The 72,089-nt window shown below is 43.7% G+C and overlaps 1 protein-coding gene and 1 pseudogene across 2 annotated transcripts; one reads left to right on the top strand and one right to left on the bottom strand.

Moving 5' to 3' along the window:
• The first annotated feature begins 44,935 nt into the window (after positions 1–44,935).
• On the top strand, positions 44,936–49,495 carry LOC123079635 (zinc finger HIT domain-containing protein 3). 2 transcript variants are annotated; one of them, XM_044502430.1, is made up of 8 exons: positions 44,936–45,466; positions 46,738–46,769; positions 47,188–47,253; positions 47,711–47,815; positions 48,098–48,205; positions 48,684–48,772; positions 49,076–49,126; positions 49,240–49,495. In XM_044502430.1, exons 1-8 carry the CDS (start codon positions 45,393–45,395, stop codon positions 49,267–49,269), a joined length of 555 nt encoding a protein of 184 aa, XP_044358365.1. In that variant the 5' UTR covers positions 44,936–45,392; the 3' UTR covers positions 49,270–49,495. The 2 variants fall into 2 exon arrangements, with proteins under 2 accessions (XP_044358365.1, XP_044358364.1); XM_044502429.1 differs by having other exon boundaries at positions 45,011–45,466; positions 48,095–48,205.
• Positions 49,496–49,742: 247 nt separating this feature from the next.
• LOC123079634 (microtubule-associated protein RP/EB family member 1A-like) lies at positions 49,743–53,266 on the bottom strand (annotated as a pseudogene).
• Positions 53,267–72,089: the final 18,823 nt, after the last annotated feature.

Genomic DNA, 72,089 nt, shown 5'->3' with positions numbered 1-72,089 from the left:
GATTGATAAACCTTAGGTCATCCACTTGAGGGAAATTTGCTACTGTCCTACAAACCTCTGCACTTGGAGGCCCAACAACGTCTACTAGAAGAAGGTTGTGTAGTAGACATCAAGCAGTTTCTGGCGCCGTTGCCAGGGAGGTGAGTGCTTGAAGGTATATCTTTAGATCTTGCAATCGAACCTTTTAGTTTCTTGTTTTATCACTAGTTTAGTATATAAAAGAAAACTACAAAAAAATGGAATTAAGGGTGCCTCATATGCTTCATCTTTTTAATGTCTTTCATGAAAATGATGGGAAGGAAAATTGTGCTCAAGTACTAGAAAAAGAATTACATAGAATGCTTGGCATAAAATATGTGAATGATGAGCATGATTGCAATGTTGTTAGTATGAATTCTTTGAATACCCATGATGCTAATGATATGCAAAGCCACAAGCTTGGGGGTGCTATGTTTCATGAAGATGATATGTTTAGTCCCCCAAGTTTTGATGAGCAAATTTATTATGATGAAAGCATGCCTCCTATTTATGATGATTATTGTGATGACACGTATGCTATAAAGAATAAAGATAACCATGAAACTTGTCATCATGATTTTAATTTTCAATTGGATTATGCTTCACATGATAGTTATTTTGTTGATGATACTCCCACTATTCCGATTGAGAAGAATTTGGCTTATGTAGAGAGTAGTAAATTTTCTATGCTTATAGATCATGAAAAGAATGCTTTAGGTGCTGGTTATATTGTTGAATTCATTCATGATGCTACTGAAAATTATTATGAGGGAGGAATATATGCTTGTAAGAATTGCAATAATATCAAGTTTCCTCTCTATGTGCTTAAAGTTTTGAAGTTATGCTTGTTCTGCCTTCCTATGCTAGTTGATTATTGTTCTCATAAGTTGTTTTCTCACAAAATCCCTATGCATAGGAAGTGGGTTAGACTTAAATGTGCTAGTCATATTCTTCATGATGCCATCTTTATGTTTCAATTCTTATCTTTTATGTGAGCATCATTGAAATCATCATGCCTAGCTAGGGGCGTTAAACGATAGCGTTTGTTGGGAGGAAACCCAATTTTATTTTTGTTTCTTGCTTTTTGGTTCTGTTTAGTAATAAATAATTCATCTAGCTTCTGTTAAGACGTGTTTTCATATTTTAAATTAGTGTTTGTGCCAACTAGAACCTTTGGGAAGACTTGGGTGAAGTCTTTATGATCTTGCTGTAAAAAACAGAAACTTTAGCGCTCACGAGATTAGCTACAACTTTTACTGGAGAGTGCTATTTAGTTGATTCTTTTTGCAGATGATTAATAGACAAATTCCTCACGTCCAGCAATTTATTTCAGAATTTTTGGAGTTACAGAAGTATTCGAATGATACAGATTACTACAGACTGTTCTGTTTTTGACAGATTCTGTTTTCTGTGTGTTGTTTGCTTATTTTGATGAATCTATGAGTAGTATCGGAGGGTATGAACCATATAGAAGTTAGAATACAGTCGATATTACACCAATATGAATTTAGAATGAGTTCACAACAGTACCTAAGTGGTGGTTTTATTTTCTTATACTAACGGAGCTCATAAGATTTTCTGTTGAGTTTTGTGTTGTGAAGTTTTCAAGTTTTGGGTAAAGATTCGATGGATTATGGAATAAGGAGTGGCAAGAGCCTAAGCTTGGGGATGCCCAAGGCACCCCAAGGTAATATTCAAGGACAACCAAAAGCCTAAGCTTGGGGATGCCATGGCATCCCCTCTTTCGTCTTCGTTCATCGGTAACTTTACTTGGAGCTATATTTTTATTCACCACATGATATGTGTTTTGCTTGGAGCATCATTTTATTTTCTTTTGTTTTGCTTTCTGTATGAATAAAATACCAAGATCTGAAATTCTTAAATGAGAGAGAGTCTTCACATAGCTATATAATTATTTAACTACTCATTGATCTTCACTTATATCTTTTTGGAGTAGTTTGTCATTTACTCGTGTACTTCACTTATATCCTATGAGTAAATGGTTGAATGATTTGAATGTCATAAATCTGAAATTATATATGTTTCATATGCCTTTCCCATGGGGAGTAATGCCTTAACATATAAGAAGTAGAGGTGGTAATTTTTTTGAAGGTTAGCAAACATTGTATTGGTCACTTGAACAATTCATGAAAGAATATTGAAGGAAGAGAGATTTCACATATAAATATACTATCTTGGACATCTTCTATGATTATGAGCCCCATTAATTATTTTCAAACTTGAGCAAATTAGTTGAAGTTGGACAAGGAAGACAACATAATGAGTTATGCTTGGGTATATTTGTATAGAAGTTATATTGTTATGGATCCTCTAACATGTGGTGCTTGCTATTTAGAATCCTTTGCTAGCCAAAATATCTGTACTAAGAGGGAATACTGCTTGTGCATCCAACTTCCTTGAACCAAGTTTATTCCATGAGTGTCCACCATATCTACCTATATGCGGTATTTACCCGCCGTTCCAAGTAACTTTGCATGTGCCAAACTCTAAACCTTCAAATAATAATCTGTTTTGTATGCCTGAATCGATCATGTAGCGACTAGGGGCTGTCAGTATCTTCCATGCTAGGTGGGTTATTCTCACGATGAGTGGACTCCGCTCATCATTCACGAGAAAATGGCTGGTAACTGGGATGCCCAGTCCTATGATCAAAAGATCAAAAAAAAATTCGCAAATAATTTAAACAAAACTCCCCCAGGATTGTTTATAGTTGGGCGGCACCCGTTGTTTCGGACAAGCCGTGGAGTGTGATTGTTGGTGGAGGGGGAGTAAAATCTTTACCTTTCTGTTTGGGATCTGCCTATAATGTATCTAGTATGGAAGATATTGGGAACTCTTGGTCGTTATGTTGACAATGAAAGCATACCTCTCAAAATTATTTTCATCTTTGTTTTAGCTTCGAGCTTTGGCACCTCTGCAAATCCCTGCTTCCCTCTGCGAAGGGCCTATCTTTTACTTTTATGCAAGAGTCAGTAGTATTCCTTCTCATTCCAACCTACTTTTTAGTTGGCAAGCATCATGTGGTGGAGAAAGATCTAAGCATATATGGCCATTCAAATATATTTGATCATGAATTATTATTGTTGACAATTATCTATATGATAAATAAGTTGGGAGGCGAAACATTAAGCCCCTATCTTTCTCTGTGTTCGATGGATGCTATTTGTTCTAAAAATATGCTTTGAGTGGTAGCAATCATGGAAGACTATATGATAGTTGAGTATGTGGGATTTGCTAAATCAAAGCTCTTACATAGACCCTTCCTGAAAATAAGATAATTGCAATTGTTTGATGACTGAGAACTGTTTGTTAGTTTTCAAGAAAGTTTATGATCTATACTTTAACATTTGAATAGCTTGTTACTTGATCATGAGAAGCTTTATGATATGAGCTACTGTTATGACATATAATGATGCTAGAAAAGGTGATTGAGATTATCATTGATCAAACTTGTGCATCTGCTAGCATTCACACTTCATAAATTATTTCTTTTATCATTTACCTACTCGAGGACGAGCAGGAATTAAGCTTGGGGATGTTCATACGTCTCCAACGTATCTATAACTAGACGATGCCCCGCGCATTGCGGCGGGATTTTGTATGAAATAAAAATTGCACTGAATTAACCATTTAGCTACTGTCTTTATAGCTTTTCCTGTAGTAATATAATTTGTTTATCAGTATTTTACAAATAAATAAGTAAATAAATATCTCTATCTATAATTCGAAGTTAGACCAAAACAAAATAAAATATGCACACACGACTCACTTTTCTTTCATATAGAGCACTCAGTGTGAGGCCTTCGGTATGAGGCTATGAGCTGCATGCATGCGTCAGTATTTTTTCCTTGAGTAAAATATTTATAGGTGGGAGTTACTGCATGCATGCGGCAGTTACTACATATGGTAGCTGTAGTAGCTCTTAGTGTGTTGATCGGATGGATATTGTTGATTGATCTAGTATATCCAAGGGCTAAATTAATTTGGGTGATGTGGCTTAAGGAGAAGCTAGAGAATTCCTAGTAGTGGGGGCTAGCTATTTAGATATAGTAGATTTATGAAGTATTCATGCTATTATATTATCCTTCTAGGATGTTTTATATGCATTTATATGCTATTTTATATGATTTTTGGGACTAACCTATTAACCTAGAGTGCACTGCCAGTTTCTGTTTTTTTCCTTGTTTTTGAGTATCGCAGAAAAGGAAAACCAAACGGAGTGCAATTGACCTGAAACTTGACGGAGCTTATTTTTGGACCAGAAAAAGGCCATGGAGTAAAAGAGTTGGGCCAGAAGAGTCCCGGGCTGCCCACGAGGGTGGGGGGCGCGCCCACCCCCCTGGGCGCACCTCCCTACCTCGTGGACAGCCCGGAGACCCCCCTGACTTGTTCCTGACGCCAAAACCTCTTATATATACAGAAACCCCCAGAACATAACCTAGATCGGGAGTTCCGCCGCCGCAAGCCTCTGTAGCCACCGAAAACCAATCTAGACCCGTTCCTGTTGGGGAACGTAGTAATTTCAAAAAAATTCCTACGCACACGCAAGATCATGGTGATTCATAGCAATGAGAGAGGAGAGTGTTGTCCACGTACCCTCGTAGACTGAAAGCGGAAGCGTTAGCACAACGCGGTTGATGTAGTCGTACGTTTCATGATCCGACCGATCAAGTACCGAACGCACGGCACCTCCGAGTTCAGCACACGTTCAGCCCGATGACGTCCCTCGAACTTCGATCCAGTCGAGTGTTGAGGGAGAGTTTCGTCAGCACGACGGCGTGGTGACGATGATGATGTTCTACCGACACAGGGCTTCGCCTAAGCACCACTACAGTATTATCGAGGTGGACTATGGAGGAGGGGGGCACCGCACATGGCTAAAACATCAAACGATCAATTGTTGTGTCCTTGGGATGCCCTCCTGCCCCCGTATATAAAGGAGCAAGGGGGGAGGTGCGGCCGGCCAGGGAGGAGGCGCGCCAGGAGGAGTCCTACTCCCACCGGGAGTAGGACTCCCTCCCTTCCTTGTTGGAATAGGAGAAGGGGGAAAGAGGTGGAGGAGAGGAAGGAAAGGGGGGCGCCGCCCCCTCTCCTTGTCCTATTCAGACTAGGGGGAGGGGCGCACGACCCTTGCCCTGGCCACCTCTCCTCATCTCCACTAAGGCCCACTATGGCCCATTAACCCCCGGGGGTTCCGGTAACCCCTCCGGTACTCCGGTAAAATCCCGATTTCACCCGGAACACTTCCGATATCCAAATATAGGCTTCCAATATATCAATCTTCATGTCTCGGCCATTTCGAGACTCCTCGTCATGTACGTGATCACATCCGGGACTCCGAACAACCTTCGGTACATCAAAACATATAAACTCATAATATAACTGTCATCGAAACTTTAAGCGTGCGGACCCTACGGGTTCGAGAACTATGTAGACATGACCGAGACACGTCTCCGGTCAATAACCAATAGCGGAACCTGGATGCTCATATTGGCTCCCACATATTCTACGAAGATCTTTATCGGTCAGACCGCATAACAACATACGTTGTTCCCTTTGTCATCGATATGTTACTTGCCCGAGATTCGATCGTCGGTATCTCAATACCTAGTTCAATCTCGTTACCGGCAAGTCTCTTTACTCGTTCCGTAATACATCATCCCACAACTAACTCATTAGTTGCAATGCTTGCAAGGCTTAAGTGATGTGCATTACCGAGAGGGCCCAGAGATACCTCTCCGACAATCGGAGTGACAAATCCTAATCTCGAAATACGCCAACCCAACAAGTACCTTCGGAGACACCTGTAGAGCACCTTTATAATCACCCAATTACGTTGTGACGTTTGGTAGCACACAAAGTGTTCCTCCGGTAAACGGGAGTTGCATAATCTCATAGTCATAGGAACATGTATAAGTCATGAAGAAAGCAATAGCAACATACTAAACGATCGAGTGCTAAGCTAACGGAATGGGTCAAGTCAATCACATCATTCTTCTAATGATGTGATCCCGTTAATCAAATGACAACTCATGTCTATGGCTAGGAAACATAACCATCTTTGATCAACGAGCTAGTCAAGTAGAGGCATACTAGTGACACTCTGTTTGTCTATGTATTCACACAAGTATTATGTTTCCGGTTAATACAATTCTAGCATGAATAATAAACATTTATCATGATAGAAGGAAATAAATAATAACTTTATTATTGCCTCTAGGGCATATTTCCTTCAGTCTCCCACTTGCACTAGAGTCAATAATCTAGATTACACAGTAATGATTCTAACACCCATGGAGCCTTGGTGCTGATCATGTTTTGCTCGTGGAAGAGGCTTAGTCAACGGGTCTGCAACATTCAGATCCGTATGTATCTTGCAAATTTCTATGTCTCCCACCTGGACTAAATCCCGGATGGAATTGAAGCGTCTCTTGATGTGCTTGGTTCTCTTGTGAAATCTGGATTCCTTCGCCAAGGCAATTGCACCAGTATTGTCACAAAAGATTTTCATTGGACCCGATGTACTAGGTATGACACCTAGATCGGATATGAACTCCTTCATCCAGACTCCTTCATTTGCTGCTTCCGAAGCAGCTATGTACTCCGCTTCACATGTAGATCCTGCCACGACGCTTTGTTTAGAACTGCACCAACTGATAGCTCCACCGTTCAATGTAAACACGTATCCGGTTTGCGATTTAGAATCGTCCGGATCAGTGTCAAAGCTTGCATCAACGTAACCATTTACGATGAGCTCTTTGTCACCTCCATAAACGAGAAACATATCCTTAGTCCTTTTCAGCTATTTCAGGATGTTCTTGACCACTGTCCAGTGATCCACTCCTGGATTACTTTGGTACCTCCCTGCTAAACTTATAGCAAGGCACACATCAGGTCTGGTACACAGCATTGCATACATGATAGAGACTATGGCTGAAGCATAGGGAACATCTTTCATCTTCTCTCTATCTTCTGCAGAGGTCGGGCATTGAGTCTTACTCAACTTCACACCTTGTAACAAGGCCACCTCCATCTTGCAACATGTAGAAGAGAGTAGATGGTAAGTTCACCAAGTAACATCGCATAGCATAAACCTACCCGGCGATCCCCTCCTCGTCTCCCTGTTAGAGAGCGATCACCGGGTTATATGTGGCACTTGGAAGGGTGTGTTTTATTAAGTATCCGGTTCTAGTTGTCATAAGGACAAGGTACAACTCCGGGTCGTCCTTTTACTGAGGGACACGGCTATTCGAATAGATAAACTTCCCTGCAGGGGTGCACCACATAACCCAAGATCCCATTTGGTCGGACACACTTTTCTGGGTCATGCCCGGCCGCGGAAGATCAACACGTCGCAGCCCCACCTAGGCTCAACAGAGAGGTCAGCACGCTGGTCTAAATCCTATGCGCGCAGGGGTCTGGGCCCATCGCCCATTGCACACCTGCACGTTGCGTACGCGGCCGGAAGCAGACCTAGCCCCCTTAATACAAGCGCGAGATTACGGTCCAATGCGGCGCGCGCCACTCAGTCACTGACGTCAAAAAGAGCTTCGGATGATACCACGACGCCGAGTACCCATAACTGTTCCCGCGTAGTTGGTTAGTGCGTATAGACCAAATGGCCAGACTCAGATCAAATACCAAGATCTCGTTAAGCGTGTTAAGTATCCGTGAACGCCGACCAGGGCCAAGCCCACCTCTCTCCTAGGTGGTCTCAACCTGCCCTGTCGCTCCGCCACAAAGTAACAGTCGGGGGCCGTCAGGAACCCAGGCCCACCTCTACCGGGATGGAGCCACCTGTCCTTTCAGCCCCCTCATCAGAATCACTTGCGGGTACTCAACGAGCTAACCCGACTTTAGTCACCACATGTGTCATGTATATAAAGTATATAGTATATACCCGTGATCACCTCCCGAAGTGATCACGGCCCAGTAGTATAGCATGGCAGACGGACAAGAGTGTAGGGCCACTGATGGAACACTAGCATCCTATACTAAGCAGTAGGATAGCAGGTAAGGGTAACAACTGTAGCAACAATGACAGGCTATGCAGCAGAATAGGATTAACCGAAAGCAGTAACATGCTACACTACTCTAATGCAAGCTGTATAGAGAAGAATAGGCGATATATGGTGATCAAGGGGGGGGGCTTGCTTGGTTGCTCTGGCAAGAAGGTTCGTCGTCGATGTAGTCGATCACAGGGGTACCGGCAACGGTCTCGGGGTCTACCAGAAAGAAGTAACGGATGGGAACACAATAAATAACAGAGCAATCAAAGCATCACAAAGCATAACATGTCAATACGCGGTGCTAGAGGTGATCTAACACATGGATAGGTAATACCGGCGAAGGGGGGGACATCCGGGAAAGTATCCCCGGTGTTTTGCGTTTTCGCACAGATGAACCGGAGGGGGAAGGTTGCAGGTTTGCTATGCTAGGGATGAGTGGCGGACGAACGGGCTACGTATCCGGATTCGTCTCGTTGTTCTGAGCAACTTTCATGTACAAAGTATTTTCATCCGAGTTACGAATTATTTTAAATTAATTTTTAAAGTTTTAAATCATTTTCTAAATTATTACTACTAAATTAATTCGAAATTAGCATTACTGCATCAGCATGATGTCAGCATGACATCAGCAGTCAACAGAGGTGTTGAATGGTCAAACTGGCGTGGGGGGTCCCGCATGTCATTGACTGATTAATTAACTAACAGTTAATTAGGTTAATTAGCGATTAGATTAATCTAATTATGATTAATTAATTCTTTAATTAATTAATTAATTATTATTATTAATTCCTTTTTTATTCCTTTTCTTTCTTTTAAACCGTTCCAGGGGGTGGGCGCCGACTGTCATAGGACGTTAGTTTTAACTAAATATCCTTTTAAACAGTACACGGGTCCCACATGTAATAGACTTAGGTTTTATTCAAAGAGCTGTTTAGTTATTCCTAATTAGTTGGGGCCCACATGTCATAGTGACAGGGGCAACTAATAGGGTAATTAGTGCCCCTAATTAACCGGACATGTCAGCTAGCTGGAGGTAACCACCGGTGACGTCCAGGCACGGTGGAGGAGCATCGGGCGATGGTTCGGCGAGTCGAGCACAGCTACGAGTAGCTGTGGCTTGGCCGCATCCACTGGTGGTGCAATTGGGACCTGGGGGTGGCCGGAGAAGGCCACAACGACGATGGCCGTCGGCGGCGATGTCACGGGTTCGACGGGGCTGCGGCGAGCGGTGTAGGGTACGGCCAAGCATGTGCGGGCGCGCGCGCTTGAGGGCGCAGGCCACGTCCAGGGGGTGGACTGGGCGAGGCAGGGCGCGGGTGGCGCACAGCCCTGTGAGGCGCGGTCGGCGTTGAGCTAGCGGCGCACGAGCGGGAACGCGGTGACCGTAGGGAGGGAAGATGGGGTCGGACGGGGAGGTCCTCACCGGCCCTGTAGAGGTGCATGGGTGTGCTCGGGGAGGGCCAGAGCTGCGGGGCGACGGCGAGTCGGCGTCGGGGCGGCGAGCACGACGCGGACGAGGTGGCGCGGGTCGAGCGGCGCCGGCGAGGCGACGGGTGGACGACGACCCGAGGCAGGGGCGTGGCGTCGAGGCGGCGGGGGCGTCCAGCGAGGCGGGGGTGAGGACGAGTGATGGAGACGAGGAGGGATGACCGGGCGACTGGGAATGGTGGCGAGGCGGTCAGAGGGGTCGCCGGCGCGGCGTCGAGCACGAGGGAGCTCCTCTCCCTCGGGGATTCATGCGTGCGTGCGAGCGCTCCTGTGGGTGGCGGCGGACCAGGGGGAGTGGGGATAGGTTAGGGTTTGGGGTCGGGGGAAGTGGCCTTGTAGGCCAGAGAGAGTGGGGTGGGTTGTGGGCTGGCCTGGCGGCCCAAAGGCCAGGGGGTCCTGCTCTTTTTTTGTTTTTTTGTTTTTACTTTTCTTTATATTTCTTCTACTTTATCTGTTTTAGTTTTGTTTCCTATTATTTTAGTTTTAGTAAAATATACACGCAGCATCTAAATTAGTATTTCAACTTAGCCCATAGTCACAAAAAGTGTAGTCCTCAAATAAATTAGTTTGACATTTTATTAATTACAAAAGGTATTTAAATAATTGTTTTTACTGCTGTCTTATTCATCTTATAGTACTTAAACATTTTATAAAGGTGTGGTTTCTCCACCATAATTACCTATGCAATATTTGGTTCACTCCGAACATTTTAGTTTTAACATTTGAAAACTTTTATTGTTTGCTTGATTTTGAATTAGAATTTGAATCGCTTTCGAACTAACGCGAGATTAGCAACAGTAATCGAAGTGACGTGGCGTCATTGGCAGAGAATTACTGTAGCTTAATTATCCGGGCGTCACAATTCTCCTCCCCTACAAGAAATCTCGTCCCGAGATTTAAGAGGCGGAGTAAAGGGGAAAGACTAGGTTACGAAATTCTAACGATTCTTCTCGGTCTTGGTTGCTCTTCTCGAAGAGGTAGATCCACTACGTTGATTTCTTCATTTCTCTGGTTCAGGTCATTATGATGAAGTTCTCGTCCTTCCTTCGGGATCTTCATCGTACTTACGAAAAGGATAAGGGGTAGCTTCAAATGGACAGACCTCTACAAGATTTTCTTATCTGGTAGATAATATTAGGGAAGGTGGCGGAAAGTAACTCTCGAATTTAAACTTAAGAAAATATCGAGAGCAAAGTAAGGAGGTATCATGTGAAGTTTCGAGCGGGCAGGCAATCGTTCGATGCCTGAAACAGGGCGTGAAAGGGGTTCAAAGCAATGGGAATAAGTATTGTGTCTGATATCAGAATTGATGAACTCTCAGACGGTGGCTCGTGAATTACATATGAGGCCACACGCGAGGAATAACTTCGGGAACATGGGGTGTCCAGGAGAGTCAGGTTTCGATCCTATGGAACTGTGGGTTATGGGCCCACCATGTGGGTTAAAAGTAGGAAGAGGGGTGACGTCTTGCACGATCATGTAAGCAAGGCATGTCAGAGAATAACCAGTCAGTTATGTTGGCAGCATCGTTGGTACCAAGGGCGAGGGACGAAGAGAACCATTTTCCTGCTCGTTGAAACGAGGCGGACCAATAGGCAAAGTTCTCGTCCATCGGTGGTTACCGGAATGTCATCAACAATAGTAACAGGGTCTTACTGATAGAGTTGTACACCGAGGTGTTTACATAAGCAGGAGAATATTACTGCTCAGATCATATAGATCACAAGAAAGGTTAAACCAATTAATGGAAAGGAAAAATATGATTATCAGACATTTCGGGGGTATATCCTTCCCAATGATAAGCAGAGCATGATATCCGTGACAGGATATAATGTAGAAAACCCTTTAGATAAGGGGAGAGTAATTTCATGACATTACCCATGCAACGGTGTTTGGATGATTGAACAAGAAACATTTAGCATTGGGCTTCAAATGTTCTTATTGAAAAGCGGAGTACCACAGAGAAGCATCGAGATAGCATTGACATGGTCATTGGGTAAAGATCAGACTTTGAATACACAAAGGATCCATCAGGAACAACTTATAAAATAAGTCTTACGATTTCCTCATGGAAGAATCGATAAACTTGCTGAAAAAGAATGTATGACAATAGGGCCTCCGGCCAGGCGTGCTAGGCAGGACATCACCTTACCGGGTCATCAAAGGACCAACATTATAACTCCTGGAAAGTTGTCCCAACCATCATATCCGACCGAGATTCAGATCCGATTGGTGTCATGATACTTCAGACTCAGGATGTCCGAGAAGAAAAGGTGCAACACAAATCGATGAAATGACATTGCAAGATTCCCGGGAAATGAACTATGGAAGCGAGTTCCAAAACAAGAGTCCATAAATAAATCAAAGAGAAGATGAGGAGGTGGATGATGGACTTAGTGGAATTTCATTGAGGTTTCCAAAAAGATGGGTTTCCACAATTATGTGAACAAGGAGATAACATTTGTCAGATCAAATGATATAATGAGGTATGCTCGAGGAAAACATGCCCAATTTAAACATTGGTTGAAAGGTGCGCCCGAAATATGGGCTTAGGTAGCATGATCAATGTTAGAATGGTGATTCGATAACCAATGGTCTAATAATGAAATATCGACCATTAACTTCAAAGCAATAGGGTTGCTAGAAGTTTTGAAAGGAATGAACGGATATGGCAAGAAGTATCACCTTTATCAAGAATTCTTAAGAGGTGGTGAAATTCTCACAACATTCTTAATATATAAGATGGTATTACTTCAAGGTAGGACATAAGATAAGCTGGATAGCCAGGAACTTAAAGTTCATTCAAAACAAGACCAAGTCTGTGTTTGAAAGGAAGGCATGGATGTGGTCGATGATAACACAGATCATCGAGGGGCAAGCATGGAATTTCTCATCATGAATTCAATTGATATCTCGAAAGAAGTTAAAATGTTGACGATGATCACGACACACTTGTCGAGAGGTTTCTTGAAGATGTAATCGATCGGCAATGACATCAAGTCAAAGGAATGGTGAAGCGAAAAGTTATTGGAACCAAGGGTATGACACAAACTTGAAATCAAGCTTGTTATTCAAGGTGAAATGATATGACAAGGAAAATCGACGTAAGCTTAGCTCATCGTCGAAGTGGTGCTCAAAGAATAAGGACCAGGTAGCACAGTTAAAATCACTACGACAATGATATAGCCATACAGGCTAGGAATGGCGTGATCGGGTACAAACTCGTACTTAAGGAAGATTATCAAGTGTCGTTGAACCGTAGTGCAGACTCGGTTCAATTATTGGTGTCTTTGGGTGTTTAATAACTCAGAGCCCATGAAAAATTGTAATCAGTGAGAATGTAGTACTTGATGAAGAACTCATAAGAACTTATGCATTTCCAAGATAATCTCGAGATACTAGGGGGTAATACTCGACGACAGATAAAAGTAGAGGTTGGGGTAGAGTATTGCTCTGCAGAAGGCGAGTGCTTAAACTTGCACGAGAAATGGTATTTAAAGGAGAACATGGTCGGAACCACGGTTACAAAGGATCAATTCACAGATACCAGATGATATTTATCAAGAAAATGGTTATTATTACAAGAAGCTTCCATGATAGGATCTACATCGTGTCCATGGGCATGAACACAAAGTCCAAGGTCGACTCCCACTTCTTTAATGCATAACCTTTCATTCACTTCTCGCCTTCAACGAAGTTGTGTGTTGAAATTTTATCTGACATAACACTAGTAGAGTATGACCCGTAGTAGTTTCCGGGTTCACACAGATTAGAGAAGGCATATGTCCAACCCATCGGGGCCTCTTAGGAACATATACCACAAACTTCGAGAGTAATTATCACTAGCTCGAAAGTAGAGCATGGTTGAGAAAGTAGAGGATACAATTTTGCAAAGACATTATGTATCCTAGGAAAGGCTCACAAGGTTATTGAATATGAAGGACATTGTCGGATAAAATCCAACAAAGGATCTGGTGGTCCACAAAAGGATCTGATGTGAGTATCGGCACACAACCAGAGGAAGAATCAATGCAAAGACATTGGATTATAGAAACAACTGAATAACTTAGAGCTCAATTGTAAAGGAATTATGATTTACAAAGCGAAGGATCAGAAGCAGACGCTCTGATCAAGGATGGATAAGTTCAATAGACTTAGGGGCACAATCGACGACAATTTGATTGGCGAGAACCAGCTCATGTTTAAAATGACGTCTGAGTCGGAAGGATGAATTCTAGGATCTTTTTGAGGATTGCGAGCATTCACAACAAATTGAATTAACGGACTCAAAATGATAATGACAATGGATGTCAACAAGATTACTAGACTTAAGATTAATCATAATGCAAGTAAGCAAGAATTTCAAGAGCAAAAAGGCTCCTGAGGATTTTCGGAAGATCGAATGGTATTTTGAACACTTTTATGAAATACTTGAATCAACTGGGGATGAGCGGATACTCGGTAAGTGCGAGAATTATCTGTAGGGGTATTCAGGTGACAAAGAACAGCAAGGCAGTAAGCTCAAAGGATTCTCGGAACAATAGAGAGAATTTCAGGGTATCTTGTAATAACAAGATCAACTGGGAAACATTTATGAATGGCGAGTATACGTGGTTATCCATAGGAGTTTATCGATGGAAGAGAATTGCAAAAGCGATGAACACAAGTTCTCGGGTTAACAGCGGAGAGTGTCTTTAGGGTCTTCACGTGCAGCAGACGATCATCACTAATAAGGGGCTCTCCGGGTGAAAGTGATAACGAGATCCTAATGTTAGATTTAGCAAAACTCATTTAACCCGAATAGGAGAGAGTTCAGAGTCCCAGAGTAAAGGTCGAGGAGTAAAAGATCCTAGTACCCCCCAATGGCGACGTGGGCCCGTAAGCCGCACAACCATGTTAGTAAAAACTTTTTAAAGACTAGACTCGACTTCGGCCAAGGAGTTGGAAAGGGGGATTCCTACAGGCAGTCGGCTCTGATACCAACTTGTGATGCCCCCGATTCAAACGTGTACGATCAAGATCAGGGACTCACGGGAAGATATCACAACACAACTCTAAAACATAAATAAGTCATACAAGCATCATAATACAAGCCAGGGGCCTCGAGGGCTCGAATACAAGTGCTCGATCATAGACGAGTCAGCGGAAGCAACAATATCTGAGTACAGACATAAGTTAAACAAGTCTGCCTTAAGAAGGCTAGCGCAAACTGGGATACAGATCGAAAGAGGCGCAAGCCTCCTGCCTGGGATCCTCCTAAACTACTCCTGGTCGTCGTCAGCGGCCTGAACGTAGTAGTAGGCACCTCCGGTGTAGTAGGAGTCGTCGTCGACGGTGGCGTCTGGCTCCTGGGCTCCGGCATCTGGTTGCGACAACCAGAGAGAAAGGAAAGGGGGGAAAGGGAGAGAAAAGCAACCGTGAGTACTCATCCAAAGTACTCGCAAGCAAGAAGCTACACTACATATGCATGGGTATATGTGTAAAGGGCCATATCGGTGGACTGAACTTCAGAATGCCAGAATAAGAGGGGGATAGCTAATCCTGTCGAAGACTATGCTTCAGGCCACCTCCATCTTGCAGCATGTAGAAGAGAGTAGATGGTAAGTTCACCAAGTAGCATCGCATAGCATAAACCTACCCGGCGATCCCCTCCTCGTCGCCCTGTTAGAGAGCGATCACCGGGTTATATCTGGCACTTGGAAGGGTGTGTTTTATTAAGTATCCGGTTCTAGTTGTCATAAGGTCAAGGTACAACTCCGGGTCGTCCTTTTACCGAGGGACACGGCTATTTGAATAGATAAACTTCCCTGCAGGGGTGCACCACATAACCCAACACGCTCGATCCCATTTGGCCGGACACACTTTTCTGGGTCATGCCCGGCCGCGGAAGATCAACACGTCGCAGCCCCACCTAGGCTCAACAGAGAGGTCAGCACGCCGGTCTAAATCCTATGCGCGCAGGGGTCTGGGCCCATCGCCCATTGCACACCTGCACGTTGCGTACGCGGCCGGAAGCAGACCTAGCCCCCTTAATACAAGCGCGAGCTTACAGTCCAATGTGGCGCGCGCCACTCAGTCGCTGACGTCAAAAAGAGCTTCGACTGATACCACGACGCCGAGTGCCCATAACTGTTCTCGCGTAGTTGGTTAGTGCGTATAGACCAAATGGCCAGACTCAGATCAAATACCAAGATCTCGTTAAGCGTGTTAAGTATCCGCGAACGCCGACCAGGGCCAGGCCCACCTCTCTCCTAGGTGGTCTCAACCTGCCCTGTCGCTCCGCCACAAAGTAACAGTCGGGGGCCGTCAGGAACCCAGGCCCACCTCTATCGGGATGGAGTCACCTGTCCTTTCAGCCCCCTCATCAGAATCACTTGCGGGTACTCAACGAGCTGACCCGACTTTAGTCACCACATGTGTCATGTATATAAAGTATATAGTATATACCCGTGATCACCTCCCGAAGTGATCACGGCCCAGTAGTATAGCATGGCAGACGGACAAGAGTGTAGGGCCACTGATGGAACACTAGCATCCTATACTAAGCAGTAGGATAGCAGGTAAGGGTAACAAATGTAGCAACAATGACATGCTATGCAGCAGAATAGGATTAACCGAAAGCAGTAACATGCTATACTACTCTAATGCAAGCTGTATAGAGAAGAATAGGCGATATCTGGTGATCAACGGGGGGGGGGCTTGCCTGGTTGCTCTGGCAAGAAGGGTTCGTCGTCGATGTAGTCGATCACAGGGGTACCGGCAACGGTCTCGGGGTCTACCAGAAAGAAGTAACGGATGGGAACACAATAAATAACAGAGAAATCAAAGCATCACAAAGCATAACATGTCAATACGCGGTGCTAGAGGTGATCTAACACAGGGATAGGTAATACCGGCGAAGGGGGGGGGACATCCGGGAAAGTATCCCCGGTGTTTCGCGTTTTCGGACAGATGAACTGGAGGGGGAAGGTTGGTTTGCTATGCTAGGGATGTGTGGCGAATGAACGGGCTACGTATCCGGATTCGTCTCGTCGTTTTAAGCAACTTTCATGTACAAAGTATTTTCATCCGAGTTACGGATTATTTTAAATTAATTTTTAAAGTTTTAAATCATTTTCTAAATTATTACTACTAAATTAATTCGAAATTAGCATTACTGCATCAGCATGATGTCAGCATGACATCAGCAGTCAACAGAGGTGTTGAATGGTCAAACTGGCGTGGGGGGTCCCGCATGTCATTGACTGATTAATTAACTAACAGTTAATTAGGTTAATTAGTGATTAGATTAATATAATTATGATTAATTAATTCTTTAATTAATTAATTATTATTATTAATTCCTTTTTTATTCCTTTTCTTTCTTTCTTTTTAAACCGTTCCAGGGGCGGGCGCCGACTGTCATAGGACGTTAGTTTTAACTAAATATCCTTTTAAACAGTACACATGTCCCACATGTAATAGACTCAGGTTTTATTCAAAGAGCTGTTTAGTTATTCCTAATTAGTTGGGGCCCACATGTCATAGTGACAGGGGCAAATAATAGGGTAATTAGTGCCCCTAATTAACCGAACACGTCAGCTAACCGGAGGTAACCACCGGTGACGTCCAGGCACGGTGGAGGAGCATCGGGCGATGGTTCGGTGAGTCAAGCACAGCTACGAGTAGCTGTGGCTCGGCCGCATCCACTGGTGGTGCAGTTGGGACCTGGGGGTGGCCGGAGAAGGCCACAACGACGATGGCCGTCGGCGGCGATGTCATGGGTTCGACGGGGCTGCGGCGAGCGGTGTAGGGTACGGCCAAGCACGTGCGGGCGCGTGCGCTTGAGGGCGCAGGCCACGTCCAGGGGGTGGACTGGGCGAGGCAGGGCGCGGGTGGCGCACGACCCTGTGAGGCGCGGTCGGCATCGAGCTAGCGGCGCACGAGCGGGAGCGTGGTGACCGTAGGGAGGGAAGATGGGGTCAGACGGGGAGGTCCTCACCGGCCCTGTAGAGGTGCATGGGTGTGCTCGGGGAGGGCCAGAGCTGCGGGGCGACGGCGAGTCGGCGTCGGGGCGGCGAGCACGACGCGGACGAGGTGGCGCGGGTCGAGCGGCGCCGGCGAGGCGACGGGTGGACGACGACCCGAGGCAGGGGCGCGGTGTCGAGGCGGCGGGGGCGTCCAGCGAGGCGGGGGTGAGGACGAGCGACGGAGACGAGGAGGGATGACCGGGCGACTGGGAATGGCGGCGAGGTGGCCAGAGGGGTCGCCGGCGCGGCATCGAGCACGAGGGAGCTCCTCTCCCTCGGGGATTCATGCGTGCGTGCGAGCGCTCCTGTGGGTGGCGGCGGACCAGGGGGAGTGGGGATAGGTTAGGGTTTGGGGTCGGGGGAAGTGGCCTTGTAGGCCAGAGAGAGTGGGGTGGGCTGTGGGCTGGCCTGGCGGCCCAGAGGCCAGGGGGTCCTGCTCTTTTTTTGTTTCCTTTGTTTTTTTTGTTTTTACTTTTCTTTATATTTCTTCTACTTTATCTGTTTTAGTTTTGTTTCCTATTATTTTAGTTTTAGTAAAATATACACGCATCATCTAAATTAGTATTTCAACTTAGCCCATAGTCACAAAAAGTCTAGTCCTCAAATAAATTAGTTTGACATTTTATTAATTACAAAAGGTATTTAAATAGTTGTTTTTACTGCTGTCTTATTCATGTTATAGTACTTAAACATTTTATAAAGGTGTGGTTTCTCCACCAAAATTACCTATGCAGTATTTGGTTCACTCCGAACATTTTAGTTTTAACATTTGAAAACTTTTATTGTCTGCTTGATTTTGAATTAGAATTTGAATCGGTTTCGAACTAACGCGAGATTAGCAACACTAATCGAAGTGACGTGGCGTCATTGGCAGAGAATTACTGTAGCTTAATTATCCGGGCGTCACACACAGGCAAGAACCCTTTCTTTGCTTGATCCATTTTGAACTTCTTCAAAACTTTGTTAAGGTATGTGCTTTGTGAAAGTCCAATTAAGCGTCTTGATCTATCTCTATAGAACTTGATGCCCAATATATACGCAGCTTCACCGGGGTCTTTCATTGAAAAACTCTTATTCAAGTATCCCTTTATGCTATTCAGAAATTCTATATCATTTCCAATCAGCAATATGTCATCCACATATAATATTAGAAATGCTACAGAGCTCCCACTCACTTTCTTGTAAATACAGGCTTCTCCAAAAGTCTGTACAAAACCAAATGCTTTGATCACAATATCAAAGCATTTATTCCAACTCCGAGAGGCTTGCACCAGTCCATAAATGGATCGCTGGAGCTTGCACACTTTGTTAGCTCCCTTTGGATCGAAAAAACCTTCCGGTTGCATCATATACAACTCTTCTTCCAGAAATCCATTCAGGAATGCTGTTTTGACATCCATTTGCCAAATTTCATAATCATAAAATGCGGCAATTGCTAACATGATTCGGACAGACTTAAGCATCACTACGGGTGAGAAGGTCTCATCGTAGTCAATCCCTTGAACTTGTCGAAAACCTTTTGCAACAAGTCGAGCTTTATAGACAGTAACATTACCGTCAGCGTCAGTCTTCTTCTTGAAGATCCATTTATTCTCAATTGCTTGCCGATCATCGGGCAAGTCAACCAAAGTCCAGACTTTGTTCTCATACATGGATCCCATCTCAGATTTCATGGCCTCAAGCCATTTCGCGGAATCTGGGCTCACCATCGCTTCTTCATAGTTCGTAGGTTCGTCATGGTCTAGTAACATAACCTCTAGAACAGGATTACCGTACCACTCTGGTGCGGATCTTACTCTGGTTGACCTACGAGGTTCAGTAACAACTTGATCTGAAGTTCCGTGATCATCATCATTAACTTCCTCACTAATTGGTATAGGCGTCGCAGAAACCGGTTTCTGCGATGAACTACTTTCCAATAAGGGAGCAGGTACAGTTACCTCATCAAGTTCTACTTTCCTCCCACTCACTTCTTTCAAGAGAAACTCCTTCTCCAGAAAGATTCTGAATTTAGCAACAAAAGTCTTGCCTTCGGATCTGTGATAGAAGGTGTACCCAACAGTCTCCTTTGGGTATCCTATGAAGACACATTTCTCCGATTTGGGTTCGAGCTTATCAGGTTGAAGCTTTTTCACATAAGCATCGCAGCCCCAAACTTTAAGAAACGACAACTTTGGTTTCTTGCCAAACCACAGTTCATAAGGCGTCGTCTCAACGGATTTTGATGGTGACCTATTTAACGTGAATGCGGCCGTCTCTAAAGCATAACCCCAAAATGATAGCGGTAAATCAGTAAGAGACATCATAGATCGCACCATATCTAGTAGAGTACGATTACGATGTTCGGACACACCATTACCCTGTGGTGTTCCGGGTGGCGTGAGTTGCGAAACTATTCCGCATTGTTTCAAATGAAGACCAAACTCATAACTCAAATATTCTCCTCCACGATCAGATCGTAGAAACTTTATTTTCTTGTTACGATGATTTTCAACTTCACTCTGAAATTCTTTGAACTTTTCAAATGTTTCAGACTTATGTTTCATGAAGTAGATATACCCATATCTGCGTAAATCATCTGTGAAGGTGAGAAAATAACGATATCCGCCATGAGCCTCAACATTCATCGGACCACATACATCTGTATGTATGATTTCCAACAAATCTGTTGCTCTCTCCATAGTTCCGGAGAACGGCGTTTTAGTCATCTTGCCCATGAGGCACGGTTCGCAAGTACCAAGTGATTCATAATCAAGTGGTTCCAAAAGTCCATCAGTATGGAGTTTCTTCATGCGCTTTACACTAATATGACCTAAACGGCAGTGCCACAAATAAGTTGCACTATCATTATCAACTCTGCATCTTTTGGCTTCAATATTATGAATATGTGTATCACTACTATCGAGATTCAACAAAAATAGACCACTCTTCAAGGGTGCATGACCATAAAAGATAGTACTCATATAAATAGAACAACCATCATTCTCTGATTTAAATGAATAACCGTCTCGCATCAAACAAGATCCAGATATAATGTTCATGCTTAACGCTGGCACCAAATAACAATTATTTAGGTCTAAAACTAATCCCGAAGTTAGATGTAGAGGTAGCGTGCCGACCGCGATCACATCGACTTTGGAACCATTTCCCACGCGCATCGTCACCTCGTCCTTAGCCAATCTTCGCTTAATCCGTAGCCCCTGTTTCGAGTTGCAAATATTAGCAACAGAACCAGTATCAAATACCCAGGTGCTACTGCGAGCATTAGTAAGGTACACATCAATAACATGTATATCACATATACCTTTGTTCACCTTGCCATCCTTCTTATCTGCCAAATACTTGGGGCAGTTCCGCTTCCAGTGACCAGTTTGCTTGCAGTAGAAGCACTCAGTCTCAGGCTTAGGTCCAGACTTGGGTTTCTTCTCCAGAACAGCAACTTGCTTGCTGTTCTTCTTGAAGTTCCCCTTCTTCTTCCCTTTGCCCTTTTTCTTGAAACTGATGGTCTTATTGACCATCAACACTTGATGCTCCCTTTTGATTTCTACCTCCGCAACCTTTAGCCTTGTGAATAGCTCGGGAATCGTCTTATCCATCCCTTGCATGTTATAGTTCATCACGAAGCTCTTGTAGCTTGGTGGCAGTGATTGGAGAATTCTGTCAATGACGCTATCATCCGGAAGATTAACTCCGAGTTTAATCAAGTGATTGCAGTACCCAGACATCTTGAGTATATGCTCACTGACAGAACTATTCTCCTCCATCTTGCAGCTGTAGAACTTATTGGAGACTTCATATCTCTCAATCCGGGCATTTGCTTGAAATATTAACTTCAACTCCTGGAACATCTCATATGCTCCATGACGTTCAAAACGTCGTTGAAGTCCCGGTTCTAAGCCGTAAAGCATGGCACACTGAACTATCGAGTAGTCATCAACACGTGACTGCCAGGCATTCATAATGTCTGCAGTTGCTGGCGCAGGTGGTACACCTAGCGGTGCTTCCAGGACGTAATTCTTCTGTGCAGCAATGAGGATAATCCTCAAGTTACGGACCCAGTCCGTGTAATTGCTACCATCATCTTTCAACTTTGCTTTCTCAAGGAACGCATTAAAATTCAACGGAACAACAGCACGGGCCATCTATCTACAATCAACATAGACAAGCAAGATACTATCAGGTACTAAGTTCATGATAAATTTAAGTTCAATTAATCATATTACTTAAGAACTCCCACTTAGATAGACATCCCTCTAATCCTCTAAGTGATCACGTGATCCATATCAACTAAACCATGTCCGATCATCACGTGAGATGGAGTAGTTTCAACGGTGAACATCACTATGTTGATCATATCTACTATATGATTCACGCTCGACCTTTCGGTCTTCGTGTTCCGAGGCCATATCTGTTATATGCTAGGCTCGTCAAGCTTAACCTGAGTATTCCGCGTGTGCAACTGTTTTGCACCCATTGTATTTGAACGTAGAGCCTATCACACCCGATCATCACGTGGTGTCTCAGCACGAAGAACTTTCACAACGGTGCATACTCAGGGAGAACACTTATACTATGATAATTTAGTGAGGGATCATCTTATAATGCTACCATCAATGAAAGCAAGATAAGATGCATAAAAGATAAACATCACATGCAATCAATATAAGTGATATGATATGGCCATCATCATCTTGTGCTTGTGATCTCCATCTCCGAAGCACCATCATGATCACCATCGTCACCGGCGCGACACCTTGATCTCCATCGTAGCATCGTTGTCGTCTCGACAATCTTATGCTTCTACGACTATCGCTACCGCTTAGTGATAAAGTAAAGCATTACAGGGCGATTGCATTGCATACAATAAAGCGACAACCATATGGCTCCTGCCAGTTGCCGATAACTCGGTTACAAAACATGATCATCTCATAAAATAAAATATAGCATCATGCCTACACCATATCACATCACAACATGCCCTGCAAAAACAAGTTAGACGTCCTCTGCTTTGTTGTTGCAAGTTTTACGTGGCTGCTACGGGCTGACCAAGAACCGTTCTTACCTACGCATCAAAACCACAACGATAGTTTGTCAAGTTGGTGCTGTTTTAACCTTCACAAGGACCGGGCGTAGCCACACTCGGTTCAACTAAAGTTGGAGAAACTGACACCCGCTAGCCACCTGTGTGCAAAGCACGTCGGTAGAACCAGTCTCGCGTAAGCGTACGCGTAATGTCGGTCCGGGCCGCTTCATCCAACAATACCGCCGAACCAAAGTATGACATGCTGGTAAGCAGTATGACTTATATCGCCCACAACTCACTTGTGTTCTACTCGTGCATATGACATCTACGCGTAAAACCTGGCTCTGATACCACTGTTGGGGAACTTAGTAATTTCAAAAAAATTCCTATGCACACGCAAGATCATGGTGATGCATAGCAACGAGAGGGGAGAGTGTTGTCCACGTACCTTCGTAGACCGAACGCGGAAGCGTTAGCACAACGCGGTTGATGTAGTCGTACGTCTTCACGATCCGAACCGATCAAGTACTGAACGCACGGCACCTCCGAGTTCAGCACACGTTCAGCCCGATGACGTCCCTCGAACTCCGATCCAGCCGAGTGTTGAGGGAGAGTTTTGTCAGCACGATGGCGTGGTGACGATGATGATGTTCTACCGACGCAGGGCTTCGCCTAAGCACCGCTACAGTATTATCGAGGTGGACTATGGTGGAGGGGGGCACCGCACACGGCTAAAAGATCAAACGATCAATTGTTGTGTCCTTGGGGTGCCCCCTGCCCCCGTATATAAAGGAGCAAGGGGGAGGTGCGGCCGGCCAGGGAGGAGGCGCGCCAGGAGGAGTCCTACTCCCACCACCGGGAGTAGGACTCCCTCCCTTCTTGTTGGAATAGGAGAAGGGGGAAAGAGGTGGAGGAGAGGAAGGAAAGGGGGGCGCCCCCTCTCCTTGTCCTATTCGGACTTGGGGGAGGGGCGCGCGGCCCTTGCCCTGGCCGCCTCTCCTCATCTCCATTAAGGCCCACTATGGCCCATTAACCCCCGGGGGGTTCCGGTAACCCCTCCGGTACTCCGGCAAAACCCCGATTTCACCCGGAACACTTCCGATATCCAAATATAGGCTTCCAATATATCAATCTTCATGTCTCGACCATTTCGAGACTCCTCGTCATGTCCGTGATCACATCCGGGACTCCGAAAAACCTTCGGTACATCAAAACATATAAACTCATAATATAACTGTCATCGAAACTTTAAGCGTGCGGACCCTACGGGTTCGAGAACTATGTAGACATGACCGAGACACGTCTCCGGTCAACAACCAATAGCGGAACCTGGATGCTCATATTGGCTCCCACATATTCTACGAAGATCTTTATCGGTCAGACCGCATAACAACATATGTTGTTCCCTTTGTCATCGGTATGTTACTTGCCCGAGATTCGATCGTCGGTATCTCAATACCTAGTTCAATCTCGTTACCGGCAAGTCTCTTTACTCGTCCCGTAATACATCATCCCACAACTAACTCATTAGTTGCAATGCTTGCAAGGCTTAAGTGATGTGCATTACCGAGAGGGCCCAGAGATACCTCTCCGACAATCGGAGTGACAAATCCTAATCTCGAAATACGCCAACCCAACAAGTACCTTCGGAGACACCTGTAGAGCACCTTTATAATCACCCATTTACATTGTGACGTTTAGTAGCACACAAAGTGTTCCTCCAGTAAACGGGAGTTGCATAATCTCATAGTCATAGGAACATGTATAAGTCATGAAGAAAGCAGTAGCAACATACTAAATGATCGAGTGCTAAGCTAACGGAATGGGTCAAGTCAATCACATCATTCTTCTAATGATGTGATCCCGTTAATCAAATGACAACTCATGTCTATGGCTAGGAAGCATAACCATCTTTGATCAACGAGCTAGTCAAGTAGAGGCATACTAGTGACACTCTGTTTGTCTATGTATTCACACAAGTATTATGTTTCCGGTTAATACAATTCTAGCATGAATAATAAACATTTATCCTGATATAAGGAAATAAACAATAACTTTATTATTGCCTCTAGGGCATATTTCCTTCAGTTCCGGCACCCTGCCGGAGGGGGGAACCCTCACCGGTGGCCATCTTCATCATCCCGGCGCTCTCCATGACGAGGAGGGAGTAGTTCACCCTCGGGGCTGAGGGTATGTACCAGTAGCTATGTGTTTGATCTCTCTCTCTCTCTCTCTCTCTCTCTCGTGTTCTTGAGTTGGCACGATCTTGATGTATTGCGAGCTTTGCTATTATGGTTGGATCTTATGATGTTTCTACCCTTCTACTCTCTTGTAATCGATTGAGTTTCCCCTTTGAAGTTATCTTATCAGATTGAGTCTTTAAGGATTTGAGAACACTTGATGTATGTCTTGCATGTGCTTATCTGTGGTGACAATGTTATTTTACTACGGACTCTTGAATAGATCGATCGGAAAGGATAACTTTGAGGTGGTTTCATACCCTACCATAATCTCTTCGTTTGTTCTCCGCTATTAGTAACTTTGGAGTGACTCTTTGTTGCATGTTGAGGGATAGTTATATGATCCAATTATGTGATTATTGTTGAGAGAACTTGCACTAGTGAAAGTATGAGCCCTAGGCCTTGTTTCCTAGCATAGCAATACCGTTTACGCTCACTTTTACCACTTGCTACCTTACTGTTTTTATATTTTCAGATTACAAAAACATATATCTACCATCCATATTGCACTTGTATCACCATCTCTTCGCCGAACTAGTGCACATATACAATTTACCATTGTATTGGGTGTGTTGAGGACACAAGAGACTCTTTGTTATTTGGTTGCAGGGTTGTTTGAGAGAGACCATCTTCAACCTACGCCTCCCACGAATTGATAAACCTTAGGGCATCCACTTGAGGGAAATTTGCTACTGTCCTACAAACCTCTGCACTTGGAGGCCCAACAACGTCTACTAGAAGAAGGTTGTGTAGTAGACATCACTTGCCATGGTGTCATTGCTGGAAGCTGTAAGCCACTCATTGGCAGGAAAAAGTTACCAAGAGAAGGTAGCTGCCAACCACTTTACTACCATATGCCATATTTATGATAAAAGTTGTTAGATTTTCAGTTAACACCCAATGATTTGTTAAAGTGGGAACTCTATTCACTAGTTCATGGTTTTTTAGTGGCCAGTGGATAAAGTTACCAAGGCACTTGACACTGTTGGAAATATGCCCTAGAGGCAATAATAAATTGGTTATTATTATATTTCCTTGTTCATGATAATCGTTTATTATCCATTCTAAAATTGTATTGATAGGAAACTCAGATACATGTGTGGATACATAGACAACACCATGTCCCTAGTAAGCCTCTAGTTGACTAGCTCGTTGATCAATAGATGGTTACGGTTTCCTGACCATGGACATTGGATGTCGTTGATAACGGGATCACATCATTAGGAGAATGATGTGATGGACAAGACCCAATCCTAAGCCTAGCACAAGATCGTGTAGTTCGTTTGCTAAGAGCTTTTCTAATGTCAAGTATCATTTCCTTAGACCATGAGATTGTGCAACTCCCAGATACCGTAGGAATGCTTTGGGTGTACCAAACGTCGCAACGTAACTGGGTGGCTATAAAGGTGCACTACAGGTATCTCCGAAAGTGTCTGTTGGGTTGGCACGAATCGAGACTGGGATTTGTCACTCCGTGTAAACGGAGAGGTATCTCTGGGCCCACTCGATAGGACATCATCATAATGTGCACAATGTGACCAAGGAGTTGATCACGGGATGATGTGTTACGGAACGAGTAAAGAGACTTGCCTGTAACGAGATTGAACAAGGTATCGGGATACCGACGATCGAATCTCGGGCAAGTAACATACCGATTGACAAAGGGAATTGTATACGGGATTGATTGAATCCCCGACATCGTGGTTCATCCGATGAGATCATCATGGAACATGTGGGAGCCAACATAGGTATCTAGATCTCGCTGTTGGTTATTGGTCGGAGAACGTCTCGGTCATGTCTGCATGGTTCCCGAACCCGTAGGGTCTACACACTTAAGGTTCGGTGACGCTAGGGTTATAGAGATATTAGTATGCGGTAACCCGAAAGTTGTTCGGAGTCCCGGATGAGATCCCGGACGTCACGAGGAGTTCTGGAATGGTCCGGAGGTAAAGATTTATATATGGGAAGTCTTGTTTTGGTCACCGGAAAAGTTTCGCGCATTATCGGTATTGTACCGGGAGTGCCGAAAGGGGTCCGGGGGTCCACCAGCCCCGGGGGGCCACATGGGCTGTAGGGGTGTGCGCCTTGGCCTATATGGGCCAAGGGCACCAGCCCCAAGAGGCCCATGCGCCAAGAGATAAGGGAAAGGGAGAGTCCTAAAGGGGGAAGGCACCTCCGAGGTGCCTTGGGGAGGATGGACTCCTCCCTGGCCGCACCCTTCCTTGGAGGAAGGGCCAAGGCTGCGCCCCCCCTCTCCCTTGGCCCTATATATAGTGGGGGGAAGGGAGGGCAGCAAACCCTAAGCCCTGGCGCCTCCCTCTCCCTCCCGTGACACATCTCCCTCCTCCCCGCTTGCGCTTGGCAAAGCCCTGCCGGGATCCCGCTACTTCCACCACCACGCCGTCGTGCTGCTGGATCTCCATCAACCTCTCCTTCCCCCTTGCTGGATCAAGAAGGAGGAGACGTCGCTGCATCGTACATGTGTTGAACGCGGAGGTGCCGTCCGTTCGACGCTAGGATCATCGGTGATTTGGATCACGACGAGTACGACTCCATCAACCCCCTTCTCTTGAATGCTTCCGCTCGCGATCTACAAGGGTATGTAGATGCACTCCCCTTCCCCTCGTTGCTAGATTACTCCATAGATTGATCTTGGTGATGCGTAGAAAATTTTGAATTTCTGCTACGTTCACCAACAGACACTACCTACTACGGGCGCTTGCATGGTAATCCCCACCCAATGTGGGGAACTTACCAAGGCACATGCACACTAACTAGTTCATGGTTATTTGGTAGTCAATAGAAAGAATTGCAAACATATTTTGTAGACAAGTTGCCATCAAGCATCCACAACCCCCCCCCCCCCCCTACAACAAGCAAAGAAATGTTGCCTCCTACAATCAATATGGAATGCCACCTTGCGAACAGCATAAAACTACCACCCAAAAAAACATGATTTTTCCATACCTGTTACTTTGTTGCTGAAGGAAATATGCTCTAGAGGCAATAATAAAGTTATTGTTTATTTCCTTATTTCATGATAAATGTTTATTATTCATGCTAGAATTGTATTAACCAGAAACATAATACATGTGTGAGTACATAGACAAACAGAGTGTCACTAGTATGCCTCTACTTGACTAGCTCGTTGATCAAAGATGGTTATGTTTCCTAGCCATAGACATGAGTTGTCATTTGATTAACGGGGTCACATCATTAGGAGAATGATGTGATTGACTTGACCCATTCCGTTAGCTTAGCACTTGATCGTTTAGTATGTTGCTATTGCTTTCTTCATGACTTATACATGTTCCTATGAATATGAGATTATGCAACTCCCGTTTACCGGAGGAACACTTTGTGTGCTACCAAACGTCACAACGTAACTGGGTGATTATAAAGGTGCTCTATAGGTGTCTCCGAAGGTACTTGTTAGGTTGGCGTATTTCGAGATTAGGATTTGTCACTCCGATTGTCGGAGAGGTATCTCTGGGCCCACTCGGTAATGCACATCACTTAAGCCTTGAAAGCATTGCAACTAATGAGTTAGTTGCGGGATGATGTATTACGGAACGAGTAAAGAAACTTGCCGGTAATGAGATTGAACTAGGTATTGAGATACCGATGATCGAATCTCGGGCAAGTAACATACCGATGACAAAGGGAACAACGTATGTTGTTTTGCGGTCTGACCGATAAAGATCTTCGTAGAATATGTGGGAGCCAATATGAGCATCCAGGTTCCGCTATTGGTTATTGACCGAAGACGTGTCTCGGTCATGTCTACATAGTTCTCCAACCCGTAGGGTCTGCACGCTTAATGTTTCGATGACGGTTATATTATGAGTTTATGAGTTTTGATGTACCGAAGGTTGTTCGGAGTCCCGGATGTGATCGGACATAACGAGGAGTCTTGAAATGGTCGAGACATAAAGATTGATATCTTGGAAGCCTATATTTGGATATCAGAAGTGTTCCGCGTGAAATCGGGATTTTACCGGAGTACCGGGGGTTACCGGAACCCCCCTGGGCTTAATGGGCCTACATGGGCCTTAGTGGAAATAGAGGGCAGCAAGGGGAGTGTGGGGCGCGCCCCCGAAGGCCCAAACCGAATTGGTTTAGGGCAAGGGGGGCCAGCCCCCTCTTTCCTTCTCCTCCTCTCCCTTTCCTTCCCCCTCTCCTACTCCTACTAGGAATAGGAGGAGTCCTACTCCTAGTGGGAGTAGGACTCCCCCTTGGCGCACCTCTCCCTGGCCGGCCGCCTCCTCCCCTTGCTCCTTAATATACGGGGGCAGGGGGCACCCCATAGACACAACAATTGATCGTTTGATCTTTTAGCCGTGTGCGGTGCCCCCCTCCACCATAGTCCACCTCGATAATACTGTAGCGGTGCTTAGGCGAAGCCCTGCGTCGATAGAACATCATCATCGTCACCACGCCGTCGTGCTGACGAAACTCTCCCTCAACACTCGGTTGGATCGGAGTTCGAGGGACGTCATCGGGCTGAACGTGTGCTGAACTCGGAGGTGTCGTGCGTTCTGTACTTGATCGGTCGGATCGTGAAGACGTACGACTACATCAACCGCGTTGTGCTAACGCTTCCTGTTCGGTCTACGAGGGTACGTGGACAACACTCTCCCCTCTCGTTGCTATGCATCACCATGATCTTGCGTGTGCGTAGGATTTTTTTTGAAATTACTATGTTCCCCAACAGTGGTACCAGAGCCAGGTTTTATGCGTAGATGTCATATGCACGAGTAGAACACAAGTGAGTTGTGGGCGATATAAGTCATACTGCTTACCATCATGTCATACTTTGGTTCGGCGGTATTGTTGGATGTAGTGGCCCGGACCGACATTACGCGTACGCTTACGCGAGACTGGTTCTACCGACGTGCTTTGCACACAGGTGGCTAGCGGGTGTCAGTTTCTCCAACTTTAGTTGAACCGAGTGTGGCTACACCCGGTCCTTGCGAAGGTTAAAACAGCACCAACTTGACAAACTATCATTGTGGTTTTGATGCGTAGGTAAGAACGGTTCTTGCTCAGCCCGTAGCAGCCACGTAAAACTTGCAACAACAAAGCAGAGGACGTCTAACTTGTTTTTGCAGGGCATGTTGTGATGTGATATGGTCAAGGCATGATGCTATATTTTATTGTATGAGATGATCATGTTTTGTAATCGAGTTATCGGCAACTGCAGGAGCCATATGGTTGTCGCTTTATTGTATGCAATGCAATTGCCCTGTAATGCTTTACTTTATCACTAAGCGGTAGCGATAGTCGTAGAAGCATAAGATTGGCGAGACGACAACGATGCTACGATGGAGATCAAGGTGTCGCGCCGGTGACGATGGTGATCATGATGGTGCTTCGGAGATGGAGATCACAAGCACAAGATGATGATGGCCATATCATATCACTTATATTGATTGCATGTGATGTTTATCTTTTATGCATCTTATCTTGCTTTGATTGACGGTAGCATTATAAGATGATCTCTCACTAAATCTGAAGATAAAAGTGTTCTCCCTGAGTATGCACCGTTGCCAAAGTTCGTCGTGCCCAGACACCACGTGATGATCGGGTGTGATAAGCTCTACGTCCATCTACAACGGGTGCAAGCCAGTTTTGCACACGCAGAATACTCAGGTTAAACTTGACGAGCCTAGCATATGCAAATATGGCCTCGGAACACTGAGACCGAAAGGTCGAGCGTGAATCATATAGTAGATATGATCAACATAGTGATGTTCACCATTGAAAACTACTCCATTTCACGTGCTGATCGGTTATGGTTTAGTTGATTTGGATCACGTGATCACTTAGATGATTAGAGGGATGTCTATCTAAGTGGGAGTTCTTAAGTAATATGATTAATTGAACTTTAATTTATCATGAACCTAGTCCTGGTAGTATTAGCATATCTACGTTGTAGATCAATAGCTCGCGTTGTTGCTTCCCTATGTTTTATATGTGTTCCTAGAGAAAACTAAGTTGAAAGATGTTAGTAGCAATGATGCGGATTGGATCCGTGATCTGAGGTTTATCCTCATTGCTGCACAGAAGAATTATGTCCTTGATGCACCGCTAGGTGACAGACCTATTGCAGGAGCAGATGCAGACGTTATGAACGTTTGGCTAGCTCAATATGATGACTACTTGATAGTTTAGTGCACCATGCTTAACGGCTTAGAATCGAGACTTCAAAGACATTTTGAACGTCATGGACCATATGAGATGTTCCAGGAGTTGAAGTTAATATTTCAAGCAAATACCCGAGTTGAGAGATATGAAGTCTCCAACAAGTTCTATAGCTAAAAGATGGAGGAGAATAGCTCAAGCAGTGAGCATGTGCTCAGATTGTCTGGGTACTACAATCGCTTGAATCAAGTGGGAGTTAATCTTCCAGATAAAATAGTGATTGACAGAATTCTCTAGTCACCATCACCAAGTTAGTACAACTTCATGATGAACTATAGTATGCAAGGGATGACGAAAACGATTCCCGAGCTTTTCATGATGATGAAATCGATGAAGGTAGAAATCAAGAAAGAGCATCAAGTGTTGATGATTAACAAGACCACTAGTTTCAAGAAAAGGGGCAAAGGGAAGAAGGGGAATTTCAAGAAGAACGGCAAGCAAGTTGCTGCCCGAGTGAAGAAGCCCAAGTCTGGACCTAAGCTTGAGACTAAGTGCATCTACTACAAAGGGACTGGTCACTGGAAGCGGAACTACCCCAAGTGATTGGCGGATAAGAAGGATGGCAAAGTGAACATAAGTATATTTGATATACATGTTATTGATGTGTACTTTACTAGTGTTTATAGCAACCCCTCAGTATTTGATACTAGTTCAGTTGCTAAGATTAGTAACTCGAAACGGGAGTTGTAGAATGAACATAGACTAGTTAAGGGTGAAGTGACGATGTGTGTTGGAAGTGGTTCCAAGATTGATATGATCATCATCGCACACTCCCTATACTTTCGGGATTAGTGTTGAACCTAAATAAGTGTTATTTGGTGTATGCGTTGAGCATGAATATGATTTGATCATGTTTATTGCAATACGGTTATTCATTTAAGATAGAGAATAATTGTTGTTCTGTTTACATGAATAAAACCTTATATGGTTACACACCCAATGAAAATGGTTCGTTGGATCTCGATCATAGTGATACACATATTCATAATATTGAAGCCAAAAGATGCAAAGTTAATAATTGTAGTGCAACTTATTTGTGGCACTGCCGTTTAGGTCATATTGGTGTAAAGCGCATGAAGAAACTCCATGCTGATGGGCTTTTGGAATCACTTGATTATGAATCACTTGATGCTTGCGAACCATGCCTCTCAGGAAAGATGACTAAAACGCCGTTCTCCGGAACAATGGAGCGAGCAAAAGATTTGTTGAAAATCATACATACTGATGTATGTGGTTCGATGAATATTGAGGCTCGCGGCAGGTATCGTTATTTTCTGACCTTCACAGATGATTTGAGCAGATATGGGTATATCTACTTGATGAAACATAAAGTCTGAAACATTTGAAAAGTTCGTATAATTTCAGAGTGAAGTGGAAAATCATCGTAACAAGAAAATAAAGTTTCTATGATCTAATCGTGGAGGAGAATATTTGAGTTACGAGTTTGGTTTTCATTTGAAACAATGCGGAATAGTTTCGCAACTCACGCCACCTAAAACACCACAGCGTAATGGTGTGTCCGGACGTCATAACCGTACTTTATTAGATATGGTGCGATCTATAATGTTTCTTACCAATCTACCACTATCGTTTTGGGGTTATGCATTAGAGACAGTTGCATTCACGTTAAAAAGGGCACCATCTAAATCCGTTGAGTTGACACCTTATGAACTGTGGTTTGGCAAGAAACCAAAGTTGTCGTTTCTTAAAGTTTGGGGTTGCGATGCTTATGTGAAAAAGTTTCAACATGATAAGCTTGAACCCAAAGGAGACTATTGGGTATATCTTCTATCACAGATCCGAAGGCAAATTCGTTGCTAAGAATGGATCCTTTCTAGAGAAGGAGTTTCTCTCGAAAGAAGTGAGTGGGAGGAAAGTAGAACTTGATGAGGTAACTGTACCTGCTCCCTTATTGGAAAGTAGTTCATCACAGAAACCGGTTCCTGTGACACCTACACCAATTAGTGAGGAAGCTAATGATAATGATCATGAAACTTCAGATCAAGTTAATACCGAACCTCGTAGGTCAACCAGAGTAAAATCCGCACCAGAGTGGTACGGTAATCCTGTTCTGGAGGTCATGTTACTTGACCATGACGAACCTATGAACTATGAGGAAGCGATGATGAGCCCAGATTCCGCAAAATGGCTTGAGGCCATGAAATCTGAGATGGGATCCATGTATGAGAACAAAGTATGGACTTTGATTGACTTGCCCGATGATTGGTGAGCCATTGAGATTAAATGGATCCTCAAGAGGAAGACGGACGCTGATAGTAGTGTTACTATCTACAAAGCTAGAATTGTCGTAAAAAGGTTTCGACAAGTTCAAAGTGTTGACTACGATGAGAGTTTCTCATTCGTATCTATGCTTAAGTCTGTCCGAATCATGTTAGCAATTGCCGCGTTTTATGAAATCTGGCAAATGGATAAACAAAACTGCATTCCTTAATGGATTTATTAAAGAAGAGTTGTATATGATGCAACAAGAAGGTTTTGTCAATCCTAAAGGTGCTAGCAAAATATGCAAGCTCCAACGATCCATCTATGGACTAGGGCAAGCATCTCGGAGTTTGGATATACGCTTTGATAAATTGATCAAAGCATATAGTTTTACACAGACTTGAGGTGAAGCCTGTATTTACAAGAAAGTGAGTGGGAGCACTACAACATTTCTGATAAGTATATGTGAATGACATATTGTTGATCGGAAATAATGTAGAATTTTCTGGAAACCATAAAGGAGTATTTGAAAGGAGTTTTTTTCAAAGAAAGACCTCGCTGAAGCTGCTTACATATTGAGCATCAAGATCTATAGAGATAGATCAAGACGCTTGATAAGTTTTTTCAATGAGTACATACCTTGACAAGATTTTGACGTAGTTCAAAATGGAACAGTCAAAGAAAGAGTTCTTGCCTGTGTTACAAGGTGTGAAATTGAGTAAGACTCAAAGCCCGACCACGGCAGAAGATAGAAAGAGAATGAAAGTCATTCCCTATGTCTTGGCCACAGGTTCTATAAAGTATGCCATGCTGTGTACCAGATCTATTGTATACCCTACACTGATTTTGGCAAGGGAGTACAATAGTGATCTAGGAGTAGATCACTGGAAAGCAGTCAAAAATATCCTTAGTGGAATAAGGATATGTTTCTCGATTATGGAGGTGACAAAAAGGTTTGTCGTAAAGGGTTGCGTCGATAATTTTTTTGACACTGATCCAGATGACTCTAAGTCTCAATCTGGATACATAATGAAAGTGGGAACTATTAGCTAGAGTAGCTCCGTGCAGAGCATTGTATACATAGAATTTGCAAAATACTTTCGGATCTGAATGTGACAGACCCGTTGACTAATATTATCTCACAAGCAAAACATGATCACACCTTAGTACTCTTTGGGTGTTAATCACATAGCGATGTGAACTAGATTATTGACTCTAGTAAACCCTTTGGGTGTTGGTCACATGACGATGTGAACTATGGGTGTTAATCACATGGTGATGATGCACGGTTTTGCATGAGAGAAAGAAGCGAGGAATCCTCTTTTCGACTCTGCCTCCCCCACTCCAGTCGTTGCTTTTCTTTCTTTGAATTATTGGTGTTAAATCACATGGCGATGTGAACTAGATTATTGACTCTAGTGCAAGTGGGAGACTGAAGGAAATATGCCCTAGAGGCAATAATAAAGTTATTATTTATTTCCTTATTTCATGATAAATGTTTATTATTCATGCTAGAATTGTATTAACCAGAAACATAATACATGTGTGAGTACATAGACAAACAGAGTGTCACTAGTATGCCTCTACTTGACTAGCTCGTTGATCAAAGATGGTTATGTTTCCTAGCCATAGACATGAGTTGTCATTTGATTAACGGGGTCACATCATCAGGAGAATGATGTGATTGACTTGACCCATTCCGTTAGCTTAGCACTTGATCGTTTAGTATGTTGCTATTGCTTTCTTCATAACTTATATATGTTCCTATGACTATGAGATTATGCAACTCCCGTTTACCGGAGGAACACTTTGTGTGCTACCAAACATCACAAAGTAACTGGGTGATTATAAAGGTGCTCTACAGGTGTCTCCGAAGGTACTTGTTGGGTTGGCGTATTTCGAGATTAGGATTTGTCACTCCGATTGTCGGAGAGGTATCTCTGGGCCCACTCGGTAATGCACATCACTTAAGCCTTGCAAGCATTGCAACTAATGAGTTAGTTGCGGGATGATGTATTACGGAACGAGTAAAGAAACTTGCCGGTAATGAGATTGAACTAGGTATTGAGATACCGATGATCGAATCTCGGGCAAGTAACATACCGATGACAAAGGGAACAGCGTATGTTGTTATGCGGTCTGACCGATAAAGATCTTCGTAGAATATGTGGGAGACAATATGAGCATCCAGGTTCCGCTATTGGTTATTGACCGGAGACGTGTCTCGGTCATGTCTACATAGTTCTCGAACCCGTAGGGTCCGCACGCTTAACGTTTCGATGACGGTTATACTATGAGTTTATGAGTTTTGATGTACTGAAGGTTGTTCGGAGTCCCGGATGTGATCACGGACATAACGAGGAGTCTCAAAATGATCGAGACATAAATATTGATATATTGGAAGCCTATATTTGGATATCGGAAGTGTTCCGAGTGAAATCGGGATTTTACCGGAGTACCGGGGGTTACCGGAACCCCCCGGGGCTTAATGGGCCTACATGGGCCTTAGTGGAAATAGAGGGCAACAAGGGGAGTGTGGGGCACGCCCCCCAAGGCCCAAACCGAATTGGTTTAGGGCAAGGGGGGCCGGCCCCCCCTTTCCTTCTCCTCCTCTCCCTTTCCTTCCCCCTCTCCTACTCCTACTAGGAATAGGAGGAGTCCTACTCCTAGTGGGAGTAGGACTCCCCCTTGGAGCGCCTCTCCCTGGCCGGCCGTCTCCTCCCCTTGCTCCTTTATATACGGGGCAGGGGGCACCCCATAGACACAACAATTGATCGTTTGATCTTTTAGCCGTGCGCGGTGCCCCCCTCCACCATAGTCCACCTCGATAATACTGTAGCGGTGCTTAGGCGAAGCCCTGCGTCGGTAGAACATCATCATCGTCACCACGCCGTCGTGCTGACGAAACTCTCCCTGAACACTCGGCTGGATCAGAGTTCGAGGGACGTCATCGGGCTGAACATGTGCTGAACTCGGAGGTGTCGTGCGTTCGGTACTTGATCGGTCGGATCGTGAAGACGTATGCCTACATCAACGCGTTGTGCTAACGCTTCCGCTTTCGGTCAACGAGGGTACGTGGACAACACTCTCCCCTCTCGTTGCTATGCATCACCATGATCTTGCGTGTGCGTAGGAAATTTTTTGAAATTACTACGTTCCTCAACAGTTGCTAGTTAGCGAGCAGCATAAAACTATCACCGAGAAAGACTTCACTCCAAAGAGCTAGTGCATGACACCCAACTCACACACGCGGGAGAGCGACTTGATTTATTCAGCATGGCAATAGATAGTTTATACAGATAATGGCAATATATAGTTTTATTGAACATTTATTACTTATCTCAACCCCATAAAATCAAATTTAAGCACCACACAAAAGCGCACAAAAGTTTCCATGATATAGAAAAGAAAGTACCACATCTCCAAGATTTCATATGTATATAGCTAGCATAGAAAAAGATTGCCATAATCTAGAGATAAAATTGGAACATACCACAAATTTATATAACAATACACATAAAAATTGCAATGGTCTATAAAATAAAACCGACATATGTCCAAGAATTACATAAAAATACATGAAACACGAAAGAGTTACCATTATCCAGATAACAAAACTGCCACATAGCCAGGAATTTCATATATGTAGCAAACACATAAATAGATGCCATGAACCTAGAAAGTCAAACTGTCGCATATCCAGGAATTTATATATGTAGCAAACACATGGTAAGTTGCCATGATCTAGATAATAAATTTACAACGTAGCTAGGAGTTTCATATGTATGTCTAGCAAATCTGGCATAATGATCGAGCACCGATGGTTGTGGTCGGGGTGTTACAAAGAGTATGACAAATTGTTTTGCAGGTTAGATCAAGGGACCAGTGACCTGAAAGTTGGAAGAACAATATTTGCAATTTTTTTAGTAGGTCTGCACTATCACTAATTATAGAATTAGTATGTCTTATGTTATCATAGCAAGAGCCTGCATGTAATACTATTAAAAGTGTAGTCAAATATCTAGGATTTCATAAAGCATATTATGCACCAACACTATGTCCACTCGCAGTAGAATAGATGATTTAATAAACATGTCAAAACAAAACATTCATCGCCTATGTATCCATTTTGCCTTCGACCTCCTAGTGTTTTTTCTTTTCTTGTTTTGTTCTTAATTTCCTCTAGTAGCCATACACATCCTAATCATTAAGTGTGGTATGTTCTGCAATATGTGTCCAACATTCTAAATTTTTGGGACTGGTTAACCATTTTCAATTCTCAGTTTTATTGATAGGTCTGTAAGCTTTTTGTTATTGAAATGTGCTTCCATTATATTGTCAAATATGGTATGTAAGAGATGGCTGCCATTCATAGGTTAAAGGTCGACCTTGGTAGTTAGTAATCTGGTACATTATATTAGTTAGTTTAGTTGTTTAGATAAGCTAGAGGTCATACAACTAATAGTTTGTTACAATGATGTTATCATAAGGTATCATGTTGTGGACAATCTATGTGGAAATAGCGACTCGTGTAGTGTTCATTTAATATTGTTCTTCCAACTAACTATGTATTACAAAAAAGAGCACTCACATTCAATAACTAGGTGTATTCCCATTTAATGACGAATGCCTTTTTGTTCCCATTTACTAACGGTTGGATAAGGAAGATGGTGTATCCTAGAGTAGAGACAAAATTAATTCTCGGTAACTGCTCTGTACCTAGAACTGATATGGACTTTGTTCATGCTTCTAGATGCAGTTATCCATCCCGTGTTTCGATCTGAATGTTAACTCTAGGTAAGAAGGGCATTTACTCCCATCGATTTAAAGTAGTATGCTAAGTTTTTTTGGTACTATAGACACAACAAAATACACATGATCATTGACTTTCTTTCGAGGGGGGCTTATGTTTTACTTACTAACGTCAACTGCGTTTTTATCAATATTTATGTACCGATGCACAATTTATATTTGCAAGTATGCATACGTCAACTAGGTTTGTGTTTGGACAAAGTAATCGCATTCATTGGTCCAGTACTCGGGTTAAACTTATTTTTGGAACTGATTGATATGTGTTCAACAACCTTTTGAATGGAGCAGTGATAGGAAAAGGTGATCTATTTACTTGCCCCTTCACAACAAGTCACTTCTACATTTAGGAATATTAAATATGGTGTAGACTCCGAGTTGTAGGTCACTTAGTTGCTGACTCTGAGTTCTAGTTGCCACATATTGTATATAAGCACCACCACATGATGGGCCAACTGATGACACAATTGTCAATTGCTATCTTGATGTGTGGGACGTGTCACTCACTTTGTTTGGATATGAGTCTGTATTGCACGCCAAAAAGTGTAGAAAGTCGCTCGTTGTCGGCCCAATTAGGCAATTTGCTAGCGATGGTGTCTATGATTCACAGTCGTGTCTTTCTCCATTGAGGGTTCATATTTTGGCTTTTGTAGTGTGTTGCCTATTTCAAGCTCGAGCTGCTCCCATGTTCGTCGCATTGGTCACCTTTTGGTCCTGGATTGTTTTCCCTTGCTTGATCTTGCTCATGTTTTTCTTGCTTTTACCATATATTTGGCCTAGCAAATTTGCAAAGTATGAAAAACAACAAAAACAAAGGATAAAAAAGGCGATGGAAAGAAGACAACGCGACAAAGCACACATCCACATAGCTAAGATGGGCCGCCTTACATATACACATAGTTAATTGTTGTTATCACAGACCTCCCCCGCTCCTTACACGCTACCCCTGCATGGAGGGCAGCGATGGACTTGGGGATTTTTCATGGGAGGGAGAGAGACGAAGTTGATAGGAGAGGGAACAGTTGTAGCATGGGTCCATGGTGGCTTTTGGTGTGACATGCAGACGTCCGCACAGTTGCGAAGCTCCCCTACATTGTCTCTAGTTTGTGGGATTTTAGACAACTGGACTAGTTTGCACACGTTTGATGTAGCCTGTTGAATGGTAAAAAGTGTCCGGGCTAGGTGCTTCTATTTGGCACGGTACGTGCTAGATAGCTTGGAGTCGCGTGTACCCAGTCTCCTCCGCTCGTGCAAACTGGGTCGACCCGGTAGACCACCGGTCAAGTTTCGTTCCATTTGGAGGTCGTTTGGTACTCCAACGGTTAACCGGGCAACCGCAAAGTCCGTTTGTGTGTTGCAGCAAAACCCCTCTCTAACCAGCCCAAAACCCAGCAAACTCACCTCCATGCTCTAGGTCGTTCGATCATGATCGTGTGGGCGAAAACCGCACTCCGTTTGGAGTCTCCTAGCTCCCTCTACCTATAAATATGTGTCTCTCCCGAATCCTCCCGCAGTCCAAAACCCTAACCCTCTCCCTCCGCGCACCGGACACGTCCGCCCGGCGCCGGACGCTTCAGCCGCCGCCGCCTCGAGCCTACCAGGGCGCGCCACGTGGCGCCCCGCGCCCACATCGCTGCCGGCCCGCGTCGGGCCCCCGAGCCCGTCCCGAGCCCGCGCGCCCCGCCGCCGTCTCCCTCCAGCGCCCCCGCGCCTCCGCCGCCGCCTCACCGGCGCCTCGCCGCCGTTCCCGTGGGCCCGCGCCCACCGCCGCCGCCTCGCATCTCCTCCGCCGCGCCTCCCCGCGCCCCTCCCCGAGCTACGGACGCCGGAGCCGCGCCGCGTCGTCCTTCCCCTCGCCGTCGTCTCCCTGCTCCGGCCAGCTCCATCGCCGGCGAGCCTCGGCCGATCCGATCTGAACAAAGCCACGGGTTGACTTTTCTTCTCCTCCGAAATAATCTCCAAGTCCTGAAATTTTGACAGAACATGCCCTGTTCATTGCATCATAACTCTGCATATAGCTCCGTTTTGCGCGTGTAATATATCAAAATGTTCGTCTCGAGATGCTCTTTATTTTGCTCCATTGCACCATGTTCATTTGAGTCCATATTGATGCCCAAATCTCTGATGCAAGAGTGCTAGTTGCTGTTGTCTGCTGTTACTTATCAGAACTTGAGGATTTGTTATTTTTGTTGCATTTAATCTGTGCATCTTATGAGTATGAGTTCTACATGTGTTTTGATGTATGCCATGCAATATTTACAGAGGTGAATGCCATGTATTTTTGTGATCTATGTGGTGACTATCACAAGCATGCAGACTAGGCTTCGTGATGTTTCTGATTTCAGGGACTTAGTGATTTTACTAAGTCTGTGACTGCTGTCATTTTGTTGTCATGTAAACTTGATGCTATAGAGAGATCCATGCTTATTTTGGTGATGTTCAGTATGGATGTTTTGTAGATATTGTTATAATTGATCCATGCATGCCTTTGTTTGAAATTATGGAGTGCCATAGCATGACTCAAGCTTGCTCTACTTTTGCTATAAAATATTTCTGGCAGATTGTTTACATGATATTCAATTTTGCCAAGCTTGTTGTAGTTGTTTCATACATGCTATGTATTTGCTCTTGCCATGAATAGCTTAATAAACATGCCATCTTGCTGTAGGTATGCTTGTTTTTGTCATGCATTGCTTTGTGGTGTGTGCATCAAGCTCACAAAGATGCCTTCATAATGTCTGTTTCTGCCATGCTCTGTTTTCTGCTGTCTGAAACCTGTTAACGAAACTTGCTATGTTTACATGGTTACCATCATATCTTCTGGTCCTTTTTGGCTTATGGTCAATAAAGTACTTTTGTCATATGAATTTAGTAGATTACTTCCATGCCTCGTTTTACTATGTTAAGTTTCTTTAGCATGTTCATTTCGTGCTCTGAACATTGCTACCTGATGCTGTTTCAGGCATGTCCAGTAATTTCACCAAGTCTGTGAACCTGTTATCTTTTGCACTTTTGCCATGCTTGTTTGAGCTTGTTATGTTGTGATCTAGCCGTAGCTCAGTGTTCATCTTTTGTCAAGCATCTCCTTTAGATTACTGCCATATGCTTTGTTGCTATGTTGGAGTGCTGTAGCATTGTTACTTGTTACATTCTAAGTGCTATCATGCTGTTAATCACAGATTCGTGTCATTCTTGTTTTGCTTGCCATTTGCAAACCGTGCATCCGTTTCCGGTGATCTTTATATCGATTTCGACCGAAATCATCTCATCTTTCCAGTGGCATGCTTGGTTTGCCAAGTTACTGCCTTGTTCATCATTTTCCTTCCGGAGCACGCATATGCATCGCATATCATACATGTTTTGCATCATGTTGCTTGTGCATTTCCCGTGATTGATTATGGTTCCATTGCTTGTGTTCTTGTCTTGGGTAGAGCCGGGAGACAAGTTCGTGAATGAGGAACCTGTTGAGTACGCTTACGAGGATCAAGCTTTCGACAACTCTGAGAACCTTGCAGGCAAGATGACCCTACCCTCGAAATCACTTCTATCTTTGCTTTGCTAGTTGTTCGTTCTATTGCCATGCTGCGCTACCTACCACTTGCTATATCATGCCTCCCATATTTGCTATGTCAAGCCTCTAACCATCCTTCTCCTAGCAAACCGTTGTTTGGTTAAGTTACCGCTTTTGCTCAGCCCTTCTTATAGCGTTGCTAGTTGCAGGTGAAGTTGAAGTTGGTTCCATGTTGGAACATGGATATTTTGGGATATCACAATATCTCTTATTATATTAACGCATCTATATATTATGGTAAAGGGTGGAAGGCTCGGCCTTATGCCTGGTGTTTTGTTCCACTCTTGCCGCCCTAGTTTCCGTCATACCGGTATTATGTTCCTTGAGTTTGCGTTCCTTACGCGGTTGGGTGATTTATGGGACCCCCTTGACAGTTCGCCTTGAATAAAACTCCTCCAGCAAGGCCCAACTTTGGTTTTACCATTTGCCACCTAAGCCTTTTCCCCCGGGTTTTCGCGAGCCCGAGGGTCATCTTTATTTAAACCCCCGGGCCAGTGTTCCTCTGAGTGCTGGTCCAAACTAGAGCCACTTGCAGTGCCACCTTGGGGAAACTCGAGGATTGGTTTTAGTTGTACGTAGTGTTCATCCGGTGTGCCCCGAGAACGAGATATGTGCAGCTCCTATCGAGATTTGTCGGCACATTCGGGCGGCTTTGCTAGTCTTGTTTTACCATTGTCGAAATGTCTTGTAAACCGGGATTCCGAGACTGATCGGGTCTTTCTGGGAGAAGGTTTATCCTTCGTTGACCGTGAGAGCTTATAATGGGCTAAGTTGGGACACCCCTGCAGGGTATTATCTTTCGAAAGTCGTGCCCGCGGTTATGAGGCAGATGGGAATTTGTTAATGTCCGGTTGTAGAGAACTTGTCACTTGACACTTAATTAAAATACATCAACCGCGTGTGTAGCCGTGATGGTCTCTTCTCGGCGGAGTCCGGGAAGTGAACACGGTTTGAGTTATGAATGACGTAAGTAGTTTCAGGATCACTTTTTGATCATTTCTAGCTTCGCGACCGTTCCGCTGCTTCTCTTTTCGCTCTCATTTGCGTATGTTAGCCACCATATATGCTTAGTGCCTGCTGCAGTTCCACCTCATTACACCATCCTTTCCTATAAGCTTAAATAGTCTTGATCTCGCGGGTGTGAGATTGCTGAGTCCTCGTGACTCACAGATTCTACCAAAACAGTTGCAGGTGCCGACGATGCCAGTGCAGATGACGCAATCGACCTCAAGTGGGAGTTCGATGAGGAACGTGGTCGTTACTATGTTTCTTTTCCTGATGATCAGTAGTGAAGCCCAGTTGGGACGATCGGGGATCTAGCATTTGGGGTTATCTTATTTTTATTTGGATTTGACCGTAGCTGGTCTATGTGTGTATTTTGGATGATGTATGAATCATATTTATGTATTGTGTGAAGTGGCGATTATAAGCCAACTCTCATTATCCCATTTTTGTTCATTACATGGGATTGTGTGAAGATGATCCTTCTTGCGACAAAACCACAATGCGGTTATGCCTCTAAGTCGTGCCTCGACACGTGGGAGATATAGCCGCATCGTGGGCGTTACAGAAGCGACTACATGACGTATCTATTCTCTGCTTTCTTTATCGATTTTTCTTAGTTTTTTATTCGGTCGGTTTCCTATTAAAATACTTATGTTCAAAATGTTCAAATATTCATAAACTAAAAATTGTTCGTGATTCCAAAAATTATTCCTGCATTAAAAAATTGCTCGCAAATTTGAAACATGGTCACAAATTCAAATTTTGTTCATGAATCCAAAAATTGCGCGTGATTTCGAAACAAATTCACAAGTTCAAAAAATTTATGTGGCTTCAAAAAAAGATCGAGAATCCAAAAAATGCATGAATTGAAAAATGTTTGTGGTTTCAAAAATATTTGCGATTTTGAAAAGGTTCATGATTTCTAAAAAAGTTTATAGATTCCAAAAATGTTTGACATTTGAAAAAATATTCACGAATACAAAAAAATATTTGAGAATTTAAAACATGTTAACAATTTCAAAATTGTTCAAAAGCATTTTAAAAAAAAACCCCAAAACCCAAAAAACTTAAAAAAAATATTGATCTAGAAAGGTCTAGAAGCTTCCCAAAACCGAAATAGGGAGTCTATAAAAATGTCTACACGAGCCAACCCAATATGTGTGCATAGTGAATCACAAGGGTATGTGTTTACTCACTATGTAGTGACTCACACAATAAATAGGACTGGCCGTCCGGACTACATGGTCTGAAAATTTAGTATCCCTTTGAGGTTCCACATTGAAGTTGGGCCCAACCCAATCTATGACCTACCAGCGCCAATTCCACCCAGACTTGCCGCCAGGGCAGACACGACCTAAGGCTAAATGTGCCTGGCATGGTTGTGTTGTGGCAGCCCGCGTGCCTAGCCTCCCGGCTCAGGCACGACACTATACATAACGGGTCGGCCCACATATCATTCATCTTATTGGGATGTGTTTATGCCTATATTTAGTCTATTAGGCTATTTTGGGCCTATATTCAGCCCATTGGGTTGCGAAAAACACTAAACGGGCCGTACTAGGTTTTTTGGGCCTATATGTGTTTACTCGCTATCTAGCGACTCACGCAATAAATAGGACTGGTCATCCGGATTACACAATCTAAAAATTTAGTGTCGCTTCGAGGTTCCACATTGAAGTTGGGCCCAACCCAATCTACGACCTACCAGCGCCAATCCCAACCTATTGGGCTGTTTTTTGGCCTATATTCAGCCTATTGGGACGTGAAAAACACTAAACGGGCCGTGCCGGGTTATTTGAGCCTATATGTGTTTACTTGCTATCTAGCAACTCACGCAACAAATAGGACCGATCTTCCGGGCTACACGCTTCGAGGTTCCATATTGAAGTTCGGCCCAACCCAATCTACGACCTACCGGTACCAATCCCACCCAGACTTGGCCGCCAGGGCCAACACGACCTAAGGCTAAATGTGCTTGGCACGATTGTGCCATGGCAGCCGCGTGCCTAGCCTCCCGGCTCAGACATGATACTATAAATAAACGGTCCGGCCCACTGACATGTCTAGCTTGTCGGCCAACATATCATTCATCTTATTGGGCTGTTTTTATGCCTATATTTAGCCTATCAGGCTGTTTTCGGGCCTATATTCAGCCTATTGGGCTGTAAAAAAACACTAAACAGGCCGTGCCGTGCCGGCACGTGTGTCCAGCCTCGCGGCCTAGGCACGGCCACAGACAGGCCACGTGCCGGTCAGACCCATCAAGCCGGGCATGCCTGTTAACGGGCCGGCCTGCCAGGCATGGCCCAGTTGGCCAGGTTTGACCCCACCCCACCCCACGCAGCAGGCGCGCACGACCTCTGGACGCGACTCACCCTCGCCGGTTCGCCTCAACCCGCGCCGTCGCGCACGCTCCCCCGCCGCCACTCAACCTCGCACCCTCGCCGGCGCGCCCGGCGTCTCTACCCGAGGCCCCGAGCACGCCCCCCCATCCCCACCCCCACCTCCCTCGCCTCCACCCATCCTCGCCGGCGCCCCGTTACCCGAGCTCGCCCCTTCGGCCGCTCAACCTAGCGGCCTCGCCGTCCTCCGTCCGCCGTGCTCTCCACTCATAGGTCGCCCGCCCGCCCGCCTGTATCTGATCCACCAGGGCACCTCGCCTCCGGCCTCTACTTCCAGCTTCCTGGTGCCCCGACGCCGACATCAGCTACCTGAACAAATTCGGCATCCTGGTCTCCCGACAACCGAACCGAATTTCCGGTTGTCCTGCGAATGGGTGGTGGGAGCTGCGATGTGTGCAAGGAGGCGCCGTCCAAGTACAAGTGCCCCACTTGCCGCACGCCCTAGTAAGTTGAATCATTAGCTTCTTTACAGTTTTGCGGACGCGAGTTCTTGCTGAAGATGGGCGTGGCACGCCAGTATATGAGGAACTCCTTTTGCTGTATCGATTGGATTTCCTGGTCTATTCACTGTTTAGCCATACCACCAGGCAAGAGCTAAGTGGGAAACTGATAACCATCAGTGTGCATGTCAGAATGTGCTCTCTGTGCAATTTCTCGTTGACAATAGTGGATTAGCTTATTGTTTGGAAAAAAGAACTCAGTACCTAGGGTTCATGGAACAGATTCAGGAGACATGGTTGGTACTTGGAAACTATCCTATTGAGGCATGGTTGTAACTCCTTGTGTATTTATTAATATCATAGCGGTTAACTAATGCTATATTATATGTCAACTACTCCCCAAAGTTATAATAGTTCATACCTTCTCTCATATGATTGTTCACTCATGACCTAATCTTTGTGATTTCCGGATTCAAATGTCGCAAAGTATTCATTTTCTTTATCCTTAGATGAATGTGAAAGCACACAGAGGCAAAACCACTTGTAGCATAATAGAGATAACTTACTACAGAGATGACCAGGTTTTAGTCTGCTGACGTATAACTCTTTATGGTATCACCTGATCTGAATCTGATATCCGAACATCCTACTACCATAGTACCTTCTGCCTATCAGTAGCATTACTTAAGAATGCTTGATCAGTTGAGGTCATAGCTTAAGGATGTGAAGCATGCCATGTAATTCTATCTACAATAATAAATCTTCCTCCATGCATGCTTTATTATGGTTTCTTCAATTTCTTATCTAATTTTGTCTGGTAACTTAATCTGCCATTCATTACTAATTCAGCATCCAGACCTGCCCTCGTTTCGAGCTGATTTTAAATTTTTTTATAAACCCTAAAAACCATTGTTTTAAAGGCGTCCGTATCTCGTCGCTATAGCGACGATATACAGGTGTGAAGGGGGTCAATCGCCATACAGACCCAGGATCGCAATACCTTTATGGCGCCGCTATATCGTCACTATAATGCTATAAAGGGGGTCGCTCGCCATAAAACGCAGTACGCCATTAAAACAATGCTAAAAACTATAGCAGAGAAATACACAAGAGTGCTTCACACCTTGTTTCCTGTTTAGTGATACAACAAGGTCGAATTTACTGAATGCACACTGTCATTTTTTTAGCATGAGCTATTAACTTCTTTTGCCTCCTTATCTCCTATATTGAATGTTGTTGGACAGACCTAATATATTGTCTCATTCTCCCTTGCAGTTGCTCTGTGATATGCTTTAAAAAACACAAAGGTACTTCAGACTTCAGTTCTGTCCTTGTTGTTCATTATCTTAAACTTTTGAAGGAAGTAGGGTGTTAGAGCCTTAGAGGACACACTTCATAAAATTTTAATACTGATAGAGGCCAGTAATAAGTGCACTCTGTTTTGTTACTGAAATATACTTCGACTAATATTGTTTCTTTTGGTTTAATAACACAATGTGCATGATTCACAAGCAGCCATGTAGTCCGCGTAGTCACTAGGTGACACCCTCCTGCCTTGCCCACCGACTAGAAGCCCCCTCTTCCCCCACCCCCATAGCACCACTAACATGCAAGTTGTCACTACTATTTATATAATATCAAGCTATCTATATGAACATCCGTCGCTGCATATCCCTACTTTTCTTGCTAGCCACCATTTGATAGTAAATATTGCTTTGTGTGCAGTTGAATTCTGCCAAAAGATAGTGCCCCAGGAAGAAACTAACAAGCCGTCGCTGCAGGAGGAAGTTAGTAAGTGCTCTACCTTTCGAAGAGAACTCTTAAGACATGAAGGTCCCACATACAAGTACATAATATATACTATTCAAGAAAGGAGCACTCATATCTACTTCATTGAATGTGGTCGTTCCTATTGATTACAGTTCAGTAGTTTCCCTTGAAGGTGGATACCAACTTCTGTTAGTTCATCACAAAAATTGGGGGAGCGGCAATTGGTACTTTCAGATATATGTTGTATTGATAACCACTGTGTTTGGTCTCCCATCGTATGCAATCTGTCTCATAAAAAGAAGTTGACTAGCTGTGTACCCAAAAATATTCCAGATCATCTACTTACCCAATAAAAGGGCTTAACCAATTGTAATAAATCACAGTTCATGCATTAGATTGCAAGACGTTTTGCTTAAGTTATTACATTTGTCTAATATAATTTGGAGGGATTTGTATATGAGCACTCTTTTGTTTTCAGCGACGAGCTCTGTGTTGCTTGAAAAAGGAACAGATTATCCTAATATCAAGGATCAGCTTCCCTCTTTAAGTAAAAACCCTGATGAGGACCAGCTTCCCTCTTTAGGTAAAATACAACACCCTGATGTCTTTTATAATTTCACTATTTTTTCCATTTGATTTTTTGCAGTGAAAACTGCTTAATCTCAGACTAATAAATTATAGTTGTGTACTTAAGGATATTCCTTCAAGTCACCATTTCACCACTACCTCCAGCTGTAGCTGTCAAAAGAATTTAAGATAATCTCTCTAAATATGTCGATGGATGCAATATATAGCTTCATTTTAAATTTATGAATGCATGGCGATAAATTGTTTGATTGTAAGCTATACTGTTGCTCTGCAGCAGCGGACACAACATGCCCTGCACAATCTCCAAACACAGTGTGCCCTACAAAAGCTCTTGAAGTTGAGGATCCAAGCTGGCTTGTTGACCGGAATAGATTAAGGTCCTTAGGTATGGCGTACCTTGCTACCAAATTTGACTTCCTATTTATATTGTTGCTCTCTTCAGGCTGTTGTCGTCATGTAGATTAGTTGGGAAAGGATATTACGATGGCATATCTAATTCTCTTACATTTGCCTCAACTCCTGTTAGAGGTTTATCCTTTTTTGAATAATTTGCTTGCCTTTTAATTGGACGCTTCCTCATTTGGGTAGCTTGAAACGTGTATGTTAATGATGTGCCAACATTTCAATTCTTATTACTCAAGTACACGAAGCTGAACTTTAGAATTGGCCTTGAACTCAAGTATACGACTATCTGAAATGGTGTGGTAATACAGTCCTGAATAACACCCAACTTGATGGAAAATATTGTCATGTACTACATCATATGAATGATAATACTAAGCACTTCAGCTGAGCATAATCACTCCATGCTAGCTAACTGTTAGGTATTCGTTGCATTTTTACTCTGTTTTTATCCTTGCCAGTTGAATTAAATGAAGTCAAGGATGCTCTCAGGGACTCTGAACTGCAGAAAATGATACTTCAAATTGATGGCTCTTCAGAACCAGAAAAGGTAATTTACTTGTTAATTGCACGTGCATTCATGCAATAACTATTGTATTGCATCTGACCCAACTTAGCATCCACAAATCAGGAGAGTGTGAGTGAGAAATCCAAATTTCCTCATGAGAATAGTATACACCTCTATTTCTCATCCTCCATTATGACTTTGATTTTCAATCAGATTGTAGGCCCATGTCACTTGAATTGACAGTGGTGCACATGGATGCAGCTAGCTCACTTAAAGTATCTGACCCCTTTTTTTGCCACATTTATTTATTTCCTCATGTCTGCCCATTAATTTATTCATCTGTAGGAATTGGAGAAATTGATGGAAGGACAAGCTTTTCAACAGTTCGCCAATAAGGTTTCACTTTCTCCCATTAAGTTTGGTCCCCCTCTATGTCCGTTTTTAGAGCCAAAAAAGAAAAATCGATGTTCTTGCTCATTTATATGCTTTATCACCTCTATTGCATGCAGATTCTTGACATTATTAGTGCACAACAATGAGCAAGTATCCATCTGCTGAAGCTCTCCCACCAGAGAGAATGGAGACATCCGGGCAAAATGAGACCAGAGCAGCTATTTGGAGAAGTTAAATCATCCTATAAGATATTTCTCACAGCGGTGTTGGGGTGTGTTTTGTAAAATATTCTTTGCTGCATTATATGGTTGGAAAAAAACTTGAAATCTGACACATGTAGTAGGAATTTCGTCAAGCAAAAACATCTTAGAATGTTGAGTGTGAATGCATCATAACTACTCCCTCCGCAAAGAAATAAGAGTGTTTAAAACACTAAAGTAGTGATCTAAACACTCTTATATTTCTTTACAGAGGGAGTACTTAACATTTCGCAAGTAGAAGTTCAGGGAAACTGTATTTGACAGACCATGTCGGCTAACATCAAATGTTATTCATCATTTACAGATTCAGGACCACTAGTTTTTAATGATGATACCCACAAAATCATGCGACACACATCTCACTTTGCTTCATCTGAGAACAAGCCTGGTGACTTGGTGATTATTTCATTAGCCTGTGGTAGTTGTGAATCGTTTGCATCGGCTGCATAAAGTATATTCCGAACCGCTTTTGTCATCTGCTAAAAAAACTTCAGGCCTGTGTGAGACCACCTAGGAAAAGGAAAAAAAATGTACTCCCTCCGTAAAGAAATATAAGAGTGTTTAGATGACTAATAGTAGTGATCTAAACACTCTTATATGTCTTTACTGAGGGAATAGATTATAGTATAACACTAAAATCATTCCACAGTTTTGAAGGATTATCCACTCTCAGTTTATTCACGTTGAACCATATGTGAGCTACAAAATCAGATTGTATATTTTACTCGTGCGATCATGTGGCACAGCTTGGAATTTCACAAATCCCTAGTAGAAGCATATTACATGAGTAAAAGCAAGTCACCGATGTACTTGGCCACTTTGCCCATTGGATTAGCTTAAGATGCACTGGTAGTAATTTAGGAGTGAAAAAGAGAGTATAGATGAACTAGTAGATGTTTGGTCAAATAGATAAGAACCTTATTCTTTAAGTTTTCAAAGCAGATAACAATCTCTTTGTACAAAAAAGACTAGGAATTCAGAACCTATGACCCTAGAATGCAGACCAGAAATTCTAGTTAGTAAATATGCAACATATGAGTTTCTGTTAAAAAAATCATTTTTACCGGTAGATGCTCCAGCTCAGGTCGCTGACCCAATATCTCAATGTCACACAACTTTGAGAAGTAAAAATCTCTTTCCTTCTTTGTACTGTCCATGGAAAGTTTCAGGCCTGCAATCTGCAATTCAGGCAGTGTCAAAAATAGTCTTACATTTTGGGACGAAGGGAGTACTAAATATCAGAGTCAATAATGAATTCAAAATTAGTATTACGATGTATGGAATTTCCCAATACTAGTTGTAAACCATTAATTCATGGGATGACCAGAGCATAGATTAATGGTTACATCTATCAGCATAAACAACCACAATAGAAAGTAACATTTGATATTAAAGCGGGTAGCCATGCTAGACATCAGATACTTATGTTTCTCTAAAACAGATGAAATGAACATAAAGCGAATCAGAAACCTGAAGAATATGACACATACCTTTGCGGACAGCTGCTGAATCTCTTCTATGTAATGTTCTTCTGCAAAATATTACATGTTTATCCAAATCCAGGGCATGTGCAATCGAATCAGCTTTCAGTTAATTTTTAATGTACAACATAAAAGAAAAAGAAAAAAGGCATGAGAGTGTCAAAAAACCTAAGCAGACAAGGGACTGGCAACACTGGTCATCTACAATATTGTTTTCTTCAGAACAGTTATGTAAAACAAGATAGTTGTGTAGCCGCAGTCTCGTTATATAGTTACAGACAACCGCTTCATCAAAGATCAGATTAATTCATGTTATCTCCATCTGCTGAATCAGGACCAGAAAGTCTGTTGGCTTGCAGCGATTTGGATGACTTGTTGCCCTTGAAGCTTCGCTCTTTGCAACCCTTGGATCTCTGTTCTGCATGATTATAGTTCCTATAGCAAGAAGACAATTTTCTTTAACTAATAATTTGTTTGGGTAATCTTCTGCTTTTTGTCCTCTTCTTTTTGGATTTCTGTCCTCTGCTTTTTGTCCTCGCCATTGATCCCATTCAGAGCATCCTTGACACCGCCACTAGGCAGGGTAAACTGAAGCGGATCGGCGGCAGGACCGCCCACATGCGCACGTCTTTGTATGCTGACGATGCGACAATCTTCGTCGCGCCCGTTAAGGAGGACATACAGCAGCTCACTTCCATCTTAGCTAATTTTGGGGAGGTCACTGGCCCGGTGACAAACTTGGAGAAGAGCACCGTCGCGCCTATTCGGTGTGATGGTATCAACCTCGACGACGTGCTTGAGAGCTTCCCGGCCAAGCGCTCGGCCTTCCCCATGCGCTACCTTGGCCTTCCGCTGTCGGTTTACCGACTCAGGAAGATTGACCTACAACACCTAGTGGACAAGGCCGCAGGAAAGCTTGTGCCTTGGCAAGGCCGATTTATTACGGCTATTGGGCGCACGGAGCTGTTAAATCTGTCCTCGTGTCCCAGGCAACCTTTCATGCTACTGCAATTAAGCTACCAGAGAGCACAATCGGCGCCCTCAAGAAGATTCAGAGGGCTTTTCTATGGGCGGGATCTGATAAAGTCTCCGGTGGGAAATGCAAGGTCAGTTGGAGGCTGGTATGCAGACCAAAGGGGCTTGGTGGCTTGGGTGTCCTTGACCTGGATATGTTTGCTCGTGCTCTGTGATTGAGGTGGCTCTGGTACGAGTGGAAAGAGCCAGATAGGGCCTGGGTGGGCATGGGAAACCCATGCGACTCGACGGACAGAGAGCTTTTTTATGTTGCCTCAACTATCACTGTGGGAGATGGCCGGAAGGCGAAGTTTTGGCACTCCCCTTGGCTGGAGGGAAGGAAGAAGCCCAAAGATATAGCTCCATCCATTTTTGCGATCTCTGCAAACAAGAACAAGTCAGTTAGAGATGCCCTTCAGGACCGTAATTGGATCCAATGGATCAATATGTCTGACGGACTGGATGTGCGGCATATTGAGCAATTTTGCGCACTTTGGGAGATGATTCGACACATACAGCTGCATGATGACATGGCTGATGACATAGTTTGGAACCTCATGGCCAATGGATTTTACACTTCGTCATCGGCCTACAAGGTGCAATTCGAGGGGACTGTGGCCTCCAACATGACACGGGTCGTTTGGGGCAATTGGGGGCCTCCCAAGTGCAAATTATTTGCGTGGCTTGTCATCATGAATCGGGTTTGGACGGCGGATTGGCTTCGGAGGAGAGGATGGCCAAATTATAACTTATGTCAACTCTGTAAGAGGGAGCCTGAGACGGCGGCGCACTTCCTCTTGCATTGCAGGTTCTCCACACGCATTTGGAATGCGGTTAAGTGTTGGCTCGTCGTTCAGGAGTTGGATATCGCCACCTGGGCTGGGATCCCCACGGTCAAGCAATGGTGGGAGAAGACCGTCCTTGGACGAGGTCACAGGAGGAAGGCCGTGTCCTCTCTTCTAATGCTTGTATCATGGGAGCTGTGGAACGAGAGGAATGCGAGGGTGTTCCAAAAGAAAGCCACGATGCCGACCGTTGTGGTCAATCGTATCAAGGCGGAGTCTAGAAATTGGGTTCTGGCCGGGGCAAAACATATGGGATATTTGATGCCGCGAGAGTAGGCTTCTGTTTTCATTTGTCGAGGAGTAATGACCCTCTTGAGACCTTGTTACCCCTCTTCTTTATTAATGAGATGAGGCAAAGCTTTTGCCTCCGTTTAAAAAAAATACATCAATACATTGAGCATAACCAAGGCACATACTCATCCGTTGTTCCACCATTTACAGAATCCCAATATTTCATCAACCACTGGAGGGACACAAGTTGTCCAATGGGCGTCCTTTAACAAGCTTGTTCACCTCAATATTTTGCAAGGAGACACCAATCATTTATATGTACAAGAAAGAATTGTTAAAATGTAACCCGCAAAAAAAACCCTGTTAAACTGTGCTTGATAGAAAAAGTACCACAAATCAGCCAACAACCCAACAACATAATTCTGTTTCTGCTTTTTTTTTGTGGAAGCAGACATTCAAAAGTATTCTCACATTGGCATATAAAAATTCCCAATATCATATCCTATACACCTAAGGGAGTGATCCGCTAGCTACTTCTAATTATCTCAACATGCATGCTTTCACATCATCAAAATTATTATAGCCGTTAGATTTATTGTCTAGATTTACTAGCATCCTTTCGATCGACACATGGGAATCCTCAACCATACAACACTAGTTGATTCTAAGTGGGTTTTAAATCACATTGGATTTAATTGTTACACAAACCACTACCTATTTTTCCTACCCATGCAATCGTGGCACATCAGCGTGTCATGCATGTAAGTTATAAGTTATACTTTTTTACATTAGCGTATCCATGCAACACTGCCCCATCATCAGTTCATGCATGTAAGTCATGGGTTAATTTTTTGTATTGCGTTTTGTGCTCTTATCAATGTATGTGTTGAGCGCTTGGAGCATACCTATATAGTTGACCCTTCATTTTTTAGAAATGACACTCCTTTCTCTATTTCTAAATAGCTACAACACACTACCTATTTTTCCTACATACAATCATGCCACATCAGCAAGCAATGCATGCAAGTTATATGTTACATTTTTGCACCAGTATGTCCATGCAGTGCTGCCATGTCATATCACTTGTTCATGCATGTGAGTTATAAGCTCATTTTATTTTACCAAGTTTTGTGCTCTCATGGACACGATATCTGTGTTGGGCGCTTGTTGCATACCTATATAGTTAATATTTCACCTTTTTTAGAATGGCATTATTTAACTACAATCTAATTAGAGCGACCATAGATAAAACTCTCTTCATGTACTATAGTACAACCTAATGTTGGTACCAAGAAAATACTCGTTTGTGGTCATCTAATAGCACGCTAGTATGTCATGTTCTGAGCTACTTTGTATCACTCAAGCACCCACAACAATAGAAGAGTTAAAAACCCAATTTCCTTTCAACATGATCTAGTCGAGGACAACAATAAACACAATTGCATCAGCAAAATGGAATACCCATAGCAACTTTCTAATAACGCTGTTTTTGTTTTGTGGAACATAGAAACATCTATTCCAAATTTAAACCTGATCTACCACAGAATCGCAAATGTTATGTACAATATCATTCTTTTCAGCAATGACAAACCCAATAGTATATAACAAACCAATCAATGACTGAAACTGTTCATATGAAACTGTATGAACGCAATAACATACAACAACTATCGCAAATGCAATCATCTCGTCACATGCCACAACTATTCAATCATCATACACCAATCATCATGTCGCGGCTAGTAGACGAGTCACGTGCACAACATTGCCAGCCCGACCTCCACTCCACATGCTAAAGTTATTACGCGCGACACATCTAGTTAGGCTGAAAATCATATTCCTTATAGTGTCAAGAAAATCATACTCTTTATTGAGGAGCATTTTCCCGTTGCAATGAACTTACTGCTTAATAAACACAAACATAATCTTAGGGATCCAATGCGAACTAAAGTCTGACCAATAGTATTAATGAAACACACACAATCAATCACTGGTATTATTCGGACACCTCCATTACCGGGCTTCACTCTGTCGCCTCGTCACGGACCTCGAAGAAGCCGAGGGCACCTCATCACTCCCATAGTGTCATGGTGGAGGCCCTGAGCTTGTTGGTCTCCTCCTCAGTCAACAACATCTCCAACACTCCATGCATGAACTCCGCATCGTCCGAGTCAAGCTAGAAGGCTAACAAATACATCATGGTCACCTGGTATCATGATACAGAGAAATTTGCACGTGCACTTGATGGATCCGGATCGACTATGGTAGAACAGATATTGGATGGACACTCATCTAGTCGTGAAGGATGGACTCGGTAAGGTTGTTGACAAAGTGCCCAATAATCCACAAGGTGTGTCCCTTGAGATAGATCACCTCGTAGGCATTGTTGATGACGGTGAGTCGAATGGCTTCGAGCTCGTCATCGCCAGAAAAGCTTCCAGGCATAGCCTTGTGCAAGGGCATGCCAACCGCAGTAACGCTTGACAAGATGGCCACCATGTTGTCCCCATGTTCCCCTATCATATATATTTTCTAAGAAAACATATTAATAGTTCAATGATTTATAACATCTATTTGTATACAATCTTGTATAACTAGACTTAACTAGTATACATTCCTGAAATGTACTCTGGCTTGGGAAATGTACATTCAAAGAAAATGCTGCTTGGGAAGAGATGAGGAGGATTGTGACCAACGAACCTAAACGACCCGAGTGTTCATGTCGAGCTCCTTGGCGAACAGGAAGCACAGTCTCGATGAGTCAAAGTTGGTGCCTGAGCCGACGACATGGTGGGCTGGAGACCCAGAAACTTCCAAACCATGTAACTCATCACATCAACCGGGTTGGTCACTATCAAAAGAACATCATCTGGGGATTGTCATGCCAGTTCGAGCACAATCTTCTTAAATATGTCATGGTTCCCTCTGTATAAGGTCAACCATGACTCTCCTCCTGATACTGGCGGTGATGATGACCAACAGTGGCAGAGCTAGGCAACTATCTCAAAACCTCATTGTTTAGGGGGGGGGCACCGGCCCCCTGGAGCACACATAGCTCCGTCGTTGATGACAAGGTTAGATCCCTTGGTCACAGACATGTTTGTGCCCGACACCTGACCGATAAGCGGCAAGAAAGCCGCGGCGTGTTGGAGATCCAGCACCTCTCCCCGGACCTTGTTAGGTTGCATCGCCAACAGAGCAACTTCGGTGTCAAGATGGCACATTAGGATGGTAGATGTGATGGCCATTCCCACATTGCCTACTACGATCACAAAGACCTTGATCGAAGGCACTTAGGAGGAGGACGCCGGCTTGACCGCATTGTCGGGAATTAGGCCATGGAGAAGGCCAGACGAAGGGCGGTTTGCGCCCAAACCTAGATCCGGTTGTGAAACTAACTTGCCCATTCCTGCTTACAAGGCTGTTGCTGCTGCTTTGTAGTGGTGGTGACATCAGCGTTCATGTATTTAGTGGAATAGTTTATGAAGAGATGAACAAGCACACCATTCTGGGTAACGAAGTGCTTTATTTATAAGCTGGACCTTTTATCAAATTGGCCATCAATCTTGGTCGTTATTTACTCACTGCTGCCACTGATCTCACCATATGATGTGCTTGAGGAGAAAAGATAAAAGAAACTAACCCTTGCAGAGAGCTCTACAAGAGCCATGTGTCACACAGCCTCCACCGTTCCTTCATTGTGCATATGCTTATTGTGAGACACATAATTCTTTATATCCCCCACATATCTTTAGTGTTGTCTACTACTAGTAGTACTCATATCAGGAGAAAATCAAAATAATTGTTGGAGGGGGGGCACCGGCCCCCTGGAGCACACATAGCTCCGTCAACTATCTCAGTGGCAGAGCTAGGCAACTATCTCAAAACATCATTGTTTAGGGGGCAGGGCACAGGCCCCCTAGAGCACACATAGCTCCGTCGTTGATGACAAGTTTAGATCCCTTGGTCACGGACATGTCTGTGCCCGACACCTGACCGATAAGCAGCAAGAAAGCCGCAGCACACTGGAATTTAGCACCTCTCCCCGGACCTTGTTAGGTTGCATCGCAGCAGAGCAACTTCGTCGGCAAGATGGCACATTAGGATGGTAGATGTGATGCCCATTCCCACTTTGCCTACTACGATCACAAAGACCTTGATTGAAGGCGCTTAGGAGGACGATGCCGGCTTGACCGCATTGTCAAGAATTAGGCCATGGAGAAGGCCAGAAGAAGAGCGGTTTGCGCCCAAACCTAGATCCGGTTGTGAAACTAACTTGCCCATTCCTGCCTACGATGTTGTTGTTCCTGCTTTGTGGTGGTGGTGACATCGGCGTTCGTGGATTTAGTGGAATAGTTTATGAAGAGATGAACAAGCACACCATTCTAGGTAGCGAAGTGCTTTATTTATAAGCTGGACCTTTTATCAAACTGGCCATCAATCTTGGTCGTTATTTACTCACTGCTGCCATTGATCCCACCATATGATGTGCTTGAGGAGAAAAGATAAAGAAAGTGACCCTTGCAGAGAGCTCTGCAAGAGCCATGTGTCACACAACCTCCACCGTTCCTTCATTGTGCATATATTTATTATGAGACCCATAATTCTTTTATATCCCCCACATATCTTTAGTGTTTTCCACTACGTAGTACTCATATAAGGAGAAAATAAAAATAATTGGAAATGTCATGTTGGGTGCATTTGTTTGCGGGTCAAAGTGGAACAGGACATGATCATCCCTGTTTTCTAGAATCTATCGGCCTTTGTTGCTCTTTTAATGATGGGATGACATGAGCCATTTTTTGTTTGGTATGAGGGATGAATGATGGACAGGGCGGCTTCAGTTTCTGCTTGGGTAGATGGATGCGAAATGAACAAATAGACGATATGATGACCTCATTTTATAAAATGGTATGATTACCCCTGATATATTATTTGAGTTCTTCTTTTCTACTCCCAGAACATTCTAATGTGCATCCTCAAGGTGTGCACCTAGCGCTTCTTTAGCACTACAGAGGCCCACCTGTATGTTCCATCTCCATCCATACGTACAACAAAATTTCATAAAACAACAACTATTTGTAATCTCCTATCAGAAAACTATAACTTTTGTGTTGGGAAACGTAGTAATTTAAAAAAAATCCTACGCACACGCAAGATCATGGTGATGCATAGCAACGAGAGGGGAGAGTGTTGTCCACGTACCCTCGTAGACCGATAGCGGAAGCGTTATCACAACGCGGTTGATGTAGTCGTACGTCTTCACGATCCGACCAATCAAGTACCGAACGTACGGCACCTCCGAGTTCTACACACGTTCAGCTCGATGACGTCCCTCGAACTCCGATCCAGCCGAGTGTTGAGGGAGAGTTTCGTCAGCACGACGGCGTGGTGACGATGATGATGTTCCACCGACGCAGGGCTTCGCCTAAGCTCCGCAACGGTATTATCGAGGTGTAATATGGTGGAGGGGGGCACCGCACACGGCTAAGAGATCTCAAGGATCAATTGTTGTGTCTCTGGGGTGCCCCCCTGCCCCCGTATATAAAGGAGCAAGGGGGAGGCAGCCGGCCAAGGGGAGAGGCGCGCCATAGGGGGGAGTCCTACTCCCACCGGGAGTAGGACTCCTCCTTTCCTTGTGGGAGTAGGAGAAGGGAAGGGGGAAGGAGAAAGAAGGAAGGGTGCGCCCCCCTTCCCTAGTCCAATTCGGACCAGACCATGGGGAGGGGTGCGGCCACCTTTTGAGGCCTTTCTCTCCTTTCCCGTATGGCCCATTAAGGCCCAATACGAATTCCCGTAACTCTCCGGTACTCCGAAAAATACCCGAATCACTCGGAACCTTTCCGAAGTCCGAATATAGTCGTCCAATATATCGATCTTTACGTCTCGACCATTTCGAGACTCCTCGTCATATCCCCGATCTCATCCGGGACTCCGAACTCCTTCGGTACATCAAAACTCAATAAAACTGTCATCGTAACGTTAAGCGTGCGGACCCTACGGGTTCGAGAACTATGTAGACATGACCGAGACACGTCTCCGGTCAATAACCAATAGCGGGACCTGGATGCCCATATTGGCTCCCACATATTCTACGAAGATCTTTATCGGTCAGACCGCATAACAACATACGTTGTTCCCTTTGTCACCGGTATGTTACTTGCCCGAGATTTGATCGTCGGTATCTCGATACCTAGTTCAATCTCGTTACCGGCAAGTCTCTTTACTCGTTCCGTAACACATCATCCCGCAACTAACTCATTAGTCACAATGCTTGCAAGGCTTATAGTGATGTGCATTACCGAGTGGGCCCAGAGATACCTCTCCGACAATTGGAGTGACAAATCCTAATCTCGAAATACGCCAACCCAACAAGTACCTTTGGAGACACCTGTAGAGCACCTTTATAATCACCCATTTACGTTGTGACGTTTGGTAGCACACAAAGTGTTCCTCCGGTAAACGGGAGTTGCATAATCTCATAGTCATAGGAACATGTATAAGTCATGAAGAAAGCAATAGCAACATACTAAACGATCGAGTGCTAAGCTAACGGAATGGGTCAAGTCAATCACGTCATTCTCCTAATGAGGTGATCTCGTTAATCAAATGACAACTTATGTCTATGGCTAGGAAACATAACCATCTTTGATTAACGAGCTAGTCAAGTAGAGGCATACTAGTGACACTCTGTTTGTCTATATATTCACACATGTATTATGTTTCCGGTTAATACAATTCTAGCATGAATAATAAACATTTATCATGATATAAGGAAATATATAATACTTTATTATTGCCTCTAGGGCATATTTCCTTCAGTCTCCCACTTGCACTAGAGTCAATAATCTAGTTCACATCGCCATGTGATTTAACATCAATAATTCACATCACCATGTGATTAACACCCATAGTTCACATCTCTATGTGACCAACACTCAAAGGGTTTACTAGAGTCAATAATCTAGTTCACATCGCTATGTGATTAACACCCAAAGAGTACTAAGGTGTGATCATGTTTTGATTGTGAGATAATTTTAGTCAACGGGTCTGTCACATTCAGATCCGTAAGTATTTTGCAAATTTCTATGTCTACAATGCTCTGCACGGAGCTACTCTAGCTAATTGCTCCCACTTTCAATATGTATCTAGACCGAGACTTAGAGTCATCTAGATTTAGTGTCAAAACTTGCATCGACGTAACCCTTTACGACGAACCTTTTGTCACTTCCATAATCGAGAAACATATCCTTATTCCACTAAGGATAATTTTGACCGCTGTCCAGTGATCTACTCCTAGATCACTATTGTACTCCCTTGCCAAAATCAGTGTAGGGTATACAATAGATCTGGTACACAGCATGGCATACTTTATAGAACCTATGGCCAAGGCATAGGGAATGACTTTCATTCTCTTTCTATCTTCTGCCGTGGTCGGGCTTTGAGTCTTACTCAATTTCACACCTTGTAACACAGGCAAGAACTCTTTCTTTGACTGTTCTATTTTGAACTACTTCAAAATCTTGTTAAGGTATGTACTCATTGAAAAACTTATCAAGCGTCTTCATCTATCTCTATAGATCTTGATGCTCAATATGTAAGCAGCTTCACCGAGGTCTTTCTTTGAAAAACTCCTTTCAAACACTCCTTTATGCTTTGCAGAATAATTCTACATTATTTCCGATCAACAATATGTCATTCACATATACTTATCAGAAATGCTGTAGTGCTCCCACTCACTTTCTTGTAAATACAGGCTTCACCGCAAGTCTGTATAACACTATATCCTTTGATCAACTTATCAAAGTGTATATTCCAACTCCGAGATGCTTGCACCAGTCCATAGATGGATCGCTGGAGCTTGCATATTTTGTTAGCACCTTTAGGATTGACAAAACCTTCTGGTTGCATCATATACAACTCTTCTTTAATAAATCCATTAAGGAATGCAGTTTTGTTTATCCATTTGCCAGATTTCATAAAATGCGGCAATTGCTAACATGATTCAGACAGACTTAAGCATAGATACGAGTGAGAAACTCTCTCATCGTAGTCAACACCTTGAACTTGTCGAAAACCTTTTGCGACAATTCTAGCTTTGTAGATAGTAACACTACTATCAGCGTCTGTCTTCCTCTTGAAGATCCATTAATCTCAATGGCTTGCCGATCATCGGGCAAGTCAACCAAAGTCCATACTTTGTTCTTCATACATGGATCTTATCTCAGATTTCATGGCCTCAAGCCATTTTGCGGAATCTGGGCTCATCATCGCTTCCTCATAGTTCGTAGGTTCGTCATGGTCTAGTAACATAACCTCCAGAACAGGATTACCGTACCACTCTGGTGCGGATCTTACTCTGGTTGACCTACGAGGTTCAGTAATAACTTGATCTGAAGTTCCATGATCATCATCATTAACTTCCTCACTAATTGGTATAGGCGTCACAGAAACTGGTTTCTGCGATGAACTAATTTCCAATAAGGGAGCAGGTACAATTACCTCATCAAGTTCTACTTTCCTCCCACTCACTTCTTTCGAGAGAAACTCCTTCTCTAGAAAGGATCCATTCTTAGCAACGAATGTCTTGCCTTCGGATATGTGATAGAAGGTGTACCCAACTGTCTCCTTTGGGTATCCTATGAAGACACATTTCTCTGATTTGGGTTTGAGCTTATCAGGATGAAACTTTTTCACATAAGCATCGCAACCCCAAACTTTAAGAAACGACAACTTTGGTTTCTTGCCAAACCACAGTTCATAAGGCGTCGTCTCAACGGATTTTGATGGTGCCCTATTTAACGTGAATGTAGCTGTCTCTAATGCATAACCCCAAAACGATAGTGGTAAATTGGTAAGAGACATCATAGATTGCACTATATCCAATAAAGTACGGTTCTGACGTTCGGACACACCATTACACTGTGGTGTTCCAGGTGGCGTGAGTAGTGAAACTATTTCACATTGTTTTAACTGAAGGCCAAACTCGTAACTCAAATATTTTACCTCTGCGATCATATCGTAGAAACTTTTATTTTCTTGTTACGATGATATTCAACTTCACTCTGAAATTCTTTGAACTTTTCAAATGTTTCAGACTTATGTTTCATTAAGTAGATATACCCATATCTGCTCAAATCATCTATGAAGGTGAGAAAATAACGATATCCGCCACGAGCCTCAATATTCATCGGACCACATACATCTGTATGTATGATTCCCAACAAATCTGTTGCTCTCTCCATAGTTCCGGAGAACGGCGTTTTAGTCATCTTGCCCATGAGGCACGGTTCGCAAGCATCAAGTGATTCATAATCAGGTGATTCCAAAATCCCATCAGTATGGAGTTTCTTCACGCGCTTTACACCAATATGACCTAAACGGCAGTGCCACAAATAAGTTGCACTATCATTATTAACTTTGCATCTTTTGGCTTCAATATTATGAATATGTGCATCACTACGATCGAGATCCAACAAACCAATTTTCGTTGGTGTGTATGACCATAGAAGGTTTTTTATTCATGTAAACAGAACAACAATTGTTCTCTAACTTAAATGAATAACCGTATTGCAATAAACATGATCAAATCATATTCATGCTCAACGCAAACACCAAATAACACTTATTTAGTTTCAACACTAATCCCGAAAGTACAGGGAGTGTGCGATGATGATCATATCAATCTTGGAACTACTTCCAACACACATCGTCACCTCGCCTTTTACTAGTCTCTGTTTATTCTGCAACTCCCTGTTTGAGTTACTACTCTTTAGCAACTGAACCAGTATCAAATACTGAGGGGTTGCTATAAACACTAGTAAGTACACATCAATAACATGTATATCCAATATACCTTTGTTCACTTTGCCATCCTTCTTATCCACCAAATACTTGGGGTAGTTCCGCTTCCAGTGACCAGTCCCTTTGCAGTAGAAGCACTTAGTCTCAGGCTTAGGACCAGACTTAGGCTTCTTCACTTGAGCAGCAACTTGCTTGCCGTTCTTTTGAAGTTCCCCTTCTTCCCTTTGCCCTTTTCTTGAAACTAGTGGTCTCGTCAACCATCAACACTTGATGTTTTTCTTGATTTCTACCTTCGTCGATTTCAGCATCACGAAGAGCTCGGGAATTACTTTCGTCATCCCTTGCATACTATAGTTCATCACGAAGTTCTACTAACTTGGTGATGGTGACTAGAGAATTCTGTCAATCACTATTTTATCTGGAAGATTAACTCCCACTTGATTCAAGCGATTGTAGTACCCAGACAATCTGAGCACATGCTCACTAGTTGAGCGATTCTCCTCCATCTTTTAGCTATAGAACTTGTTGGAGACTTCATATCTCTCAACTCGGGTATTTGCTTGAAATATTAACTTCAACTCCTGGAACATCTCATATGGTCCATGACGTTCAAAACGTCTTTGAAGTCCCGATTCTAAGCCGTTAAGCATGGTGCACTAAACTATCAAGTAGTCATCATATTGAGCTAGCCAAACGTTCATAACGTCTGCATCTGCTCCTGCAATAGGTCTGTCACCTAGCGGTGCATCAAGGACATAATTTTTCTGTGCAGCAATGAGGATAATCCTCAGATCACGGATCCAATCCGCATCTTTGCTACTAACATCTTTCAACATAATTTTTCTCTAGGAACATATCAAAAATAAACACAGGGAAGCAACAACGCGAGCTATTGATCTACAACATAATTTGCAAAATACTATCAGGACTAAGTTCATGATAAATTTAAGTTCAATTAATCATATTACTTAAGAACTCCCACTTAGATAGACATCCCTCTAATCCTCTAAGTGATCACGTGATCCATATCAACTAAACCATGTCCGATCATCACGTGAGATGGAGTAGTTTCAATGGTGAACATCACTATGTTGATCATATCTACTATATGATTCACGCTCGACCTTTCGGTCTCCGTGTTCCGAGGCCATATCTGTTATATGCTAGGCTCGTCAAGTTTAACCTGAGTATTCCGCGTGTGCAACTGTTTTGCACCCGTTGTATTTGAACGTAGAGCCTATCACACCCGATCATCACGTGGTGTCTCAGCACGAAGAACTTTCGCAACGGTGCATACTCAGGGAGAACACTTATACTTTGATAATTTAGTGAAGGATCATCTTATAATGCTACCGTCAAACAAAGCAAGATAAGATGCATAAAGGATTAACATCACATGCAATCAATATAAGTGATATGATATGGCCATCATCATCTTGTGCTTGTGATCTCCATCTCCGAAGCACCGTGCTTGTGATCTCCATCTCCGAAGCACCGTCATGATCACCATCGTCACCGGCGCGACACCTTGATCTCCATCGTAGCATCGTTGTCGTCTCGCCAACTTATTGCTTTTACGACTATCGCTACCGCTTAGTGATAAAGTAAAACTATTACATGGCGATTGCATCTCATACAATAAAGCGACAACCATATGGCTCCTGCCAGTTGCCGATAACTCGGTTACAAAACATGATCATCTCATACAACACATTATATCACATCATGTCTTGACCATATCACATCACAACATGCCCTGCAAAAACAAGTTAGACGTCCTCTACTTTGTTGTTGCATATTTTACGTGGCTGCTACGGGCTTAGCAAGAACCGTTCTTACCTACGCATCAAAACCACAACGATAGTTTGTCAAGTTGGTGCTGTTTTAACCTTCGCAAGGACCGGGCGTAGCCACACTCGGTTCAACTAAAGTGAGAGAGACAGACACCCGCCGGTCACCTTTAAGCAACGAGTGCTCGCAACGGTGAAACCAGTCTCGCGTAAGCGTACGCGTAATGTCGGTCCGGGCCGCTTCATCTCACAATACCGCTGAACCAAAGTATGACATGCTGGTAAGCAGTATGACTTATATCGCCCACAACTCACTTGTGTTCTACTCGTGCATAGCATCAACGCATAAAACCAGGCTCGGATGCCACTGTTGGGGAACGTAGTAATTTCAAAAAATTCCTACGCACACGCAAGATCATGGTGATGCATAGCAACGAGAGGGGAGAGTGTTGTCCACGTACCCTCGTAGACCGATAGCGGAAGCGTTATCACAACGCGGTTGATGTAGTCGTACGTCTTCACGATCCGACCGATCAAGTACCGAACGTACGGCACCTCCGAGTTCTACACACGTTCAGCTCGATGACGTCCCTCGAACTCCGATCCAGCCGAGTGTTGAGGGAGAGTTTCGTCAGCACGACGGCGTGGTGACGATGATGATGTTCCACCGACGCAGGGCTTCGCCTAAGCTCCGCAACGGTATTATCGAGGTGTAATATGGTGGAGGGGGCACCGCACACGGCTAAGAGATCTCAAGGATCAATTGTTGTGTCTCTGGGGTGCCCCCCTGCCCCCGTATATAAAGGAGCAATGGGGAGGCAGCCGGCCAAGGGGAGAGGCGCGCCATAGGGGGAGTCCTACTCCCACTGGGAGTAGGACTCCTCCTTTCCTTGTGGGAGTAGGAGAAGGGAAGGAGGAAGGAGAAAGAAGGAAGGGTGCGCCCCCCTTCCCTAGTCCAATTCGGACCAGACCATGGGGAGGGGTGCGGCCACCTTTTGAGGCCTTTCTCTCCTTTCCCGTATGGCCCATTAAGGCCCAATACGAATTCCCGTAACTCTCCGGTACTCCGAAAAATACCCGAATCACTCGGAACCTTTCCGAAGTCCGAATATAGTCGTCCAATATATCGATCTTTACGTCTCGACCATTTCGAGACTCCTCGTCATATCCCCGATCTCATCCGGGACTCCGAACTCCTTCGGTACATCAAAACTCAATAAAACTGTCATCGTAACGTTAAGCGTGCGGACCCTACGGGTTCGAGAACTATGTAGACATGACCGAGACACGTCTCCGGTCAATAACCAATAGCGGGACCTGGATGCCCATATTGGCTCCCACATATTCTACGAAGATCTTTATCGGTCAGACCGCATAACAACATACGTTGTTCCCTTTGTCACCGGTATGTTACTTGCCCGAGATTTGATCGTCGGTATCTCGATACCTAGTTCAATCTCGTTACCGGCAAGTCTCTTTACTCGTTCCGTAACACATCATCCCGCAACTAACTCATTAGTCACAATGCTTGCAAGGCTTATAGTGATGTGCATTACCGAGTGGGCCCAGAGATACCTCTCCGACAATTGGAGTGACAAATCCTAATCTCGAAATACGCCAACCCAACAAGTACCTTTGGAGACACCTGTAGAGCACCTTTATAATCACCCATTTACGTTGTGACGTTTGGTAGCACACAAAGTGTTCCTCCGGTAAACGGGAGTTGCATAATCTCATAGTCATAGGAACATGTATAAGTCATGAAGAAAGCAATAGCAACATACTAAACGATCGAGTGCTAAGCTAACGGAATGGGTCAAGTCAATCACGTCATTCTCCTAATGAGGTGATCTCGTTAATCAAATGACAACTTATGTCTATGGCTAGGAAACATAACCATCTTTGATTAACGAGCTAGACAAGTAGAGGCATACTAGTGACACTCTGTTTGTCTATATATTCACACATGTATTATGTTTCCGGTTAATACAATTCTAGCATGAATAATAAACATTTATCATGATATAAGGAAATATATAATGCTTTATTATTGCCTCTAGGGCATATTTCCTTCATTTTGATGTCAATTTTAGATAACTACAAAAAACATATCTGATCCCACCTGTCATCCTCAAAATAATGCTGCTCATATGTGAGACTGACATGTGGGGCCAAACACAAAAATGTAATTTTCTAATATAATGTCTCAAAACTGTTGTAATCTTCTAAAATTGGTGTCAGGATTAAGATTGAAATTTGTGTGTTGAACTCGCATATTTTTTGAAATTCACTGCTTCATTAATTTTGTAAGTCAAGATTTAGTTTGCCATTGCTTTGGTAGTACTATTTTCTAAGAGTGAATTCCTGTTTTTTACCCTATATATTTTGACATTTTTACACTAGTTACCCATTTAGCGGGATTTCATCTGTTTTACCCCATTTAGCAAAAGTGTTGTCACAATTTACCCTATTTAAATTTTTGAGCGCTCTGACCGATGAGTCTCGATTGTCAGTTCTAGCTGGCATGCCACATCGGCCATTTTTTCCTTATGGTTTCCTTACATGTTGAATCGCATCGCCAAGCTTCTCCCGATTGGCCAGACTCGATGGAGGCGCATGCATCAGATAGTAGATTTACACCACTTTTAATCTCATCCACTGAATCATGCACACTTAAGGTCGTATACGATAATACTAAAGAAAATCATACATGATTTTAGATTATACCAGTAACGGTTTCTCCTATAATTTATTCAATGGGAACATGCCACGCTGATCAAGTATAGTAATCTCATCACAATACTTCTTTGAATTGGAAACAAGTAGACTAAGCCAATCTAATATGCATCCCAGTCTGAGAGGAAATCTAGCCACAAAGAAGCTAACCACCAGGGGCGAGAAGTAGAGGATGCGACCAAGGGGAGAAGATTGCTGTACTAGCTACCGCTCGCTCCGACGATCGCCAACGGCCACACCTTGAAGTCTTCCCTACCACTCGTCGTCTACGTTGTCCTACCCCTCCTAACGACTGGAATGCGAGCGATGTGTGTCGCGAATAATGGAGGCCAGTGTGGTGTGTCCCGACCTAGGCGACTTGGCCATCGGGCGCTGGCGAGCTGCTCTGGTGCGATCATATCGAGCCTGGCCGGTCGGGAGAAGTTAGGCGATGCGGTTCGGCGTGCAGAAAAACCGCCAGGAAAAAAACAGTCGATGTGGCATCCCAGCAGGACCTAACAATTGGATACATGGGTTAGAACGCTCACAAAATGTTAAATAGGGTGATAGGCAAGATGTTCTCCTATGATAGGCAATTTTTTTCTTCCACATTGTTTTTCCACCCTCATTTCCTCTCGCATCCTCCTTGGCTTCTCCTCATCCCCCTTGCACCCAGCCCTGGCAAGGCCACATCCTTCCACAACCACTGCTCACTGCCGTTGTCGCCACTAGCTATATCCTATGGAACATCATCGGAGTGCGCCGTGATACGTCTCCAACGTATCTATAATTTTTGATTGTTCCATGCTATTATATTATCATTCTTGGATGTTTTAAATCATTTTATAGCAACTTTATATCATTTTTTGGGACTAACCTATTGACATAGTGCCCGGTGCCAGTTGCTGTTTTTTGCTTGTTTTTTACTTCGTAGAATATCAGTACCAAACGAAGTCCAAATGCCACGAAACCTTTTCGAGATTTTTTTGGACCAGAAGACAACTTGAGACCCAAGGAAGCACCTGGGGGAGGCCCATGGGGCCCACCACCCACCAGGGCGTGCCAGAGGCCCTTGGCGCACCCTGATGGGTGGTGGGGCCCATGGAGGTCTCCTCCACCGGCTCTCAACTCTATAAATACTTAGATATTCTAGAAACCCTAGGAGAGCGATCGAAACACAATTCCAGCCGCCGCAAGTTTCAGAACCACGAGATCCAATCTAGAGCCCTATTCCGGCACTCTGCCGAAGAGGAACACGACCACAGAGGATTTCATCATCCTCATTGGTGCTCCTCCGATGATGCGTAAGTAGTTCACCATAGACCTACGGGTCCGTAGGCAGTAGCTAGATGGCTTCTTCTCTCTTTTTGATTCTCAATACAATGTTCTCCTCGATGTTCTTGGAGATCTATTTGATGTAATGACTTTTTGCGATGTGTTTGTTGGGATCCGACAAAGTTCGAGTTTATGATCAGATCTATCCATGAATATTATTTGAGTTTTCTTTGATCTCTTATATGCATGATTGTTATAGCCTCGTATTTCTTCTCCGAATCTTTGGTTTAGTTAGGCCAACTAGATTGATTTTTCTTGCAATGGGAAGATGTGCTTTATGATGGGTTCAATCTTGCGGTGTCCTCACCCAGTGACAGAAGGGGTAGCGAGGCACACATGTATCGTTGCTATTAAGGATAAAAAGATGGGGTCTATTCCTATATAATAGATCTTGTCTACATCATGTCATCGTTCTTATTGCATTACTCCATTTCTCCATGAACTTAATACACTAGATGCATGCTGGATAGCGGTCGATGTGTGGAGTAATAGTAGTAGATGTAGGCAGGAGTCGGTCTACTAATCTTGGACGTGATGCCTATATACACGATCATTGCCTTGGATATCGTCATAATTATTTGTTCTTCTATCAATTGCCCAACAGTAATTTGTTTACCCACCGAATGCTATTTTCTCGAGAGAAGCCACTAGTGAAATCTACGACCCCCCGGGTCTATCTTTTATCATATTGCTTTCAGATCTATTATTCCAAAAACACAAAAATACCTTACTGCATTTGTTCTTTACTTATTTTATTTTGTGTTTATGCTAGATATATTTATCCAACCTCATACAATTTAATCTATCTTTTTACCGAGGAGGGATTGACAATCCCTCTTACGCGTGTGCTTCTTCCCCCTTCTCCCTCTTACCATGGCAAGTCCTTGGGAAATAACTCCGATGGGCAGAAAAGGAAGGCGTTAAGAGACCCTCGGGTTGCAAGTATTTGTTCTTTGTGTGCAGGTAGTGTTTACATATTGTTGCTTGGTTCTCCTACTGGATTGATAACCTTGGCTTCATAACTAAGGAAATACTAACCAGAGCTGTGTTGCATCATCCCTTCCTCTTTGGGGAAATACCGACGCAGTCTCAAGCCACGTCATGCCGCCATGTCTTCCACAAGCGAGTGGGCTCAATGAAACACAATTTAAAAGTGATACACCTACATTTTTCTACTCAATATCCCAAGGGAACTCTCATAAAATTTTGAACGAGGATTTTAATTCTGAAAGCTCAATAGTTTCTACCTTCATACTTGGTCTGCATAGTGGTACGATTTTAGGGAGTTGGCCAAAACTATGGTGCAAAATAGTGTGGATGACGACATATGTCCATGCTCAAAAAAACGGTAGGGGACCAAGCACGTAGGGGTAGTCGTATAGGATTTAGAAGCATAGAAAATTTATTGTTTTTGAAATTATTATTTTTGAAACTGAAGCGTAGAAAATATGGAATGAGGAGAAGGCACGTTTGCAAAGATAAAGAGAATTCGAAACATGTAATATTGGGGCAAGTTTGCATGCGAGAGAGAAAATACATGCGTTCATAAGGTGCTGGAGACTACGCGTGTGCTACGAAAGGAATGCATCAATGCAACATCGCTCAGATCAGCTCAGAAGTAGAGTTCTAGCTTTGTTGTGTCGTAAAATTGCTCATACTAAATAGGACGTCCTTTTTTATTTGCTAGGGTTATTTACATGTCTACCACTATTATTGCACCTTGACATTACAACTTTATTTATTATCATGACCTGCCAAAGAATGATACATAAACAGTGGCACAAATATGACTCATGTACAATTGACATGTATGAAAAATATGTAATAAGATGCCGCAAAACGACAACCTGACAAGAATACACAAAAAATGCCAAAACACTCTCTTGACCACCCCTCACATTCCTTCTTCCCCCTCTTCTTCTCTGATGCCTCCTATCTCTCACCACCTACCGACCTTTCCACGCCCAACCTCCCTCGACGGCCGCCTTCTCCTCTGTCGTGGCAGAGCACGATCACCTATGGGGCCATCGGCCCCTTCATGGTTCGGTGAGGGGGAGGGGTGAAAGTGCAACTATCCCTGGGTGGTTTTGGTAATTCCTAACAACATATAGCTCATTGAACTAATACTCTTTCAAGCTGATTATTTCAGAAAGTTCAATGATTGGCATGGCATGGACTAGGAATGTGGATCCCTCCAAATGCTAAGGACACATATTGGCTCAAGCTCAAGACTCTACATTTTCATTTTAGTGATCCAAGATCACATTGAGTCCATAGGAAAAGCCAATACTATTAAAAGGGGATGATGTGTTGCTTAATGGCTTGCTTGCTCAAAATGCTTAGTGATATGCTCCAAAAGCCCTCAACCACTTTCTCAATTCAACATATGTCCCAAACCAAAAGTCAAACTCAGCCCCACCGATTTGATCTATCCGGTGCCACCGAGTTCATTTGACATAGTGATACGTCCATTTTGCATCATGTTTTTATATCGATATTTATTGCATTATGGGCTGTTATTACACATTATGTCACAATACTTATGCCTATTCTCTCTTATTTTACAAGGTTTACATGAAGAGGGAGAATGCCGGAAACTGGAATTCTGGGCTGAAAAAGGAGCAAATATTAGAGACCTATTCTGCACAGCTCCAAAAGTCCTGAAACTTCACGGAGGCAGTTTTTGGAATTAATAAAAAAATACTGGCGAAAGAATCAACCAGAGGGGGGCACCCATCATCCATGAGAGTGGGGGCGCGCCCTACCCCCCTGGGCGCGCCCCCTGCCTCGTGGGCCCCCTGGCAGGCCTCCGGTGCCCATCTTTGGCTATATGAAGTCTTTCGCCCTTAAAAAATCAAAAGAAAGCTTTCGGGACGAAGCGCCGCCGTCTCGAGGCGGAACCTAGCGAAACCAATCTAGGGCTCCGGTGGAGCTGTTCTGCCGGGGAAACATCCCTCCGGGAGGGGGAAATCATCACCATCGTCATCACCATCGATCCTCTCATCGGGAGGGGGTCAATCTCCATCAACATCTTCACCAGCACCGTCTCCTCTCAAACCCTAGTTCATCTCTTGTATCCAATCTTTGTCTCAAAACCTCAGATTGGTACCTGTGGGTTGCTAGTAGTGTTGATTACTCCTTGTAGTTGATGCTAGTTGGTTTATTTGGTGGAAGATCATATGTTCAGATCCTTTATGCATATTAATACCCCTCTGATTATGAACATGAATATGATTTGTGAGTAGTTACGTTTTTTCCTGAGGACATGGGAGAAGACTTGCTATAAGCAGTCATGTGAATTTGGTATTCGTTCGATATTTTGATGGGATGTATGTTGTCTTTCCTCTAGTGGTGTTATGTGAACGTCGACTACATGAACTTCACCATTATTTGGGCCTAGAGGAAGGCATTGGGAAGTAATAAGTAGATGATGGGTTGCTAGAGTGACAGAAGCTTAAACCCTAGTTTATGCGTTGCTTCGTAAGGGGCTG

This window comes from Triticum aestivum, chromosome 3D (assembly GCF_018294505.1).
Source record: "Triticum aestivum cultivar Chinese Spring chromosome 3D, IWGSC CS RefSeq v2.1, whole genome shotgun sequence".
Taxonomy (NCBI): Eukaryota; Viridiplantae; Streptophyta; class Magnoliopsida; order Poales; family Poaceae; genus Triticum; species Triticum aestivum.
The sequence above is the reverse complement of the archived record's forward strand: the minus strand, read 5'-3'. Positions and strand labels throughout refer to the sequence as shown.

Excerpts from the sequence above, each read along its gene's own strand:
- LOC123079635 (XM_044502429.1), top strand. The coding sequence starts at position 45,393 with ATGGGTGGTGGGAGCTGCGATGTGTGCAAGGAGGCGCCGTCCAAGTAC. Across the intron at positions 47,816-48,094 it reads GGACCAGCTTCCCTCTTTAG|CAGCGGACACAACATGCCCT; the intron begins GTAAAATACAAC and ends GTTGCTCTGCAG. Across the intron at positions 48,773-49,075 it reads GCTCTTCAGAACCAGAAAAG|GAATTGGAGAAATTGATGGA; the intron begins GTAATTTACTTG and ends ATTCATCTGTAG.